Source organism: Heterocephalus glaber, unplaced genomic scaffold (genome assembly GCF_053883595.1).
Source record: "Heterocephalus glaber isolate CG9 unplaced genomic scaffold, H.glaber_assembly_v1.0 deba00001555, whole genome shotgun sequence".
NCBI lineage: Eukaryota > Metazoa > Chordata > Mammalia > Rodentia > Bathyergidae > Heterocephalus > Heterocephalus glaber.
The window spans coordinates 14,758,246-14,830,334 of record NW_028258346.1 but is presented as its reverse complement, the minus strand read 5'-3'; the positions used below and the strand labels follow the sequence as shown (position 1 = coordinate 14,830,334).

At 41.1% G+C, this 72,089-nt stretch overlaps 1 protein-coding gene and 2 pseudogenes across 1 annotated transcript in view; 2 read left to right on the top strand and 1 right to left on the bottom strand.

Moving 5' to 3' along the window:
* Rad21 (RAD21 cohesin complex component) overlaps window positions 1–23,016 on the top strand; it is a 26,486-nt gene extending 3,470 nt beyond the window's left edge. The window contains exons 2-14 of the mRNA XM_004850200.4: window positions 4,580–4,754; window positions 8,776–8,905; window positions 10,146–10,245; window positions 12,083–12,189; window positions 12,970–13,176; window positions 13,589–13,714; window positions 14,050–14,172; window positions 15,450–15,673; window positions 16,652–16,817; window positions 17,537–17,685; window positions 18,984–19,133; window positions 20,512–20,595; window positions 21,343–23,016. Of these exons, the coding sequence (XP_004850257.1) occupies window positions 4,611–4,754; window positions 8,776–8,905; window positions 10,146–10,245; window positions 12,083–12,189; window positions 12,970–13,176; window positions 13,589–13,714; window positions 14,050–14,172; window positions 15,450–15,673; window positions 16,652–16,817; window positions 17,537–17,685; window positions 18,984–19,133; window positions 20,512–20,595; window positions 21,343–21,534 (1,902 nt within the window). The 5' untranslated portion in view covers window positions 4,580–4,610 and the 3' untranslated portion in view covers window positions 21,535–23,016. The remainder of the gene's footprint in view (window positions 1–4,579; window positions 4,755–8,775; window positions 8,906–10,145; window positions 10,246–12,082; window positions 12,190–12,969; window positions 13,177–13,588; window positions 13,715–14,049; window positions 14,173–15,449; window positions 15,674–16,651; window positions 16,818–17,536; window positions 17,686–18,983; window positions 19,134–20,511; window positions 20,596–21,342) is intronic.
* Window positions 23,017–31,334: 8,318 nt separating this feature from the next.
* LOC101705166 (ATP synthase F(0) complex subunit k, mitochondrial pseudogene) lies at window positions 31,335–31,746 on the top strand (annotated as a pseudogene).
* Window positions 31,747–37,167: 5,421 nt separating this feature from the next.
* LOC101719730 (chromobox protein homolog 3 pseudogene) lies at window positions 37,168–37,782 on the bottom strand (annotated as a pseudogene).
* Between the last annotated feature and the right edge of the window lie 34,307 nt (window positions 37,783–72,089).

The window sequence follows — 72,089 nt, the reverse complement described above, 5'->3', positions numbered from 1 at the left end:
TGGAAGTGCAGCTCTGTCCAGAAAGTATGTGTGTGAGACTTTAAGATCTTGCCGTGTTGTCCCTCATAGAGGCTGAACTGGTTTACACAGCTGCTGTTCTAATACATCAGTGAGCTGTATACGCACTGAGGAAACTTCAGCTCCAGTTTGGCCTCGGTTCTTCAAACTAATCAAAGAAATTGCTTTTATTTGGGGTTTTATTTTTTCCTTTGCTTTACTGAATGTGTCCTAAAATGTTAGTCTCTCACATCACATTTAATTTTTTTTTTTTTAGAATCAACAAAAAAACATTGCTTGCTGCTTTAAAAAAAAAAATTGATTCCAAAATCGTGGAATTGCTAAGGTCTGCTTTGGTATCAAATGTAGGTTTTCTACTAATGTTTTTGTCAAGGATTACCAAAATTTAGAATCTTTTAAACTTACAGAGATTAACCAGCTTTCTTTTAAGGATTGATAGAATTCAGTATTACCAAGAAAAAAATTGGTGTAAAAGGGCAATAATGATTACTTTTTCTCTTTATTTAGATATAAGCCAATAGTTGATCCACTGCTGCGCCTTTGGCTTTCTTTAATGATCAGGGAGATTTCCTCTGGCTGATTATTTCCCAGATTGATTTTAGCACAATTCTGCTTTCCCTACTCCTCATTCCCCCCAGTCCCTGCCAACAAGGCATCTGTTTAGGAATCTCTGCCTCTGCATAGCTGGGATATTTTAGGAATAATGCTCTGACCAGCAGCTAAAGTGTTGGCTATAAGCTGCTGACACCTGTTGAAAAGTGCCAGAAATTTTAGTTTTTAAAACCTCTAGAATTTTTTACATATGTCAGTTATGAGATCGCTTGGTGTGTATCCCATGTACTTACTCATTAAGCACATACTTATTAATTGTCATGTGGCAAACAGTATTTTAGAAGTTTTATGTTTATTTGGAACTGTGTTACTTCCATAGAGAAACTTGGATCTTTAATGTATGACAGTGTCTTATGTTTCTAAGAACAGACTTCCATATTGGACTTACATAAAATTCTCTAGGTTTTGTTAATAACCCTGTAGGCGCAGCTTAAGTTTGACTTTCATGGGCTTTTTAAGATGAGGTGGAAGCACTGATTTGAGCATAGGAGTCTCTCTGATTACGAGGAGCACATTCCCTAGTTTAGTATGCCTTAGTTCTGAACTGAGATTTGGAAGGAAGGTTACACTGTTAGCCACTTGATGAACCCTTTCCACCTAGCCCCTCGTCCTTTGGAAAAAAATTTTCCAATTATGACATTAATGCTTTCCTGGGAGCATTCGTTCAGAAAAATGCGAATTTCAGACCCCTTTGTCAGCAAGTGATGGGAAGTGGGAAGTAAGGCACACCTGACTGCACTACTTATCCACCTCACCCACCCTCTTCCTTGGTATGTTTAACTGAAATACTTTCTCTACATCGCTGGAAAGGATGGACACATTTGTAATGAAAATACAATAAGCAAATTCCCTTTAAAATGTACAGTTCTCCTTCATGTCAAAATATGAGAATTATAGAATTATTGTGGGTTTTTTAAAAAAACTAATATAAAAGAGATCTTACATACCCACCAGCAGTGTAAGACTAGATTCCACTTTTCTGTGTCCTCTTGAGCATTTGATGTTGCTGCTTGTTTATTCTAGCTTCTGTAGTGTGTGGTGGTAACCCTTTAAGCTAAATTTATATTTTAGTAAGTTTGCATTTTCTTAGTGGTTTAGTGGTAGTGCTTATTTGCCATAGATATGTCCTCTTCATTTCTCTTGCTTGTTTTCAAATTGGATATTTTACTTATTTTTTTTTGAAGTCAGAATTATATTTATTTTACATTGATAGAAACCATAAAAAGCATTTATATTGTCCCACATTACAGCACAACATTTCAATGGAATATTTCTTGCTATAAATAAGATCTTACTGACTTGTATAACTGAAATAAGTCCACAGTTCTTCAAGGTAAAACAGAATGACATAGTAAATGATTGTTTAAAAATTTTAAATCCAGATAAACATATGGCTTCATTATAAACATCCTATGTAGTCCATTACCAGATTATTTCCACGACCAATTAGCACCGTAAAGATGCATTCTTAACATTGTTGTGGTAAGTTGAAATACAGCAGAAAATTAACATAGTTCAGAAATATTAAGCATGTATTTTTGCTACATCTTAAACTGTATGGTAACTTCCATATTTATAGGGTTCTGATTAACCTTTATTACCCCAAAATTTATTTTCAAATAATTTTTTACTATTAACCTGGAGATTTTGACTATTTAATATCAAATTGGATATTTTAAATTCTTGAGTCTTGAAAGTTCTTGACATAATCTAGATCCAAGTTTTAATCAGATAATACAGTCTGTGACTATCTTTTCCTAGTCTATTCCTTGTCTTCATTGTCTTGGGATTTTTTTGTAGAACAAGTTATTCGTTTGATGAAAGCCAGTTTAGTGAGTACTTTTCTGTATAGTGTTTATGGTGTTGTGTATAAAATATTCTTGACCAAGATTTAAGCACCAAAGATGTTTCTCTAAAAGTTTTACAGTTTCACAGTGGAGTCTGTTCTCATTTGAATCACTTTGGGGTGGGGGGTACAGGGGATCAAACTCCTCAGGACCTTGTGCTTTCGAGGCAGGCGATGGAAGCAGAATCACATTTTATATAACCGGAGAGATTGCGGTCACGTTTCTGTTTGGGTTTCATGGCAGTGGTGGTGGTGGTTTGTGTATGCTCTTGTTTTGCCCATGGATGAGCCACTCCTGCACCATTGGCTGAGGAATCTGTCATTCTTCCTTTGAATTGCTTGTGCATGGTCTCTGCCTGGGTTCTGTTTTGTCCCATTGACCAGTGTGTCTCTTCCTACCCGTACCACGGTGTTGACTGTTGTAGCTATCTAAATCTTGAAATAGGTGGGCTAATTTTTCCCGTTTTATTTTTCATCTTTACAATAACTTTTCTAGCTCCTTTGCCAGTCCATACAAATTTTAGAATAATCTTTTCTGTAGTTGTGAAATCTCACTAAGATTTTGGTAGTCTTGTTAAAGTTTCATGAAAGCTAAATACACACTTAACCATATTACGTAGCAGTTATAGGTCAGGACATCTGCCTTAGAGAAACTAAATGTTCACCATAAGTCTGTGTATAATATTTTTAACAGCTTTAGTGGTAGTAGACCAAAACTAAACAACCAAATAGCCTTTAGTAGGTGGATGGCAAATTGTGGTATATTTTTCATGCACAAAATGCTGCTCAGCAGTAAGAAGGACCATACTGTTGTTGGATAAATACAACAAGATGAATGGAGCTCAAATATTTTGCTGAGACCCAAAAGTCACGTAGTATATGATTCCATATTCCCAAAATGAGACATGTAGACAACAGTGTAGGTTGCCAAGGCTTAGGAACAGTGGGGAGCAGGGGCTGGGTGTGGCGCTTTTATCTGTGTCTCATCTAAGTGGACATCACACGGATCTACACTAGCGGTACAGTGGTGTGGAGTTAGCGTGCACAGGGACCCAAGCCAGTGCTTAGGGATCACACTCTGGTGGCTGTGCACCATGTCACCAGTGGGGCGAATGCGGGCAAGGGACTTCTCCACTGTTTCCACACCTACCTGTCGCTATAATTATTTCAAAATTGAGTAGTTAAATTTCAAGGGTTTTTTGTGTATTACAGGTGTGCTTTATTTCTACAAAAGCGAGAATTAATATTATAGTTATGGACATATTAAAAAAAGATAGAAATTCATTTGGCAAGAAGTTTTTCTTTGAAGAAGGCAAGTTAATATAAAGAAAACATCAATTTGCACTAATAATTTACTCTGTCAGATTGAAGTTTTCAGGCTGCATGTCATTATAAATACACTAGCTTGTTGAAAGAAAAATAATTATCAGTAACATGCTGGTAGGTCTGTGTAGACACCTGCTTTTCAAGGGCTTGGATTAAGAAAACAATATACATGATAGTTTTGAGCCTCGGTTTTTTTAAACTACATACCCACCTGTAAAATGGGACAAACACACCCACTCAGCTGCACTTGATGCACTAAGGATTGCTTACCATGATCTTGTTACAAAGTAACAATTACTGTACAAAGCATATAGCTATGAACCTCAGTTTTTAATGGAATTCTAAAAGGGGATTTCCACACTGATAGCTGTGCCCGAGTATCTTTCCTCATAGACATTTTCTCTTGCTGGGAAAGGCATCTTCTCTAGTGTTTAGTCAGTAGGGAGACTCTTCCGCCCCCAGTAATCAGGATAGAAATGGAATTAATGCTTAATGAAACTTCAAAAAGAGTAAGTTTTCTCTTGACCAATTTTAAGGTAAGAGGTCATTAAAGTAATTTGAAACTTCTGTCCCTTTTCCCTTTAGCTTTTGGAATTTTGGGATCTTTTTCTTTCCCTCAAAATTAAAACACTAGGATGTTTTATATAATGCAAATATCTTTGAGTCTTTTATATTTGTTCTATTTAAAGTAAGAAACTTGTGTTTTCAGATTTCTAAAATGTCTTAATAATGCTTCAGTTCTCATATAGTACTTATGTTAACTCTTTCTCTCCTCAGGTTTCCTCTTGTTTTGTAGTCAACAAGAACAATGTTCTACGCACATTTTGTCCTCAGTAAAAGAGGGCCCCTGGCCAAAATTTGGCTGGCGGCCCATTGGGATAAGAAGCTAACCAAAGCCCATGTGTTTGAATGTAACTTAGAGAGCAGCGTGGAGAGTATCATCTCACCAAAGGTACGTTTGGTTTGGTGTTGGTAATGTTACCTACTTTGTTTACTCATACGTGAAATAGAACTTACAGAACAACTCTTATAGGTAGTCATCTGTTGATATATAGTGGAGGCAAGGAAAATCTGTGGGTTTTCCAGTTTTCTTTTATTATTTTGTCTTTATCACCTTTAGGTAGGTTTTGATATGTCACAGTTTGATATTTTCTTTAAAAATTCTGTAAGTGTGCAGCTATTTTTCATTTGCCTGTTTTAATGGCAAGTAAACAATGTATAACATTATCCAAATATTTTATAATTAACCTTCTAGGAGTTTTTACACTTAAGTGTAAGTGTTCCTGATTGAGGAATTTACAAACTATATATATTGGAAGTGGGAGATTCATTAGGTTTCAGGTCCAGATCTAGCTGTCTTCATCTGCCTAGCAAGTCTGTTCACACCACTTGCTTCCCCTCAGGCTCGCAGCCTCCCTGTACTGCCCGCCTGCCACAGGATGTGGTGCTCGGTGCCCTTCCAAGGAGGCCTCTCCTGCCACATTCTCGCTCCCTTACTGAATTACTTCTGAATTCCACTGCGGGGGTGGAAGCCTTGAGGAGCCCTTGTTGACTTGTAAGAATGTTTTGAAGCAGTGGTTTCTACACATGTATTTCACAAATAGTATGACTGTAAGGCAGTATAGAATTTTTGCTTTGCCAAGAAAAAAAACTTTAAAGCACATGAGATGTAATTGTCATCTACTATTATAATGTAGCATTTTATTGAAAACAAACATGTTGACATGAAAAATGTATACAGGGCTAATCTGAAAGGAAAAGACCTTACATATATTCCTGTCTGTATTTTAAATGCTTTTCCTGTACCGGTAAAGCTCTACACATGCATGTACCACCTGTCCTGTAGTGAAAATGCTCCAGCTCACAGCTGTGGGGACCAGCATTGGGAAATACTGTCTTAGATTTGCCACTTTAGACAGTGTTGGCATAAGGTATTAAAGATTCTTTATTGTTGGAAAAATCAAAGAATCTCAAAAGAATAAGGCAGGGGATGTAGTAGAGACTGATTCCAAAAGGTATTGTATATTACTAAGTCAGCCAATCTGAAAAGCCTTTGTATGGTATCATTCCAGCTGTGGGACACTCGGAGAAGACAAAACTGTGGAGATAGTAAAAAGATGAAGGGCTAGGGAGAGAAGGACGTGTGAATAGAAAGAGCACAGAAGTTTTCTTTTAGGGCAGTAGCTATTCTGCCTTTTACTGTGGTTTATGCAAATCGTTATATATTTGATATTAGTGCAAACTAACAGGATGTACAAAACCAAGAGTGAATCGTAATGTGAACTGGACTTTGGGTAATAATAATGGCAGTATAAATTTGTCTTATGGTAAATGTGCCACTGTGATGAGGGTATAGACAGCAGGGAAGGTCTGCATGTGTGGAGGCGGGCAGTGTATGCCAAGTGTCCACCTCTCAGTTTTGCCAGGAACCTAATACTGCTCTAAAAAAGTCTTTTTCGATGCTGATGCTAGAGCTGTGGACAGAACTTTTCTTGAATGCGGTCTTAACAACAAATCAACATAATGCAGTTTTATGTAAATATACATGTGAAAATGTTTACGTATGTGTACACATGACAAAATACACGTACATAAAACATACACACGGAAAAGCCTACAAGGTATGTAAAAATATTATTAAAGATTTATGTAATGGAGGGACTACAGGTTGCCTCTTCTGAAAATAACCATTTAGTAAACACTTCTGGTTCCATCCTACAGTCTTTCCTTAAGATGGATGTTTAGAAATATAATTGGTAAGCTAAGTGGCACTCTTCTTTTTAAGATTCCTTTTCTGCATTAATAACTTGCTCTCTGGTGAGACTGGCATTTGGCACTACTGGTCATTTGTATGAGAATGTGGTGTTGCTTTAATAGGTTATGCTCCTTGAGCTCAGTAAATAGCGAGGGGAGAAATTGCACTGGGGGTTGATGTGTGTAGCTAATTCTTAGCATCCTTTAGCAAATCATTGGGAGTGACTTGTCTCGAAAGGCTGCCATTTTCCTTGTGTGCATGTGCACAATGCTCCAGGTGATGTGAGCTGATCTTGTACATAAGGGCGGCACAAACAACCACAGAGCACTCAGTTCAGGAATAATGTAAAAGACAGTATGTGTGCAAGAGTGAATAAATAACTCCCTTTACAGTTTTTAGAACATTTCTTTTTTTTTTTTTGGTACCAAGGATCAAACTCTGGACCTTGCCACCTGCAAGGCAGGCGGCGGAACCATGAGCTAAATCCCTGGCCCTTTAAAACATTTCTAAGTGGGTTTTTGTTTGATTGATCTTTTTATCGCAATAGGATGTAAGGATATTTCCACAGAGTCCGCTGCCGTGGATGTTTCTAATGTTTGCTTTGCAGTGTGGTTCTCCTGAGGAAATGTTGGTTTAGGGTCTGGAGCAAGTGTCAGACTTGTGGCTTGGGTGCCCCTAAAGCTTGCATGGCCTCCCTGCCCTGTTGACCTTCGGAAGAGCCTCCGTCACACCCTTGCAGCACTTCCCCGGGGTAGCCCTGGTCTTTCTTAGAGTCACTGCCTCCGCTTGTGCTCCTCGGCCTGCACGCACTGACACCACACCTCATTCTGCCTTCTCTGAGCCAGGCTGGTCCAGAGAAAGCTTTTGTCCACACATCACTTTTTGGAAGTTGCTAATTCTAGACAAGGTAACGACAGGGACAGGCAGAACTGTCCTCCTTCCTTCGGTGACACTTCAGTCAGTGATGAGACAAGAGAGGAGTAGATTCTGCTTTTCCAGTCGGAGCCATATTTTGCTTGGAAGTTAGTTTTTGTCAGGTTTATCACCTTCCTGTCCTAGGTTTAATCACAGATGAGTTACAGTTTTAGATACCTGAAAATTTATAGCAGTAAACTATAATTTATGCTGTGATTTTCAAGAAATGACCATAAGTACCCAGTTTAAGACTTGTAATTAGGGTTGTTGGTGTGCCGTGGAGTACACGTATTAAGAGTAATGTATTAATCAGTGCACATTTTAAGCAGATGATTAACAATTTTGTTGCCTTAGGATTTGGTGAGTTTTATGGCTTGATTTGGAAAACTATCTTGGGAAGTTTGAGCTCATAATGTCTTATCTCTCCATAAACTTTCCTTATAGCTTGAGGGATTTTGAATACTGCTCTTTAGATTGAGTGCTTACTTATCTCCTTTTCTGAACATTGTTCTCACACTATACACGTTAGCATTGATCAAGATCTTTCTTGAAATTTAAAAAAAAAACAAAACAGTAAGTTGTGTTTTTTCTAATGAAAAAAGATGGATGTTGCTATCCTTTGCATTACTGTTTTTTTTCAGTCAAGTAATAGAAACATAATGAAAAGAGGTTTGAGCAGCATTGTTGCTGGGAAGATTGGAAACAGGAAGATCTAGGGTAGTTGGTTCCCAGCTCAGGGTTCCAGTTTGTGGGCTGATTGTCCGGACTTCCAGTATCACGGTTACAGGATGACCGTAAGCATCTCGGACACTGCCCTTGCAAAGCAGGAAAGGGGTGAGGAAAACATTCTTTCTCAGAAAGTCACTGGCGTACTTTACCCTTATTTCTCAGTTGATTGACGTGTACTACATGCCTGCTCAATAGCATTAGCAGAGAAGAATGAGACCCTCTTCCTTCCAGGGTAGGGGCGTTTGCTTCTGAAAGAACACCAGAGTTGAGGATAGTCAGCAGGGAGCAGGGCCTGGTTCCCATCAGGTCTCCACACTGTGGAGTGATTTTAGTTCCTGTTTCATAGCTACCTTTGTGGCTATTAATTCCCGAATTACTACCATCCAGTCTGTTTTGAGAGGGGAATACTTAGGGAATTTATAGGTCAAAAAATATGGGTGATTGTGAGGTAAGGAAAATAAATGATAAAAGGTATAAAAAGGAAGTTAAAAACTCCATATAAAATAGCACAGAAATGCAAGCTTTGAGATGTAGTTCCTCTAAAACTGTAAAATTATTAATGTTTTATTTCTAGGTGAAGATGGCTCTGCGAACCTCAGGACATCTCTTACTGGGGGTAGTGCGAATCTATCACCGGAAAGCCAAGTACCTTCTCGCAGACTGTAATGAAGCATTCATTAAGATAAAGATGGCCTTTCGGCCAGGTATTGTATTTTTTTCTTTGCTTTTAAAAATTTTTTGTTTTTGGTGTTTGGCACATTTTATTAGAAAACTGTTAAAAACATAGTCCAGCTCAGAAATACTGCTTTTTTGGTTTTGTCTTGTTTTGTTTTGTTTTGTTTGGTACTGGGGATCGAACTCGGGACCTTGCACTTGCGAGGCAGGGGACTGAACCATTGAGCTAAATCCCCGACCTCTCAGAATATTGTTTTATTTCCTTAACAGTGCAAGGAACCCTTCAGAGATGGAACAAGACACTTGGAGAGGCAGGAGTTCTAGGGAAGCCTGCTTAAATCTCTCTTACCTGTGGAATAACAGTTTTTTACCTTTTTCTTTCCAGAAACTTATATAGAAGTGAGTCATCAGAGGTTGAGATGTAGACATCTACTTATAGATCAAAAGACAGTTTTAAGATTTTAATTTTTCCTAAATAATTTTAATGCACTTTTAAAATCAAATTCACTTTTAATATATTGGGATGTTTATCTGAATTCACGTATTGTTATGTTAATTTTTAAGGATTGACGAAATTTTATGTAAAATCTAAATGTATGAGATTCCTCATACAATAGTTTCTATTGAAGTTATATTCTAGTACTTCAGTTTTAGTACACGAACAGTAAAATGTGTGAGATCTAAGATTTTATTTAAAAGTAAAATATTTAGGCAAAGTCTGACATTTGAATGATTTCTAACATATGGCCCCTAAATGCATTTTCTTTAAGTAACATGATTTTTGTTTTTGTCTTTTAAAGTAATGGATATGTATTATGGTTAGCTTGAAATATATATCCTTTTCTTTTTCCCTCTCTACTTATACCCCTGTTATTTTATTTTAAATTTTTATCATGAAGATTTTTCCTTGTAGCTAAAATTGAGTCCCTGCTCTCCCCAAAATAACCAGCTTGTTTGCAGGTCATTCCTTTTCCCCTCAAAAAATTTTGTGTTTAATTAGAAAACCGTTACTGATACTTATTTGTTGATAAATCCTTTTAAAGATTTATCAGCTTAATGCATAATTAGTGTTTGGGCTTTTTTATTTGAAGTAGGTGGTGTGGCTTATAATAGAAAAACATGTACTTCTTGTTCCAAGGTGCTTTGCATGTGTTGTGTTATCACTTGGCCTAGAATACAACCTTGGGAAATTATTCCCATTTTACCATCTCATCCCTAGAGAAATCTGTGACCATCAGGCCTTCTTTGAGCAAAACATTTCTTTTCCAGGTGTTGTTGACCTGCCTGAGGAAAATCGAGAAGCAGCCTATAATGCCATCACATTACCTGAAGAATTTCATGACTTTGATCAGCCACTGCCAGACTTAGAGTACGTCTTCTCAGTGCCTGTCTCCCTCTCCCTCTCCCTCTCCCTCTCCCCTCTCTTGCTCCCTCCCTCCCCCACCCAGCTTGGTGTACACAGCCTATTACTGATTTCCAAGTACACAGTTTTTATATTGAGGTAACTCTAGCTGAAATGCATATTATGCTTTTATTTGGGGTAAAACATATAATCTAGAAAGTTTTTCTTCTATAAGAAAATTGGATGTCAATTTGTAACAGCTAAGATTATGAGAATTCGATTATTTTTTATATTTTTTCAGAGGTGTGTGTTACAGTTACCTGCTAGCAGTCTTTTTGGCCAGGCTGTACTTAGAGCCTATTTTTTTTGTTTGTTTTTAATAAATATAACTTTTTGTGAAGAGCAGGAAAATTTCGCTGTCAGGACACACACTTCAGAGAAGAAAGTCGTACATACAGATGCTGTTACGGCAGCCCTGCGGTGTGTTATTTCCCTCTTCCTCAGCCCTTAGAGTCCAGCTGCTGTCCCATGGGGAACTCTACATGGCCTGCAGCACAGTTGACAGCCAAGAAGTCTCTGGACCCAGCCCCACTCTGATTTTGGAGATGATCTGTGACTTTAGAATAAATGTTTCACCTGTTTGCCTATTTTGCGTTAGTATTGGACACTAGTTGTTTTACTTTTTTTCTCTCCTTATACCCATCATTTTACTTTAAATTATTTTATGACAGTTTTTAAATGTAGCTAAAAGCAAAGAGATTATTATAAACCTCAAGTATTAGTTTATTTATCAATATACTTCCAGATTTTTTGTTTTGTTTTTTATTTGGTTTTGTGGGGCACGGGTGTTTGGTTGGTTGGTTGGGTTTCTTTTGAGACAGAGTCTTGTTACGTGGTTCAGGCCAGTCTTGAACTCACTATGTAGCCCAGGCTAGCCTCAAACTCTCAGCAATCCTCTTGCCTCAGCCTCCTGAGTCCTGGGATTACAGAACTGTGCCATCATGCTCAGCAGTGCCAGTTTAATTTTATCTGTGTTTTTCCAGCTTACCTCCCACCCTCTCTAAATTATTTTAAATTAACTGATCATTTCATCTGCAGTAATTCACTATTGTCTCTACCGAGTTAAGAGATTTTTTAAAACAAACCCATAATAATATCACACGTTAGAAATACCAGTAATTTCTTAGTGTGATATTCCGTCAGCATTTAAATGTCCCTAGTTGTAGTTGGCATGTGGACATTTTTGTTCTCTCTCTCTCTCTCTCTCTCTGTCTCATCTTATCTATCTCTGCATTTATTTTCCCTTCATTTTGGGACTGCACAAAGCGTACAGACTGCATTGAGTAGCTATGCCCCATCCACGAGTGCTGTATCTCGCGATTCTTTGCCATTTATATCCCAAGCAAACTTGATCGTTTGTTTTGAAGAATTTATGTTCTAGATTGCTGTTTAACATTGCATATTTTTATTTAATATTCTTTAAACTGTATAATAGGTGATTACTGTATTTGTTCATAGGTAGCGAATCTGGGTCTCAGAGAAATCGGGCAGCTTCAGAGTTCACTCAGCCTGTGAACTGCCAGGTCCTAATGGAAACCCAGACTTTCCTCATTTCTGTTCCCTCTACAGTTCATACCGTACTCTACTCTGTTAGTGATTTCAGCACATTTTGTTGCTGATTCTTTATGGTTTTCACATTATAAGTACACAATAACTTCCAAATTATTCTTGGAAAGTTTTGAAATTTAAATATGAAGCTTCTAAAACTGGGTTGTAAGTATAGAAAGAATTAGGGTATTTTTCCCTTCATAAATACATTCTAGTTTGGACTTGAAACTCAAATGTGTTTGAACTGCATTTACAGTGACATCGATGTAGCCCAGCAGTTCAGCCTGAACCAGAGTAGAGTGGAAGAGATAACCATGAGAGAAGAGGTTGGGAACATCAGCATCCTGCAGGAAAATGACTTTGGTGAGAGAAGCGAACTGCGAGCCATTAGTTACCATATAATTATGTGTCGCCGCTAGCAGCTTTTACATTTTTTTAAATTCTTTTGTTGGTACATTTTAGGTGTACAATACGTTTATTTATCATTGGGTGCTTATACCTGTACATGATGTATCTTGGTTCTTATTTTTTCCCCATTACCTGTGCGCCCTTCACCCCCTCCTCCCTTCCCTTTTTACATTTTTATACTTACATATTACATTCTTATGACAGAAGGACTTTAAAATTTAATTTGTTTTTTCAAGAAAAGAATTTGCCTTGCTATCAATATAGCGTCATTTCCTTTAATGGACCAAATGAGTTGATTTTTTTGTCTCTGCTTCCCATACACAGTGGTAGAACCTATACTTTGATCTGTATGAAAAGTCAGCATTAAAATAATGTTTACTTTTAAACTAAGCATTTGGAATGATTACTTGTATTTGCATAGCCACTGTTCCAAGCCTTGGATGTTCAAAACTGATAGTATCTTTTCTGACGAAAACACATTGTGACAAAGTTAAAACCAATGAATATTAATGTAACCAAACATTGCATATTTATGTTTACCTAACATCTTTAGGATAACCTACATTTAGATCAAAGTCTGATTTTGTTGGGCATGCCCCAGAGTTGCAAAGTTTAAAAAGATAAATAAGCAAATGGGACATCATTGTAATACAGCATTAGCTGTTGTCTTTTTTTTTTTTTTAACAGTGGTATTTCTCACCTTTCTCAACTGATGGCTTCCTGTAATTTGTTCAGGTGACTTTGGAATGGATGATCGTGAGATCATGAGAGAAGGCAGTGCTTTTGAGGATGATGACATGTTAGTCAGCACTAGTGCATCTAACCTCCTCCTGGAACCTGAACAGAGCACCAGCAATCTGAATGAGAAAATCAACCATTTAGAGTACGAAGACCAATATAAGGATGATAACTTCGGAGAGGGAAATGATGGTGGAATATTAGGTAGGTCTCCAGATGTCGGATGTGAATTCTTTATTCAGTTGTGGATGTTCTTTTGCTAATTGTTTGTCTTGAGCACCTGTCTAGGTACATATTGTGAACTGCAATCAGTAAGCTCAGTTTTCTATAAAACTAACCTGAAAGTGTTAAAAGCAAACCTAATTTTTATGAAGATGCTCTTACTTTTTTTAAGCTGCTGTTTGTTATCTGTATTAATATATTTTTAGATACATGAACTAGAAAATATGTGATGAATGCCATAATTTTCCACATACTGTCACATAAAACTTATATAAACTACCTTGATCAGAAACAGATCCAAATTGAATACAGGTTTAAATTAAATCTACTTTTAACATAATTGCTACTCTTTTGGTATTTCCCTCTCAGATGTTAATGGCCTCTTCTATTCCAGACGACAAGCTCATTAGTAACAATGATGGCGGCATCTTTGACGACCCCCCTGCGCTGTCCGAGGCCGGCGTGATGCTGCCGGAACAGCCTGCACACGAGGACATGGATGAGGATGACAATGTGTCAAGTGAGCACTTGACCTCCAGTGGTTGGGATGACTTAGGGCATCCGGAAAGATACCTCAGAGAGCAGGCTCCGGGCAGAGGTTCTGCCTTTCAGAGACCTATAAATACCCTCAAGTGCAGTGCATGTGGTGCTTACTGCTTCTGAATCTCTCTTTAACCCTGTGCCCTCCCTTTTTTGTGCATTTGAGTTCAGCATTGGAGGAGCTACCTCATTCATAGAAACATTTTTTCTTAGTACCAGTGGGATTTCTTTGGGTTTCAGAGAGGGGTTTCTTTTTCCATTTGTAGGATATACATCGTATACCTAAGCCTGTTGTGTCTGTGTTTGTTTTTGTAGTGGGTGGACCTGATAGTCCTGATTCAGTGGATCCCGTTGAGCCAATGCCAACTATGACTGATCAAACAACACTTGTTCCGAATGAGGAAGAAGCATTTGCTTTGGAACCTATTGATATAACTGGTAAGCTGACCTTTAGATTATACATTCTGTAGAACACAAGGTTCTGGTTCTGGTTTTCGGCTGCCCACTGATCTGTTGCTCTCATTAGAGATAACTAAGCTGCTTTCTCCTTCATTACAGACATCTATTATAGAATCTTTATTCTGTCTACATAGAACTGGAATGATTTGTAGAGTATCTCCAGGTTGCTGTGAAAGGATAGAACAAGCTCTGTCAGTGTGTTACTTAGCATTTTGAGCTTCCCAAGATATTTGCAGCTCACGTGTAACGATAAGAAAGCATTACAGGTTTTCACAATAAGTTCGACTATTCAGTTATCATTTAATACTTGTAAATTCTGTAAATTTGGGCTGCAATCTGGAAAATCTAAAAATAGTCTTTCAGAAAAAAATAACTAAGTATCAAAGATTCTAAGCTAAGTAATTTTTCTTTTAGTGCTTATTAAACATTACAAAACATATTTAATGGATGGGCTGCCTGTAAGTAAAAAGCAATTTGCAGTATAGAACTCAGAATGTGGGACAAACTGCTGGCGGCTTGCAGAGACAGCAGGGTCGAGGTTGCGAGAGCTTGCACTCCAGAGAAGCAGGGAGAGGACGCCAAGGTGGGAGATCGTCAACTGCTGCACCTTTTTAACCTCATTTTTTTAAACTTCATGCATGTTTTTTATATAAAAACTTACTAAGCATCTGACAGAATAGGATCCTGAGCAATTTATTTAATCCCATGAGCTTCTCAAAAAAAATCAGCATAGTGCTGTCCGCTTTGCAAGGTTGTAAGGATTAGAAACAACTAGAAAAAGTGGAGAGGAGGGAGTTTCAGGTCTGGGATTGGACTCAGGCTTATTTTACTTTATGAAGCAGGTTACCTGTCTGCCACATAGGAGCCATGACTTGCCCGTTGAATGTAATAGTATTTACAGCCATCCATATGCTGAGTTTTTATGACCTCCTATATGTGCTTGACCCTATTTCAGATTGTTAAAATGAAGGCTCAAGTAAGGTGAGGTTAGCTTTTCATAGTCACACAGCTAGTAAGTATCAGAACCCAGTACTCAGGCCCACCTCTGACTCAGGTATGATATGTCCCCTGCAGCATAAACCTCACGAGCTAAAATGCACCTCCCCCCATTCAGCACACTTGTGTGGGAGACCAGGTGCGTGCCAGCCTGTGTTCTGTGCAGTGCTTGTCAGCCGGGTGAACAGTAAGCCTAGGTCCAGTGGAACTTCGTTTGCTGCTGCCTCCCAGAGAAGTGACCTTATTTTTTTTTATTCTAGTCAAAGAAACAAAAGCCAAGAGGAAGAGGAAACTGATAGTTGACAGTGTCAAAGAGTTGGACAGCAAGACTATTAGAGCCCAGCTTAGTGACTACTCTGATATTGTCACCACGTTGGACCTGGCACCTCCCACCAAGAAGTTGATGATGTGGAAAGAGACAGGAGGAGTAGAGAAACTGTTCTCTTTACCTGCTCAGCCTCTGTGGAATAACAGACTACTGAAGGTGAAAAATTTTATGCCACCGACATTCGTAGTAATAGTCCTCTTTTACCTTCCTCTAAGAAACTTTTCTCTGTAACATTACCTCGATGTGCACTGGGCTTCGAGTCTTCACTCACCAGACACTGCCTGCGTGAAACATGAGGCAGTTCTGCTGCTCCACAGCGCCAGGCTCTGGCTTCCTGAGAATTTCTGTCCCGCATAGCCTGTTTTCTGTCTGCACTGGATCCAGGGTGTTTCACATTGAGGGTCAGAGCCACCCGGTGAGTGAGCAGTGAGGAAGGTGCTGCGCAGGGGGACGTGTGCCAGGCCCGAGCGAGCCTACTGACTTCACTGCAACCTCTTTCTGAAGAACTCCTAGCAGCGAGGCTGTGAAGAAGCAACTTTTAATTAGCAGCACTGTCACGTAATTTTGAAACAGATTCTTTAAAAAGTTTATTCTTTGATCTGGTGGACTAGTTTGTTAGAATTTTTTCCTAAGGAAGTAGTACTTCAAAGTATGGGAAAAGCCCCTTCTGTGACGATGATTACATTGTTGTTAAACAGTTAAAACATGAGAAGCGCAGCATAGTAAGGAGAGTGGAGCAGTGGGGCATGTGTGAGGCATTCTGTCTCACACAGGACTGTTCCGTGGCCATTAGAAACGACGACTCAGCGCACTTAGTAAGGTGAACCATCGGACGGACAGTAAGCGAGAGAAGAGAGAGCACCTTGTGAAACGTTCTGGTAGTAAAGCAGTTCAATTGAGGTTTCAGTTTATGACTGTTAAGCCTTGGACAAAGAAATGAAAATCTCGAGTAGAAATGATAGATGAAAAATTATTTTCAGCTTTTCTAGAATTGCTACATGATTTGAAAACTTGTATTTGAAATTATTCCAAGGTGGAATTAAGTGTGCGTGATACCATGTTAAGTAGAAATGTCAGTGGGGGGTTTTCACGTAGTGGGGTTTATTTTCACATCAGTGTATTTTTCTTTAACAGCTCTTTACACGCTGTCTCACACCACTTGTACCAGAAGACCTCAGGAAGAGGAGGAAGGGAGGCGAGGCAGACAACCTGGATGAGTTCCTCAAGGAATTTGAAAACCCAGAGGTCCCCAGAGAGGACCAGCCGCAGCCACAGCCGCAGCAGCAGCGTGACGTTATCGGTCTGTATGGTCGGGGTAGTTCTTGGGAGGAGGGATAAATAAATGTCTGACTTAAAACTTACTTCATTGCCAAAGTAAAAGAAATGGGGAGTGAAGGGTGGGCTCCAGTCTGCGGGCACGGGGGGGGGGGGTGGCGGGGGGCTTGGGTCTGATAGCTGAGGCAGATACAGGGCTTTGTCCCGGGCGAGGTTCACGGTGACCTCAGCAGGCCCGCCCAGGCCGGGTGCTGGTGGCATCCAGGACCCGTCTAAGCAGCCGGCGCACCCAGGAGGTGAGCAGTGGGCGGGCAGGCCTCTGGGTGTGTATTACAGCTCCTCTGAGCTCTGCTTTCCAGCAGATCGGAGGTGCATTACACTGTCCTACATGTCCGGGCCATGTGACACATGTGGGTTGTGTGCTCCTTATGCGTATCCCATCCAAATCCGTTAGCGCACACACCCTGTCTGTGGAAAAGTTGTCTTCCCCCAAACCGGGCCTGGTCCTTGGTGCCAGAAATGTTGGGGACGCTGTGCTGGAGGCTCGTCCTGCTGTTACGCTGTGCAGCTCTCTCCCTGGCTGTCTCCTGTTGCAAGGTGAATCGTCTTTGTAGAGCTAAAACTGTTGGTCGTCTTCACTCGAGGAAGCAGCTCAGCTTATGTCTTAGTGTGCAACTTTTAAAGGTAAAGAGCCCTAAAGTAACAGGACTGTGTGACCCGAGTCTTCCACGCGGTCAATTGCAGACGAGCCCATTTTGGAGGAGCCAAGCCGCCTCCAGGAGTCTGTGATGGAGACCAGCAGGTCCAACATAGATGAGTCAGCCATGCCGCCGCCGCCGCCGCAGGGAGTGAAGCGCAAGGCTGAACAGGTCGACCCGGAGCCTGTGATCCCTGTAAGTAAGCTCCGCGTTGGTCAGTAGCAAGATGGTTCTGAGGGAGGGGCCCCTCTGAAGTGGCTTGCTTTACGCACAAAATGGCAAGGAAGGTCCAGAAGAATGACAGCTGAAGATGGGAATGCGGTCCCGGGTGGCGGGGGGGGGGGGGGGCGTGCTGGGGCCCTGCAGCGTCCACCGCACTCTGCTTGAGCAGTCTGGCTGCAGTGATCCAAGCGAGCAGAGCCCTTGGCTCTGAACTTGGTTTCGGTTCACTCTTTAGCAACCATTCCTGTGTGTCTCCAGTACGAGGCAGTTTTAGGGCTGCTTATTGTAACCAGCGTAGAATTTTCAAGTAGCTGAAACAGAACAATGTCCAGCAGTATCTTATCTAGCTGCTCCATTTATACTTGGGCTACCATTGCATTTGGCTCGGTTAAGAAAAGTTCTTTCCAATTGTAAATCTATGGAATAAACTTGAGGAAAGGGGACTCTTGGTAGCCATAGGCTCTTGGTTTGGCCTCCACGGAGAGCTACTGGTAGAATACTCTACCAGTTTCAAGGACCATTTCTCTGCCCTCTGGTGGTAAGGAGTTGTCCGTAATGCATTTGTCTGTGAGCTCAGGAATAGGACCAGGTAATGGGTAGGTGGCTCTAATGCCACTCTCCTCCTGGTAATTCTTTGATTGAGAGTTTGTTTTTTGATATGTGTTCAGCTATTTTATATTAAGCCTGAAAGGAAGGAAACACAGGAGGCAGGCTCAGAAAAAATTATCTCATTATTTGCTGCTATAAAAGTTTGAGAGTCAGAGCTTGATTTTAAGATGCATTAGGGGCTGGGGATTTAGTGGTTCTGCAGCCTGCCTCCCAAGCACAAGGGCCTGAGTTCGATCCCTGGTACACACATAAAAAAAAGATACATTATAATAACTTTAAGACAATTCTATAAGATGATAGTAGACTGTACTCAGCTAATGGATTGTATTTTTTTGTTTCTAAAATGCTCGTGAAATAAGTTTTATTTTTTATTTTACAGCTTGTAGTTTTTCTTATTTTACAGACTAAGTATTTGGTACCTAAAAAATATAAAAATTAAAGTCTTATGTTTTAGGATACTGGTTAGTTTTTTCTTGAAAGCTACTTTAATGTCACTTTACAGTTGAAAAAAAAAAACTACTGTAACCGTATTTTTGGTTGTGGGAAAACATGGAGGCATAACCCTCATGTTCCCCCATCTAGAAAATTTAGCCCCTGTCTTCATGTGTTTAGAAGAAGCTGCCTTTAATGTGCACACCTTAGGTTGCTCTGTTGCTCTTCAGCCTCAACAGGTAGAGCAGATGGAGATACCACCTGTGGAGCTTCCCCCAGAAGAGCCCCCAAATATCTGTCAGCTCATACCAGAGTTAGAACTTCTGCCCGAAAAGGAGAAGGAGAAAGAAAAGGAGAAAGAGGACGATGAAGAGGAAGAGGTAAGGAAGCTGTAAATAGATACCTTGATGAATACATTCCTGTTCCAAATTCAGCAAAAGTCTTCACGTTTTACTTTTAATATTGGACTGAATTAATTGATATTAGACCTCAGTGAAAGATGTTCAAATAAGATCTAAATTCTTAATGGCATGAGTCATCATTAAGTACGTCAGACTTAATGCGGCGCTGCATTCACGGGCTCCTTTGTGCCTTTGAAGACATAGAGCTGCCCTTGTACTGAGTGCTTGCTTGGCTTCTGACTTGCTATAGCGGCTGTTTAGTATCTGTGGCCAGTGCTCAGTGCCCACTGCGATCATCGTCAGCCTCTACTCTAGCGTCTTCTCTGTCCGTGGCCCAGAAGTCAAGTAACTGAACAGTTCCCACTTGTCTGGACTTCGGTTGTAGTTTGATGAGACCACGGTCGGGCATACTGGACTAAGCAGTCTGTGGGAGTGTCAGAATGGCTCATCTAAGAGCGGAGGTGTATAGAAATGGGTCTCCTTTCCTCGGGTACGTTTTAGTTATTCAGGGTCCTTTTAATTTCTCACAGCATCAGCCACAGAGGTTAGTGCTTTCTTTTCATGTGAATAGTGCATTATTTTAAAGCCAGATTTAACATCACAGCTCCTCCAGCCTGAGTGCTGTTGTGTGCCCTCGTCTCGGTATCAAATCGGTATTTAAAATCATGCTTTCTGTTGTGTGCGAAGCTACTGGCCCCTGCTATTTGGAATGTGGTTCGTAGTTCTGGCGTAGCTGGGGAACAGAGCAGCACTTGCCCCATACCACTTCCAGGCTCACAGTCATTCCGGCAGCAGGTCGAAGTAGAACCCATTGCGGGTGATAGCCCATTTCTTTGAATACACTGTAGAGTCCGCTGCTGTTTACTCAGCTTATCAGCAGGCTCCTTGGTGCTTACCAGTCGGGGATGAGACTGTCCCAGAATGTAAGCACTGAGAGAATCATACTGCACACAAGTAGATACATCTAGTTGAGATAAACATGATGCTTAAGGCCATCGTTGATTCATGTCATTGCATCAGTTCATTAGCAAAGGAACCAGTGACCAAAAGTTTGATGAGCCGCAACAGTCCCTTGGCTACTCTGTAGGCCACGCACCCAGGGAGCGGTGCAGGACTTTACTGGGGGAGCCGGTCCCCGGGACAGCGCGTTCCTTTGTCACTGAAGAAGGACAAACTTCAAAATCCATACTAGTCGCCGTGTGACTTTATTTATTTTTTTATTTTTTGTAAGCATCAGCAAGAACAGTTTTCTATTAGATTACACGGTCTGAATTAATTGAGAGCTTTCAAGTGATACAAATTATTTTGCTTTGCAACAAAGCAGTTGTAACAGCTTTTGGGGGTCATTTTCATTCAGGAAGAAGATGCTTCGGGGGGTGATCAGGATCAAGAAGAAAGGAGATGGAACAAACGGACTCAGCAGATGCTTCATGGTCTTCAGGTACGCGAGTGAATCTTAGAGAAAAGGCTTCATCAGACCCTGTTGGCATTGGTCCCTCAAAAGTTATGTGTTACAGCAGGCAAACAGGCCTTTATGAAACTTTCCAAAACTACATCATTTTAAAAATATTCCAATTGAATACGTAGACTGTCAGGCCAAGAGCATCCAGAATACTTTACCATGGTTTTCCTGAAAAGCAAACCCTTTCAGGAAAGTGATATCTCAGGTGATACCTCAGGGCAGTCCTTTGTCTGTTTTCATCGTCTTATTTTAGGGTGAGCAAAGGGTGACTCGTTGAGTTTGTTGAATCATTGTGTAGCATCAGCTGCCGCCTGTCCCTGAGCCTCCGTGTACCAGGTATAGACATCTCGGCATCTGAAATACCAAGCAAGTTGCTGTCTGTTTCCGAAAATACTAGATTGATTCAAAGTTTTAAGTATTTGACACTTAGTTTTTTTCACTTTAAAACTAGTAGTATAAGTGCTAGACTTTACTCTTGTATCTGACGTGGCCATGTTGGAGCAACTTTGCTTGTCTCTTGGATTTGCTTTGCTTTTGGACGGACTGTGATGCACTTTGGCCCTTTGCCTTCTTGGTTAACCTGACAGTAGCTCGTACAGCATTCAAAAGGTCCAGTCCCAGTTCTGACAGGACATACAATACCTGGTTTTTCCAGCACCAGATTGGCGCCCTTTATACTTTCTTGTGGGAATTGCTTCAATTCATTCTTTTTTGGTTTTATTTCAGCGAGCTCTTGCCAAAACTGGAGCTGAATCTATCAGTTTGCTTGAGTTATGTCGAAACACAAACAGAAAGCAGGCTGCGGCGAAGTTCTACAGCTTCTTGGTTCTTAAAAAGCAGCAGGCTATCGAGCTGACGCAGGAAGAACCCTACAGTGACATCATCGCCACCCCTGGCCCGAGGTTCCACATCATTTGAGGAGCTGGAGGCGAGAGCTAGTGTTCCTCACTAGCGCGTACAGCTTGCCCCGTGCGTCGGGCACCAGAGAAACCCTTTGAGAAAATTTAGATTTTTGTCTGTACAAAACCGCTGCCTTTTCTTTCATTTTTTCAAGTGTTTTTAATTCGTGGATTTCACCTTTAAGGGAAATTGCTTGTATGGGTTGTGTTTGTGTTGCGATGGAGAAAACAGCACCCCGAGGACCCGGAAGCTTATTTTTACCAGTTCAGAACAGATGTGTGCAATATTGGTGCATGTAACGACGTTGGATAACTGTCGAAAGTCGGGATTTTTAGTTCTCTGTTACTGCGTCAAAAGGTAACCTGTCTGGGAACATGCCTGGCAGTGTTACTGGGAACTGGTGTGTCTTTGGCAGGAAAAGTGTCTTCCCGTCAGTGCACTAGCAGCCTGGCTCATCTCTGTACACAGGGACAGCGCCTGACGCCAGAGTCACCCTGCGGGGTTTAAAGTGTGACCCCCCCCCCCCTTGTGACTGAGCCCCTTGGCCACACAGACAGGACTGGCCTGGCCTGGCCTGAAGCCCTCTGTCTTAGAAGTGAACGCATTCCATTGCGTCTGTATGATGAACTTTGCTGTCCTGACCTTTGTTGTTTTAGTGCAGCTCCAAAATGACCAGAAATAGACTTGTTAAAGGGGAATAACTTAAAAACATACCTAACTTTCCAGGAGCAATAAATGAGCGTTTTCAGATCATGAAGATAGAAATCCTTCTGCCGACCAAGAGGGCAGACTGGTGGGACATGACACATCAAGCTGGCTTAACCTTAAGCAGATAGTGCTGTAAAAACTAATGGCTTCTCTGATATTTATTATAAATGTTAGTACTGATCTCTTTTCCAATGCTGCACACTCCTGTGTTTGGAACTTTATTTTAATAACTTTGCAACTGAAATCCTATATCTGGTTTCCTGTAATTTAAATGAAGATAAACACATCCAAATAAAGGCTTTATTATTAACAGACCAGATAGCACCAGAAATTATGTGACTGTCAGTGATTATCATAACGTCTTAACTTTTTAGGGCAAAATTACACTGAAAGTTCTGGCTAAAGTGTTGGCACTTTTGTGGGGAAAAAAATCACTTTTGAAACTCAGACTTCAGTGTATACCCAGTAATTTAAAATTATGTGAAATGTTTTAAATTTGAGAACTCATAATTACTGTTTTAACGATTCAGATTTTGAGACTGGTCTAATTGTATAAAATTGCTATTACAGTTTTATTTTCAATATGATGTGCCTGTAAACCATGGTCCTCCCCCCTTTGTAAAAAGACATTGTAGATAATTGAATGTTTGATTACAGAAAGGTCATTAGTTTCTCGTTACACATTTTGTTAGTCTGGTTTTGTTGCTTATCAGGTTTAATATTGTTCTTGAAAATAGTTGATGCTATGTTATGTATAACTTTTCTAATAAAAGTTGTGTTATAATCTGTTAACTGTGGAGTATTGGTTTTTCGGTTGGTGGTGTTTACTAGGAAAAAAAAATTGGCTGAAAAGTTAACATGGCCAAGTGGGTTGGTTCCCCCTTCCTGGAATAATTGCCCCGTTAAGTGGGTTTGGAAAGTGCAGTGATGACACGGGACTGGTGGCTGTGGCCTGTCAGGCAGCGTAGTCCTCGTGTGGCATTGAAAGGCTACACAGTCATAACCCAGTTAACCTTGGTAAGATGCCTGAGTCCATGTGTACACAAGTGGAGTTCTCTGCCTTCTTACAGCTTACATTCTGGCATGGCAACTGACAGATTCTAAGTCAGAAACCTAGAACATTAGGATAGGCTGCATATTAATAGGGTCGTCAGGATAGGCCTCTTGAGGAAGATGAGGCTCAGAATGAAGAGGCTTGAAGGGTTAGACCCAGGGACGCACAGGTGCAGAATGTTCAGAGAGAAGGGCACACTCGGGAAAGCTGTCCCTGACTTGCTGAAGGTAAAGCAAGACCAGTACGGCTGGGGCAGAGCGAGGTATCAGGAGGTGAAGCGGGAGGGAGGTACAGTGAGCCCTGCATGTCTAGGAAGGCTTCTGAACATCGCTTCCCACTGCGCTCACCAGAGAGCTTCCAGAAACACGTCGCCCTTGGTCCCTGAGAAACATCCATCTGGTTCTTACTCCAAGGAGCACACAATAGTTTTGAGTGGGAGGAATTTACACTGAGGCTTCTGTCACAACCTGAGTAACTGTCTACGGTGTGCCTGAATGATCCCTGACAATGCCACTGTTACTGGAATTTATGCACAGGCCACCTGGAAAGAGGCCTAGTATTTGCAGTTACATGGACCAGGGTTTGATACCTCAGTCTCCATCCTACCCTTATGGTGGCCGAGGCTCTCATTTTCAGTTACGAAGTATAGGCCTGAACTTTTGGAGTCTTGTGGAAATCAGGTGAAATAAAGGCCATGAAAGGTGCCTAAAAGCACTCGGTAGGTTTTGGCAGTTAAAGATGTTTAAAGCAGTGGGGTTTTCTGAGGAGGAGCTTGACACATACAGGTGCCAAAGATGAGTCTAAAATGATACACACTCCAGAGAATCTGAGGTGCTGGGGCCCTCAACATTCCCTCCTTTGCAGCCCGTCTTCCCTTTGTCTGCAGCGCCCTCTGCTCGCCTCCCACACCATCCAAATCCTACTCGCCTTTTAACATTTATCCTGAAGTACAAATTCCTCAAGGAAGAGTCTGATCCACACCTCATCTTACATTAGGTCCGATTTTCTGATTAAATGTTCTTGTAGCTTCTTGAAATGAATACTAAATGACTTGCAGTTGATTGGCAACACTTTTCTGCCATTGTAGGAACTTTAGGTTTTAAGGTATCTTTCAAGGGCTCAGGAGGTGGGCTCGAGGGTAGAGTGTTTGCCTACCATGTGCAAGGCCTGCCTTCAATCCACAGCACTGCAAAACTGAAAGGCATGTACGACATCTTTTGAGACTTCCTAACTAAATCAATAGAAAATAATAACATTCTTAGAATTCAGAAGTGTCCTTCAGTAGCCAGCTATGGAAAAACATCCAAGTCTGAAGGCAGATAGGACATCTGGAAACCCTGCCTGTTAACTTTCAGAAGCTGTATGATATGTCAGTTAACATAATGTACTATACTTGGGTACTCAATAGCAGTATTTCTCTTGAAGCCATGTTTGAAAAAAGGAAAATCAAATTAGACCTTCTGGTAGAAAGATGATCTTGATACCATAATGCTAAGTGAAATAAATCAGTCACAAAAGGTGAAATATTGCATAGTATCTCTCATATGAAAGACCCAAAATAAAAGCAATTTAAAGAGCAAAATAAAAAGCCGTATTAACAAACAGGGAGGCAGTCTTAGTAGAGATGGGAGAGGAGGGAGAAGGGATTGAGGGAGTAAAAATGACCAAGATTCCATATGTATATTATCAAGCCCTCAAACTGAATGTAATCACTATGCATCACACACACGTACTAATAAAAAAAAGAAGAAAATGTGCTGTAAGTACACAGTGGAGTATTAGTAAGCCACAAAAGAATGAAATCCTGTCATCTTCAGTAACATGACTGGAACCGGAGGAGATTATATTAAGTAGAGTAAGTCGGGCACGGTAAGACAAGTTCCACGTGTTCTCAACTGTGTGTGGAACCCAAGAAGCTGGCCTCCAAGTAGCGAACAGAACAGCGGTTGCTGGGGCCAGAGGGGTGGGAAATGGATCACTGACGGAGCAGGAGTAGGTTGGATGGGAGCAACAGCTTCTGCTATTCTGTAGCACCGTAGGGTACGGATGGTTGACAGTAACCACTGGATTATTTCCAAATAACTAGTGGAGATTTTGAATATTCTCAACTGAAGAAATTATGTATCTGAGGTGACAGATACAGCCTCACCCTGTGTGATCTTTACACATTCTATATTTGTATTCAGATACCACTCCGCCCCCCAAATATGTACAGTTACCGTGTCCATTTTAAAATTACAATTTAAAACTAATTGCTTGGTTTCGTGTAACACTTTCACTGAACTGAGTGAAGATATTCGGCGTAGTCTTTTTGGCCAATAAAGAGATGGGGTGGGGGCAGACCGACGGGACTCTTCTGCTGCCAGAGCACCCGGCTGGTTTGTGAATGGCAGTGATTCCCATGTGCTCCGCACCCTATGGGAACACAGCACACACGTCCAGCCCTTGGGCCTCACTCCTGTGGCTCTTGTGGAGTGCACTGCATGAGCTACGCGGACGGTAATCTGAGCTGCCGGGGCAGGGCCGCTGCCGGGCTGGCTGCTTCCTGGTTTCTCTTTAATTTTCATTCTAATTTGTCCATGTTTGTAGTACACGGTGACCACATTCATCGGGGAAGTCGACCCACATGCATCACACATCTCAAGTCCCTTTACTACCCCTTCCCTCTGCTTCCTCCTCCTCCTCCCTCCATCTCTTCATCCTCTTCCCGTATTCGAAAGCTCTCTTTGTTTCCTATTATCCATATTTTATTTTCCTTAATTCATTTGTACTTTGAGTTTCTCATATAAGAGAGACCATGTGCTGTTTAAGCTTGTGTGTCTGATTTATTTCACTTAACATGGTCCCAAGGTGCACCCATTTTCCTACAAATGACTCAAGTTTAGCCTTCTTTGTAGCAGAGTAGTACTCCATTTCGTCATTCCAAAAGAGTTAAAGACATCCTGTTACAGTGATACAGCACACCCATGTTCATAGCAGCACAATCCAGAATAAATAAGGCTTGGAAGCAGCCCCTATGTCTATCAAGAGATGAATGGATTAAAAGTGTGGTATTTAAACACAATGGCTGCTTCCTCCTAAGAACTTTAATTTCCCCCAGGCCTTTATTGGATTCTCCAGGCACATGGGACCACTGCCCTGACCTTACATTTCCGGTTAAGCCCTGCTAAACCTGCTGGGATGACTGTGTAAACATCCTCAACCTGGAAAGGTCTTCTGAGAAGCAGGACTTGAAAAACATAAACCTGGAGACACAAGTCTCATCTCAGATCTCGGAAGCCAGCTGACGCAGGGATTCTCAGAAGTTACTGAGCCCTCAAGGAGGCGTGGGGGAGGAGGAGTCTCATGGGCCTGAAGTGCGTCCCAGGAATCCACACTGGTCACAGGCAAGGCATCCCAGGCAGGCCGTTCCTAGACGGTATTTTCAGATGCTGGAATTCAGCCTTCTCCGCGGAGATCCCATTCCAAATGGCTGGCCGCATCTGTCACCCCCAGTGCGGGGAGGAAGTGCCCTCTGTGATCAGCTATTACTTATGCTCTAGAACTAATTAGTTCTCAATTGGCCGACAGCTGGGCAGTGGGAAATTTTCATACCATGCAAGCTTTCCAGGCTGAGCAAACTGGTACAAGGTCATTTCCAGGAGGCATCTATCCAAAGGACTTTTCATGTCCTGTTCTAATTATCCCAGCTGCTGACAGTTTCCTAAGTGCTGTGAAAAAGAGAAAGAGCACCAAGGGGCGAGTAATAAACACATCAACAGCCACGGGCAGAGCAGCGCAGCTCAGCTTTGCTTAGTGAGTCTGGCCTTGCGCTTGAGAGCCTGGGCCCGAAATCAGTCTCCTGTGCTGAGGGACCCTGGCAGCCCCGGGAGGATGAACTGAAGCGAGTAAGCTCTCAGCATGGTGTGTGGCCCCCGGCAGCCACTGTAGGGCTGTGAGCTGATTTTCGGGCCACTTATGCTTACAGAGTGCTTTACCCTGAGTGCGGGAGCACGCTGGCTGGTGCGGGAGCACGCTGGTGCGGAGCACCGAGAAGAGCAAAAGAGACGCAATTTCACTCACAGTTACACATTCAGTAAAGTTGGTAAGAGAAGCCGGACAGCTTCTTCAAAGAAGTAAACCCTCCTTCAACTCCCCCCAATTATTTCCCCTCATCTCTTATCTCCACAATATTTTATTCATGCCTCTTTGATGAAACGCTTCACAACGCACTGTCCTGTACCTGCTTCCTTCCTTTGACTGCCTGGCTATGGGCTTTTGGAAGCCCCTGAGGAGCCGCCATGATGAATTCGTCTTGGATTCAGTGGGACGTACAGCAAAAAATAACTCCCAGGTAGCCCCCGGTGTCTGCAGATGCTGATCTTGAGGGCAGAGTGTGAATTCCTGGTGTTTTTAAGTCTCATTATTTTGCCTTAGAAAATGAAGGGGGGAAAACTCACAAAGAAGGGAGAGTCATTCATTCTCCACCCATCACCTTGTGGCCAAGGTTTCTCCATGGAACGCTGGCTCCTCGCACCTCCCAACATCACCAAAGAGGTTCCCACCGTGCCTGTCAAGGCCGGGCCAAGAAGCTCCTGTTTGCCCTTGTAATGTGGGATTAAAACAAATAGCCACGGCCCAGATGCAGGCAGTTCACCGACCATTTGGAAGGGAGCCCCTTAGAGTTTGGATAGGTGGCAAAGTACAGGGGAATACTTGATTTGGGATTGTAAAGCCCTACAATAATTATTAGTATAACACTTCGCTTTCTGAGAAGCAACTGTTGCTTTTTTTGTGTGCTGTTTGGAGAATAAACAGCAGCTGGCAGATTCTGCGTTTCTTTTCCCCAAGTTTATGTAGATTGACTCTGCCGAAGTAGCAGAGACAGCTGGATTTGCCGGGTTATAGAAGCTGCCTGTGACCTGCTATCCCTGCTTTCCCAAGTCCCCAGATGAGTACTGAAAGAGGTAATGTATGGGCAGAGGTTTTGCAATCTGGAGGCTCCATGAACCTAGAAGACTTGGAAAGAAGAGTCAGTCACCAAATCACATGATGATAATGTTAGGCTTTAACTTTGAAAGTCAATTCCAGCAAGGTAAGAGGCACAACACAGTTACGGTTGATTTCTTGGGAAAACTATCACAAACATTTACAGCTTAAAAGTTTGTGAGACCAGGCCTGGTGGCACATGCCTGTAGTCCCAGCCTTCAGGAGGCAGAGGCAGGATGATCACTGGGAGTTCAAGGCCAGCCTGGGCTAACTAGCAAGACCCTGTCTCAAAAAAAAAAAAAAAACCACCAAAAATTGGGGGAATTTTGCCCTTAAGGCCTTTCTCGAAAGGACGTTGGAGCAGAAAGAACTGTCTAAAAACTTCTTGAAATTTTGTCACAGTTGATCTCCATAAAAATAGGGGATAAAATTCATGAAGAAAAGCAGGGTTTCAATTCAACATTTGTTGAACGCCAACAACAGACCCTATGCTAGATGCTAATAGCATTTGAAGACATAATCCTTGTGTTGTGCCTTCAAAGAGTGTAAGGAAGGAGTGAATGGCTGTTAAACTGGACCTTGAAGAACAGTGGGATTTCCTTGGACAGGAGAGCAGAGGGCAAGGGGAAAACGTTCCAGGAAGGAAGAATCATGCAGGCAAAGTGTGGAGGTGATGATCTGGGCTGGTTTGGCAGCCTGAATTGAAGGGAACTTGCTTGATTTTCTACCAACCTTGGGCTCAGAGGCAAACCAGCCCTTCTTTAGTGTAGCCTCTTGTACATTCCCATGTTTACCAACAAGTATGGCCTTGCTAACATTTCTGCTTCTGCTTTTCATCAGCCCATGTGGATCTTTATACCACAACAAACCAAACAGATAATAGAAAGCTTATAAACATGTCCAGAAAAGGCTGCTGTTGATTAGGACCATTTTTATAAGTCTTTCTGGTTCAACTCTATGTGTGTGCAAACCTTACTGCCCAGAACCCTGAGCTGCCCTGTCATGAGTCTCCTGGCCACAGCAGTGTCTCCCTCCCTGGCAGCTGGGAGTCTAGGAAGAATGCTGAGCCCTGGAAAATGATTTCAAACAAAGAACTGGAGCCAGGTGCAGTAGTGAATGCTTACAATAACATCTACTTGGGAGCCTGAGGCAGGAGCATTGCAAGTTCAAAGCCAGCCTAGGCAATGTAGCAAGATCCTGCCTCAAATTAAAATTTAAAAAGGGCTGGTGTGTAGCTCGGTGGTAGAGTGCTTCCCCAGCCAGTGTCCTCTGACACCCCCAGGGGTCTCTGTAGACGCGTTCATGTCCAGGACCATTGGCAGAAGGGCGAGGCCACAGGTCAGGGGTGATGAGCAGCTGCCATGACAGTTAGTTTGTTGGCCCCAGGTGACAGTAATCTCAGTACCCCAAATCTGGAATCAGCCCATTCTGTGCCAAGCCTAAAGTTTGATTCTCCAAGAGCAACCCCATTTGAGATTCCTATCTCAAGTTCTCGAGGGGACTGGGCCTCTGGCAGAGCTCATCCTCAAGTCCTTCACCCTCCTCCTCCTCAGCCAAACTCAACTCTTGTGCAGCACACGTCTGGTAAGGATCATGACGGGGTGCAGGTGGGCGAGTGAGCACTCGCCTGTGGCCTCATCTTACGTTCAAGGTCACATGGATGCTCGTCCGAATGTCAGGCAGGTGGGCATCTGACAGTCCACATACTTCTGTTACTCAGTCCCTTATTAGCACCTGCACTTTCCGTGCCTACTGGAAAAGATTGTTCCCCAATCTTCCACGCAGACCCTCTCCCTCAGCCTGCTTATACGGACCAGACGATGTGCTACACATTTACTGAAAACATTTAAGCCCTTGCTCCTGTGTTTGTGATCAGCTCTTGGCTCTTCTTGGGCCGGCTGTTGCCAAGGACAATGGACAGAAGCAGACGGACTATGTGCCACTTAGGATCTCACTCACTCAAGCTCGACAGAGTTGTTGAAAGCAGCAAGGAAGGGCAACGCCCAAGGCACAAATATGTTTCAAGACTGCCTTATGTCGTGTTTGTTATTGTCTCAACAGTCAAAGCAAATTCCGTTTGAGCAACTATTCGAGGGAGGTTATTATGGAAATTTTTGTAAAAATCTAATACAGCGTTATGTTTTTGAAAGAAATTATTTGGGAACTCCTTGTATTATAATTCTCCTCAAAGCAGTTTTTCTTTAGAATTCAGGGTAACACCAGAAGAGACTTCTTCCTACACACTTTTGCAAGAAAATTAATTTTTCATTCTGCCATACTTCTGCATTATTTTTATCTCTCTAGCATCCTTTCCTCTGGAGAAACACCCCTCTCCATTCAATAGCTCTAGTGGGGTTGCAGGACAAGGCGCGGCATCTTCATCCTCTACACTTCCTGACTCGCATGTGGCTGAGGCTCAAGGCAGGGCTGGTCTAAAAGAACACATAACCATCTAAAGCAATCACATGTCTTCCTCGACAGTGATCCATCCAGGGGGAAGCAGGAAGCCCTCTGTCTTCTGGAGGATGTGAATCTGGAGATGAAAGTCATTGGCCATATTTGCCAGTAGATGGAGAGACTCTGTCTGCTAGTGACAAGAATCAGGAAAGAGAAGAGAGGAGAGGGAGCCAGTGACCCAGGGACATTGAATTTTGGTTCTAGTTTATGAGGTCTTACTTCTTACTGCAATTTCCGTGGGGAAAAGTGGCACCAAGTATATTACAAGAAAGTTTCAGTTTTCCATTTTTGTCTTGAGACAAAATCACACACCACACAAACTGAGGCCGTCATGAACTTCCCTCACCCTGGGCTTTTCTGGTAACTGATCCAATAGACTCCCCTTCAACTAAGTTTTCTGAGTTACCACATTTACAGCCCAGAGTACCGATGGACTGAAACCGTGCAACAGCTATTAAATCAACTCACCTTTGCATTCCAAACCAGACACCAATGGCAGCTGCCAATTCCTGAATAGTTACAACTTCACTAGAGAAAGTGCAGTCCTAAGGGAAGAAGCAAAAGGAGGCTGAAGAAAATGAATGGACCCCTGGGATACAGAAACAGACCGGATGAGTTTCTTCCGGGCCGGGCGGTGGAGGGAGCTATGTAGTTGAAGGGCGTCAGCTGCGGAATTTGTGGCTCTGGCGAGATTGAAATCATGGCAGGTCCAGAAGCCGACGCCCAGTACCAGTTCACTGGCATCAAAAAATATTTCAACTCTTATACTCTCACAGGTAGAATGAATCGTGTGCTGGCCACATATGGAGGCGTTGCTCTGACGATCTTGTATTTCAAGTTAAGATCTAAAAAAACAAAAACGCCAGCTGTGAAAGCAACATAAGGGTGTTGGGAATCAAACCCAGGGCATTGTGCATGCTAGGATTTTACAGTATCAGATTTCATCTGTGAAGTTCCTGCGCCTGGAAGAGCTGTCACTCATCATGTAATACTCAGTTTGTACAATAAATTATGAACCTGGAAAAAAAAAAAAAAAAAAGAAACAGACCGGATGAAAAATGCCCTCTCCGGATGGCCTGACGGAAGAGGGAGAAGACAGATAAATGGAGGCTTCTGACAGCCAAGAAGGTAAATGAAAGCATAAGAAAGATGGCACAGAGTACTAACAGCAGTATTGCCTGAAACACCCGTGGAGGCATGAGCTCAGCACCATGGCTTTGGGAATGTCAGCAGTGTTTTCTTGGAAAAATATACTTAAGATGACCATAAAAAAGAAAAAAGAAGGGCAAGAATAGTGAGCAAGCCACCATACTGCATATTAAAATGAAAAACAGGGTATACAGAGAATTACTTCTTGATAGAAGCTCAGCCCTCTTACTTCTAAATTTTGATAGTCTATCAAAAATTCATTAGAACAATATAGACGCAGCCTCACCCACAGAAGCGGCATGACATGGAGTTTTCCCCAGGGATCATGCAAAGTGTAACCTATGGTAATTATGTTCCAGCATCCTCTTCCCTTTGCCATGTAACTAAATTCCTTTCCAGCTGCCTATCCTGTTTTCTAACATCGCCTTAAATTTTTTTCTCTCCAACTTTTTTTTCCTGTTTGTCTGGCAATATCTCCCATGATCTCAACCAGCATCATCCCAAATTTTTATTTCCAAACACAGCATTCCTGTTCCTACCTTGAAACCATTTCTGCTATGAGGCATATGTGTGTCAGCAATGACGCTGGTATCTTTGCGGTTTGTTTACAGTGCTTTGATCAGTGAGGAAAGGGTCCTTGAGAAGCCAAGGGGTGCATGACCTTTGGGACTTCAACAACCTCTAGATGGCTACAAGGACAGAATCTTTGCTTTGCTGCCAGATTCACTGAAGCATGTAATAAAATCATATCGCTGAAATACTTTGAAAAGTAACCCTGAAAACCCTAACCCTAACCCTAATTATGGCTTCATGTTTCCTACCTGCATTTGTTCACTCGGGATAATTTGTTTCCAAGTTATAAAGGAGTGCTTATTGTCTAGGGACCGATTAGATTTACAGCACAATGGTCCTGTCTGTTACAGCTGTGTCTAGATGTCCCCCCAAAGCCTCATGCCATCATACCTGGGGCTTTTTGGAGGTGGCTGGATCTAGGGTGTGTGATGTTGGGATTAAGGATGCTATTGGGACTGAGTCACAGTTTGACGCTAGGATTAAGGGGGCCTCACCCTAGATGTGAGTGCTACCCGCCCTAAGGGAGGGTAGCCCGGATAGAATATAAGGGACAGAAACAGGGCTGCTGTTGCCACTTACTGCTTCGCTACTTGGATGCTTGCTGCCTTCTGCCCTGCCATGGACTGTTTCTTCTCTGCCATGCCATCCTGGCTTGGACCCAGGCACTGAAACCTCTACAAACTGTGAGCTACAGTAAACCTTTCCTCTTTTAACTTGTGGGTGGTGGGTATTTTGTCTCTGAAATGAGAAAAGTAACTGAAATATTACCCTACCTGTCCTCAAGAGGTAGACCCTGATACTGCAGAAGTGTGTCTGGCTCACTTGCTGTGGCACAGTAACCTTGCCCTGTTTGTTCCTGGCTGGTGCCCTCAGCCACCGGAGTGAGGTCACACCCTTCTCCCATTCACCCCACCACACACACTGGCTCCAGCCTCAGGAGACCTGGCTAGATGGGATTTGTGTACAGTAGTGAATAAAATTAAGATTAATTTATTTTTTATTATTTACTTTTTATTGAATGTATTAATGTTCCAGAGTTCTTGCACTGCCAAACCAGGCCTGAGAATCCAAAGAAAGAAATGGTACAATGGACTGCCTCATCCACCCATCATACAGTATATTAAAACTTGATTCATGTGCAGTTTTGTAATTTCACAATCTTAAATAATTATAACAAGAGCTGGAATTTAAATCTGCTGTAGGACTTCAGATTTCCAGTACAGTATGTCATTAAATAAAATCTCATATTCAACTCACTCCACCTCTCAATAATATAGCCCCCAACAAAATTTTGTGGGACAGTCCATTCTTTTCAAGGAAAATATGTGGCTCAAGGTCCAAGAGACTGTTTTTGGTTCCCAAATGAAGTCTTCAGCTTAACCAAGAATCTCTTATTTTTCACTTAATCATCCAAACTCCTCTCGCTGGCTCAGCTACTCACCCAATACACCAGAAGACAGGTATCATACCTGCCACCTCAAATAATGTCAACATTACTGCCCACAGTGGCCTGCAGGGGCTGTCAGGATGCACCATGTGTGGCCCTGCTAGGAGTCTGATTCCTGCACCAGAGTGTTCATCAAGACTAAAATCCTATAAGAAAATACCCCCAACACCAGGATAGTTTTACTTACCCACTTGCTTTACTCTTGCCAGTAGCATGTCTGCAATTCCTGCATTTGGCAAAGGGATTTATTATAGAGAAAGCCAGACTCTGCATCAAATGATCACTACCACTATGAAACATACTGAACCAAGCATACCAATCTAGGGAAAAACTGCTAGACTATCTCATTAGATGGAAAAACGTTCAGTAAACCAGAGAAGCTTCCTCAAGTCCCTTGTAAGAACTACTATATACTGCTGGATAGTCTGTAATCTGCAGTTATTAAAAGCAGAAGTGCTACATCCGGGTCTTTAGCCTACCTTTCCAAATGAACGCTATGAAGACACCAAGGGTTGGGAACAGAGCTAGTTGGGACAATCACTGCATCTACAGAATGGCCAATACCTTAAAAATCTGGGCACAAATATATATGGAATTAAGATTAATTTAAGAAAAAGAAATGTTATGGGAACCAAAGTTGTAATGGAGGGCCAACTTGTAACCCAAGAGGAGGTTGGGAAAATTCCTGAAAAACAAAATGGTCCATAGCTTTGCAAAACAGAAAATGAGTTTCAAATCCCAGCTCTCTCACTGGAGTGCGCTGTGACATGATAGGTGCCCAGTGCATGGTAAACAAAATTGCTTTCACAGCTTTGATTCCTTTCTCACATGAAAATGATGGAAGTAAAGGCTTACCGTAGAGGGTTACTGTAAAGATTAAATACAACAATGCATAGAAAGTGGAAAGGCATGTGCCTAATTCAGAATTAGCTCTCAATAAAGAGTCTCCACAACTACTACCATTCTTATTTGCCTAAAAAAGCTGAAAAAGAACAAATTCTAATTCCCTTAAATAGTTGGCCCAGAAGAGAGGGTATTTGATATTATAACCAATTTGTCTTTGATAAAAGAAAAGTGGTAGCAAGTACATTACAAGAAAGTTGCAATTTATTGGGAGAATTAGCTATGGAATTACGGTAGCTGAGAAGTCCCACAGCAGGTCATCTGGGGGCTGGAGATCCTGCAATGCCAATAGAATGGCTCAGTCCAAATGCAAAGGCCAAACCAGGAAAGGCAATGGTGTGACCCTCAGTTTGTGGGTGAAAGCCTGAGTACCCGGAGAAGGGGCCAAAGGCCAGCAATCCTGGGATTCTGATGTCCAGACCAGGAGTTGGATACACCCCGCTCTTGGCAGGAGATCCAATTTGCCCTCTCCAGCTATCCGACCTGTCCCTGCCTGGCTGGGTGGTGCCCACCAACTCTGAGGCTGGCTCTTCCTCTCGTAGTCCACTGAGACTCACTTCTAACCTCCCCTGGAAAGGCCCTTATAGCCACACGCAAAGTAATGCTATTCCAGCTTTCTAGGGATATCCTAATCCCGTCCAGTCAACACCTAAAATTAACCATTCCAAGGTCAATATTTTGTTTTCCCCCTTTGGAGGTTGAAATGAGTTTTAGAACTGTTTCTCTTTCCTCTTTTAATTCCACTATGGAAAAAAAAAAAACAGCACAAAGATCATAATAAGTTATTACTGACTCTCAGCCTCAACTTTGGGAACAATAGCGGTGAAATTCCCACTCCATCTAAGGGGAACACCCCTAATAATGACTGCCCCATGGGAATGGATGCCTCATTTACAGGAAGGGAAGAAAGACCAGGAGTCTAGATTTTGAATTTTCAAGAATATACTTGAATTATTAAAAAATATTATTTGGAAGAAATAAAATCTACATGCAAAACATAAAATAATCTACCAGACTGAGATGTCTCCTGCATGTGAGCACAATTACCTCTGCCAGTAGGAGGAAGCACAGGGCAGCAGACTTAACATGGCCTCAGCGGGGGGTGGGGGGTGGGGGGTGGGGTGCGGGGGGGGGGTGTTGTCTCAGATTAGCTCCCAGTCTGAGCCCTATTTCTACAGTGAGCCTTGAACCTTCCAGAGCCTAGGTTCCTTATTTGTCAAATGGAAACCGCACCACTTGATGTGCACAGTGGCTATGAGGGTTAAATTATTTTTTTTAAAGGAATATAAAACTATTTATTAACCACTGCTCACCATTATTTACAATAAAGTAAATAATATACAGTAGGATAACATTTTGACTACTACAAAGTTATTTTTCTGGCTTCTGCTGAAACAGTAACCCGAATACTGAAGATTGAGCCTACATGTAAGAAACAAGTTGAGGTCAAGAAAAACATGCAGGTCAATAATTTAGATTATAAGTTTGTTCACTCATTCATTCTAGTAGGTCCTAAATTGTGACCACCTCTAGCCACTCAGTAGGTTTCCATGAGCCAAGTCTTAGACATCCATGAATCCTGACTTTGTGTACAGATTTCAACTTGTTGTAAGGGAATGGGTCATGAGTAACCTTTAATGTTCCCTTAACAAGTCTTCCTTGGCTAATTCAAACAAACCAGGTTGACTAGTTACCTTATTTGGGTGGAGAAGTTGTTGGTAGTGATACAATTTTTCAGGAATTTTGCAAGCAAACTGCTATATTTTTGTAACTAAACACACAGATAATGGACTCTGATATGGCTGCTTTGAAAATACCCACTTTAAGCTGTCCATTAACCACAGAATCATCTATTTAACTTGAAAAGTTAGGGCTTCAGGAAAACTTTCAGTTTAACTGTGATTTATTTCTTAGGTTGCTCAGAATGATGTCATCTCAAATGTGAGCTTATCACCCAGTTTTTGTTTTGGTAAATGTTTAACAACAAAACAAAAACCATTTACATAAGTATTTTATTTATACACACACAAACAAAAAACTCAGAATGGTCCTTAAGCATGTGAGCTAAAAATGAGTTCTGTTTTTGAGTTTGACTATGGATAATTTTCCCAATATTTAGAAAAGCAGAGGAAATATATCAAGCTATTAAATGCTGTTTTCTGATAAAGGAAGCATCTACAGAAAGCTTTTTATTTGTTCAAAGTAACCAGTGCTATTGATGCAAAACAAAACCCAACAACTTCCCCAAATACTTTCAAAACCAACATATTAAACTTGATTTTCATTAGAATGCTGTTTTTTTCACACTAGTGAATCAAACACCAAGACCCATTTTATATATATATAAATATTATATATATATATATATTTATATATATATAAATGATGTAAGTTACTGAGCTTCATCTTCTGGACAAGAATGCCAAGTTAGTCTCTCTTCGTGAAAAGTAATTACAATCTGAGGACATTTCATATTTGCCTCTTTTGGCAACACCAAGTCAGCCTCATCTGAACCCTTCCATTTCATGAAAAACATCAATTCTCCACTGCTGTCTGTGGCACCAATTATTCGTTCAGGATCAAGACCTCTACAAATCCTCTAGGTTTGTCAGCAGCATCTCTTTGCTTCTTTGATTTGCTATCATCAGATTCACAGTCAGATAAAGATTTTCTTTTTGTGCTGTCTTTTTCTTTACCAGCTTTTTGAGAATTAAGAAATGCTTCGATTAATTCTGGACAATCTAAATTTTCTCCAGGTTCCCATGTATTGTCGGCATCTGTAAATCCCTTCCACTCCAGAAAATACTCCACCTTCCCATTCACTATATGACGGTCCAGTACTTTTTCTCCCACAAATTCTTCAGGCTCTGCTTCCTCTACTTTTTTACTTTTTCCATTTGTTTCTTTCCCATTTTTTTGCAATGTAGTTTTATCGGAGGCCATGTTTTATGGCAGACTTGCAGAGCTATTACGACTTCACCGCCTGGGATGCTCGCGGCGCGGGTCCGCAGCGTCTCGGCCTGCGCGCCTGCAGCCACACTCACATCTGAGGAAAGCGAGGGTTAAATTATTACAGACAGCTAAGTTAGATAGGAATACAGCAGGCAGTCAGCCAGGGCTGAGAGTGAAGACCAAAGGTGTGGCCACAGGCGCTTCAGCTGGGGGCCAAGCCCCAAGACGAGGACAAAAGGACCCGGCCTACACCCTTCCCCAGGGATGAGAATGACAGCACCTGGTCTGGTAAAGCCTAGGTAAGCATCAGCCACTCCAGTGGGTGACCCAGACCCCGGGATCCATCACCTACCCGAGAAGTCCTCTGTTCTTTCCCTGTACTCTGAGTACGTGCCTTGCCTCCTCATTGGATCACTACTACCCACGTGATGATACCTGTAACCTTATTGGTTAATCATAGCTGTGACCACGTTGTACCCACGTAGGTTTTGCTCTATAAAACTTCCCTGTAAAGTGGGGTCCCTGGCTATCCATTCAGGCCCCCTTCTGTCTCTCTTAGAGCTATCTTTCTTCTTTTTTTTGTGTGGTACCTGGAATCGAACTCAGGACCTTGCACTTTTGAGGCAGGCACCGGAACCACTGAGCCAAATCCCCGGCCCTATCTTTCTTTCAATAAACATTTTCCTACTCTTAACCTCTGTTGTTTCTAGAATTCATCCTTTAACTTTAGAGAACACAAACTCGGCATATCAGACAGCTAATAGGTTGAGAGAGATAATATTTTCATATTTTATCTCCTATATCAAATGATAACTATGAAAGCATTTCACAAACTGTAAAATGTTAGTTCTCATTACTGTGGTTACAGCAAAAAACGGAGATGTGTGCAGTAAAACATTCTCAGGTAACAAAGACTGAAAAGTTTTGTCTTCAGGTTAATCTTAGAAAAAGGGAGTTCTGGGTCAGAGAGTTTTGTGGTCAAAGAATGACAAGATCAGAGACTTCAGCTCTGCCTGTCCTTTGCTTTGCGCTTGATTTTGTTGCCTTTTCCTTTTTGTCAAATAGTGAAAGCGGATAGCTTACTCAGCAGGGGCCTGCAAGGCTCAGATGCTGGGACCTTCTGTCTCCTGGCACCATCACCTGCCACCGCTGGAGAACTTGTGAACGGAGAAGAGGGAGTATTGGGAGGGCAGAGGCAGGGTGGGAGGCGAGCGAGATGTCAGAAGTCTGTGCCCCGAGTGTAATGGATTCCAAGGCAGGGGATGGAATTGGTGCTGGTTAAATGAAAGGAGGCCTTCAGCCTGAATGTCGAGCTCAGAGCTATTCCACTGATGTGGGAAGTCAACTTGGCTCCAGCTTGTGAGGAAAGAAGAGAGGCGAGTCTGTCCACAGCTAAGCCTTGCAGAGAAACTTCAGCCCCCAAGACCAGTGCTCCCCACTCCCGACGGAAACTATCACATCAGACAGGTAAGCTGCAGGGTCTTTCAGTTCACTGAGCCTGAAACCAGTGCAGAAGGTCAGATTCTCTCAGAGTTAGGTTACACTCTCAAGTCTTCCAGCTGGGGAGAAGGCAGAAATGAGAGGCTAGGAACTGCCTTATCGCCACCTTCTCTTGCGGTGACTCCAGCCAGGAATTTTATAAAGTATCATTAAAACAGGGCCCTGATCTATTGTATTCCTTTAGCTCTCTGAGGAAGTCTATGTGCCACTTTTCAGAATAATGTTGATACATGCCCAAAACAAAATTCATGATTACAAAGAAAACTAAGCACATCAACACATGATTACCAAAATATTTTACACATATGAATAATATAGTAATCATACTTTTTATTAATGAGTTAATAACAAGATCTCGCACCAAGTCTAAAGACTACCGCATTTTGAAGTAATGATAAATAATAGTGAATATAAATAGCATACTTTCATATATCTGCAGTAACCATACTGTGACAGAAATGTCTGTCTGTAGTTTTCTTATTGGTGAAGTCACAGCTTTTGCTAATACTCTTGTGCTTTGTTGCCCGTGTTTATAATGGACAGAAATGCTATACTTCAATTAGAAGTTAGGAAAGATAAAATCTTTTTGCCTTCCAATGCAGTGATCTCTTAGGAGTGTGTGGACTTCTAACCTAAAGCCTTTATTATGAATGATAGAAACTGCTCAGTTGGTTCCATTTCTTTCCATCCCACATTTCTTAAGCAGAGAGTCATTGCCGGGAAACCATTTGAACCACTGGTCCAAATATTTGTAAGCAGGGTAGATGTCATCCAAATACATAAGGCATGTTTTTATGTAAACTAATTTTTTTTTTTGTACTGGAGATCAAACTCGGGACCTTGCACTTTTGAGGCAGGCGGCAGAACCACTGAGCTAAATTCCCTCCTAAAATAATTTAATTTCAAATTCAAGACTTCATACAACAAAGCTAGTCAGTAATGGATTTCCTATGAGTCATTCTTGGTGTTTCTCTCCATCAACTCTGGGAATTTGTTACAATTCTAAGCAAAGTGAAAAGACAAGAAAATGTTTACAAAAAAGGACCCATAATCCAATGGAGAGAAAAAGGAAAAAGACAAGAACATACAAGAAAGCAAAAGAAATTGATTTAAAATGGCACTGAAGTATAGCACAAGATTCTTAATCTCACACATGACAAATACAAATTTAAAATCTCTAAGAAATACTTCTTTTCAGCCAACATGAAACATTGGGGTCAGGTTTATCCTGGAATCTATACACCTAAAAACAAGAAAGAGGCGCCTCGGGACAGAGGTCCCTGAGAACAAGGAAAGAACCAGAGACTTCTGTTTGCTCGAGCTTAGCTTACAGTGGGAGAGAGTGTCCAGGTTTCAGTGCTGGAAGAAGAACCTGACGATCCCCCTGTGAGACAGAGATGGAGCTGGGAGTCTAAGTCAAGGTGACCGGACCTTCAGCTGGGACAGAGCCATGGGCAGTGGGCAGCACACGAACCCCAACATGGGAACGGTCTGCATTCCATCATCCATGGTGGAAAATCTTGTCATCAAGGGAGACTGGGTAGAGTCCTGAGGTTATTGCATCAGGAGTGGGGAAAAGTTAGCCTGAGACTAAAGACTATTTTGCATTTGCCTAATAAAGCTTAAAAGTAGACTTGAAAAGAGCACGTTGTTCCCAAGGAACATAGCAACAAGCTCTAAGAAAAGCTCAAGAATTCAAACATGGAAATATTCAGCATCTAACAGGGTAAAATTCAAAGGTTCTGATCCAATTCAAAAATACTGTATAATGAACCACATACCAATATGAATCAGTGTAGATACTGATTAAAGAAATAATGGACAAAGACCATAAAATTTGTTATAACTACATTCCATATGTTGAAGAAGATAAAAATTGAACACGTTAAATAAAAACAAGTAAGATATTTTTTAAAGAATCAAAATGGAACTTCTGGAAGTGAAAAATAGAATAATTGAATTGAAAAAAAAATCCACTGGATAGGATTATTAGACTCTTAGTTACTGTAGAAGAAAATACTACCAAATTTGAATATATATAGTAATAAAAACTATATCTTACCAGAGAGAAAAAGACTGAAAAAAATTGAACAGAGACTCAAAGAGTCCTGAAGAAAATTCAGGCAGCTTAACATGTAAAAGTAGTCCATGAAAAAGGAGGCACTGAAAGATAATAGAGAAAATCCTGGCCAAAATTTTCTCAACTGTGATGAAAACATAAGCTGAATAAGTTCCCAATAAAATAAGCATGATGAATTGTATACAATATAATCAATTGTTTAAAACCACTGATAAACAAATAGCCAAAGAATAAAAACATGTTATACAGAAGGAAATCAAGATAGAAATAACAGCAAAATTCAAATCAGAAAAACAACAAGCTAAATTTCTTACAGACAACCGAGGACAACTTTTACTGTAAAAATACAAAAAGATTTAAAATAAAGGGAGGATTAAAATAAAGGATTAAAACCCGAAAGGCATGGAACATGCAAACACAAAACAAAAAAAGCTTGAGTGACTATATTAATATCAGACAAAATAGCTTTCAAAGCAGAGCATATCACCAGGGTCATTTCATAACCACAAGGAGTCAATTCCTTAAGAAAATATAGAATCATCAACATTTATAAACCTAAAACAGAAGTTCAACATTCAAGAAGTAAATCTGAGAGAGCTCAAAGAGAAATAGGCAAATACCCTGGATATTTAAATCATTTCTTTCATAAAGGCTGTGAGGAAAAAGTAGACAGAAAATCAGTAAAGTTAGAAACAATTTTCCCAGGACTATCTATCAATTTGACCTAATTTCACTTTTATAGAACCCTGCTAACAACAGCCGATTACACACTCTTTACAAATATGTACAGAGTATTTATTAAAATACACCATATTCTAGCCCACAAGACAAGATTCAAAAAATTTTAAATGATTAAAGTGAATGAAGGGCTGGTAATTTAGCTCAGTGGTTCCATACCCTGCCTCGCAAAGGCAAGGTCCCTGGCTCAATCCTCAATACCAAAAAAAAAAAAAAAAAAAAAAAAAAAAAAAAAGTGAATGAAGTATATTCTGTAATCAAAATAGAATTAAATTAGAAACCAATAAACAGTTGCGCTGAAAACCCCAAAAATTAAATAATAGGTTTCTAAATCATCCAAGGATCAACTAAGAAGTGAAATGGGAAATTATAAATTATTTCAAATTGATGCAAATTTTAAAAAACAAAGTGTGTGAGATTCAGCTAAAGATGGACATAAAAAGAATTGCATGTACTAAAGAATAAAGGTCTAATCACTGACCCATCCTTTAAGAAACTATGAATGGAAGACCCAATTAAACCCATGGTAAGCATAGGAAAGGAAATAATAAAGACAAAAACAGAAGAAAATTACACAAACAAGAGAAAAATATTAATAAAAAAGGAATTGCATGCCAATAGCCCTTGTAAATATAAAGGCAAAATTCTCAACAAAATTTAAGCAAAGTTAATCTACTAATATTTTTTAAAGCTTAGTATACAATTGTCAAGGGAAATTTTCCCAAAGTTGTTTTAATATTTGAAAACCAACCAATAGCATTCACTATTTTAACACTAAAATTATAAAAAAACATAAATATCTCAACAGATACATAACAGACCTTACTTGGAAAAATTCTAAATCTATTCCTGATAAAATTTTCAGGGAAAGTTTCCTGAACCTAATAAAAGGCATCAATCAAAATCCAAAGACAACATGATGACCTATGTAAGAAATCCTAGGATATAAATTCTAAAAATCTATAGGAAGGGGCTAGGGATTTAACTCAGTGGTTTCATCACCCGCTGCGCAAGTGCAAGGACCTGAGTTCGATCCCCGGTACCAAAAAAAAAAAAAAAACAATCTATAGGAAGGTTGTAGGACAATGTAATCCTAACCAGATGTTCAGCAAGATATGGAAATGCAACGAACCTCATGTAGCTAAAATAACTTGAAAAATACTAACAAAGTTAAAGAACTTATACAACCTGATTTCTGCATTTATTATAAAGTCACAATTATCCATACAATGTCATTTTTGGCCATTGGGACAGACGAATCAAGAGAATGGAGTAATGAGTCAGTAAATAGACCAACTCATACATGGTCAAATGATTTTTTACCAAGGATCTACAGCAGTTCACCAGAGGGAAAAGATAATCTTTTAAATAAATGATGCTGTAGTAATTGTTTAAGTGTTTGCATGAAATTAACCTCAAAGCTTACCTCACATCATACATAAAAGTTAACATATGGGATCACAGAGCTAAGCTGTAAGCTAAAACTCTAAAATTTAAAAAAAAAAAGCAACAGAGGGAAAAATTTTAATGATCTTTGGTTTGGCAATGATTATTTAAATATAAAAAACATGAACAACAAAAGCTAAAAATGAATAAATTAGGGGGTAGGAATGTAGTTCAGTGGTGGTATCTGCCTGGCAAGTGCAAGGCCCTGAGTTCAATCCCTGGTAGAGAAAAAAAAAAAAAAATCAACAAATTAAGCTTCATCCATAGAAACTTTTTGTTCTTCAAGAGTCATTGTTAAAATGAAAAGGCAAACTGTAGACTAAAAGAAATAGCACATATTTTTTTCATAACAATGGACTTATATATAGAATATATAAAGAACACTTACATTACAATAAGACAACCCACTAAAATGGACAAAAGACTTAAATAGATACATTACCAGAGAAAAGATGTGGAAAGTAAACTATGCTCATGAAAAATTGCTCAGCAGACCCAGTCATTAGGGAAGTTCACATGAAAACCCTAACAACATAGCTTCCAGGCTGCTGTACCACCCCCACCAGTGCACAGGAGGTGAGCTGCTCTCAGTGCACAAGAGGAGGCTTCCGGGCTGCCGTACTACCCCCACCAGCATAGAGGAGGTGAGCAGCGAGCAACACCCACACACACACACACACGTGCTTGTCAAAATGAGAACACATGTAAATAAGTCTCAAAACCAGACTTCCACATCACCTAAAGCCACCCCAAAGGGAAATGAGATGGAACAATCTGATACTCAACCACCTGGACTCTCTGAACTGGCAACAAAAGAGGATCTGAAAAAAATGAAATCAGAAATAATTTCTCAGATAATAGCAGAGATTGTGTCCATAGTGCAAGACATGATTAATAAATCTAGAGAGGAGCTCAGGAACATGATGGAATCCCAACATAGGAAACAAATGGAATCCATAAAACAGATGTAAACAGATTTCCAGGACATGAAAAACTCCACTGAAAGTCTACACAGCAGAATGAACCACTGTGAGGACAGAATTTCAGATATAGAAGATAAGATTCCAATTAGTGACCAGGAAAAGAAAAATTGCTTTAAAATTGTATAGAACCATGAGAAATCAATCCAGCAGCTGCTAGACAATGAAAGAAGAATAACCTAAGACTGATTGGAGTCAATGAAGAAACAGGAGAGAGTACAGATGACATAAAAAAACTGTTCACAGAAGTGATGGCAGAAAACTTCCCAAGCAGGGGAAAAGAAGTTGACATACAGATAAGTGAGGCATATAGGACTCCAACTAGCCTTGATCAAAAAAAAAAAATACACATGGGCATATAATTGTTAAGATTCCAGAAACCCAAAAGAAGAAAAAAGTTCTATAAGCAGTTAGAGAAAATAAACAAATCACACACAAAGGAAAGCCCATCAGAATCACAGCAGACTTCTCAATGCAAACCCGCAAGGCAAGAAGAGCTTGGAGTGATGTATTTCAAGCCCTAAAGGAAAACAGCCTCCAACCCAGATTGATGTACCCTGCAAAACTATCTTTCAAAATTGATGGTGAAATAAGATACTTTCATGTCAAAGAGCACCTTAGGAACTTCATGAATACCAAACCAGTACTCCAAAAAATTTTAGACAATATCCTAGGAAAAAACAATGAGGATCCCAACCCCAGGAAGGCCAGCAGAATGAATCTATTGGATGTGACAAGAAATTAAACACAAAGGAGGAGAATCCAACAAAAAGAAAGTCATGACAATGATAAGTCAATATGTATGATTTATAACATCAATGTTAATGGTCTCAATTCACCAATCTAAAGAAATAGACTGGCAGAATGGGTCAATAAGTAAGAGCCAACAATATGCTGCATACAAGAAACACATTTAATTCAAAAAGAAACTCAGTCTAAAAGTTAAAGGGTGGAAAGCAATACTCCATGTGACAGGAAACCCCCCCAAAAAAGCAGGAGTAACTATCCTCTTTGCAGATCAAGTGGATTTCAAACAAAAATCTGAAACACTCTGGTCCCAAGAATTTCAGATAAGGGATATTCAACTTGTATGTAAAAATCTATTGTGAACATGTGTTTTCATTCCTCTCAAGTGAAAACTTCAGAACAGGACTGTTGGTTCTTAACAGAAATACAAGAAATTTCTATATTGTTTTCCAAAATGGTTTTATCATTTTACATCCATATTAGCAGTATTAGAAAATTCTACCTGGTTCACACCTAAGCTGACTTCTGTTCTTTTAAAACTTTTAATTTCATCTCCCTAATGAGTGTATAATTCAATATCGTTATTGTACTGATTAGTATTTTTCTGATTCTAGTGTTGCACACCTTTCCTTGTGCTATACTGGCTATTTATCGTCTTCTTGTGTCTACTTTTTAATTGGATTGTCTACTAATGAGCTGTAAGAGTTCTTTATATATTCTGGTCATAGGATATATGCATTGTAAATATGGTCTGTTTAAGGACTACTTTTCATTTTCTTAATGATGTCATTTAAAGTTCTAAATTTTGATGGACTCTCACTTATCAATTTTTTTCTTTTATACATCATATTTTTTATATCCTAGGAAATTCTTGCCTACCCTAAATTCATAAACATTTTCCCTTATAATTTCTTCTTAAAGTTTTATAGTTTTAGGCTTTCATATTTAGGTTAATAGATCCTTTCAAGTTATTTTTCTGTATGGAAATAAATGGCTGAGGTTAATTTTTTATGTACGGATACCAGGTATTCTAGTGCCATTTGCTGGAAGCACTATTTTTTCCTCTGGTCTTAAATTGAGTTTATGTTCTATAAAATGTTAATGCTAAATAATCTTTCAAAACTCAGTGGACCATATATGTGTGGTTCTATTTCTAGATTCTCTGTTTTATTCCAATGATTTCTACATCTTTCCTTATACCAACACTGCCTTGATTACTGTAGCTTTAGTGGAAGTCTTAAAATTAGGTACTAAATGTCTTCCAACACTGTTTTTTTTTTCTTTTTACTTTTCTAGGTCCTTTGTACTCCTACATAACTTTTAAATTTCAATATCCAATTCTTCATTTATAGCAAGTATATGCAGATCTGAATTTTTATATATACCTTGTGTTTTCCAATCCTGCTAAATTCAAATACAAGTTCTAGGGGCTCCTAGAGATTATGTAGTATTTTTTCTGTAGATGATCATTTCATCTACATATAAAGATTTTACTTCTACCTTGCCGATCCTATGCTATTTGTTTCTTTTTATTGCCAGACTATTTTGGTTTGGGCCTATGTTTCAAAGTTCAATGGACAGATGAAGAGTAGACATATCAGTCCTTGTTTCCCACCTTAGGGAGAAAGCATTGTATCTTCTCCATTCATATAAGTCATTTTTGCTGGAAGTATGGAGTACATGTCTTTGATCTGTTGAGAAGTTTCTGTTCTACTTCTAGCCTCCTGATAGTTTTTACCATGAACACCTGTGGAATTTGGTCCAGTACTTTTTTTCCAACTAGTGACAGGATCATATGGCTTTTTCCTTTCCTCTGTTAAAATGATGACTTTTGGGGCTGGATCTTCCAATGCTGAACCAACACTGCCATCCGTATAATAAAATCACTTTCTACATATTGTCAGATCTGACTTCTAATAGTTTATTAAACAAATTTCTATTTATGTTCATAGTTTTTTCTTCTATTATCTTTATCCAGTTTTAGGATTAGCACAATGTTGATTTCCTAAAATAAGAGAAGTGTTCCTTCTTTTTTCTGCTTTAAATGTTTGATATAGTTTATCAGTTAAAATGTATATGAGCCTGTTGTTGTCATATAGGTAGATTTTCAAGCTAGGAATATACTTTCTTTAATAGGTGCTATTCAAATTTTATATTTCCTCCAGAGTTAGTTTCATTAATTTGTCTTCCAAGGTACTTCTTAGAAGTTATCAAATTTATTTCAAAAAAGATTTTTGTAATATGCTTCTATATCCTTTTAAATTCTGTAAAATCTGTAGTAATGTCTCCTAGATATTGATATTGTAATCTTAAAAATGTATAATTGATATTGTATAATAGGAAGAAAAAGTTTAAAGGAGCAGGGGAAGTGGGAGACATAGGGGAAACGAAAGAAGGGAAAGGAAAAAATATGAGAAAAGGAAAAAAATGGAAAAAAAGTCTTTGCAAATAGGGAAGGCTGGAGGGGGTGAAGGGAGGGCAGGGGAAGGGGAAAAAAATAAGAACCAAGATACTCATGTAATGGTACAAGATCCCAAAGATGAATGTAACTGTATTTTATAGCTAAAATGTACCAATAACCTTAATGGGGAAAAAAAAGAAAACCATAACAACATGCTCCAACACAGACCTTTTAAAATGACTAAAATTTTTATCATATATAGTGGAAAAATGAAGAATTTTATTCATTGTTGATGGAAATGCAAAATAATACAACCACACTTTGGAAAACAATTTAGCCATTTCTTTAAAAAGTAAGAACAAATTTTGAGTTCATATTCTTCTCTGGAAGCTATATCTAAAAGCTCTTCATGTGCCTATTATATATTTACATGGAATATTCAGCAATTGCATGAATTTGTGGATCAAAAAGTATATGTTGTTGACTTCAACATCCACAGAAGGTTTTTGAACAACAGTTACAAACTAGAAAAAAAAATTATCAATGTCCACACAGAAGTGACTAAATGAACAATTTGTGGTAGATCCATGCAACAGGATACTGTTCAGCAATAATAGAGAGGAATTAACTACTGAGATACAGTACATGATGCCATGGATGATTCTCAAGATCATGATGGAAAATGAAAGAATGGCATAGAGTACTGCATCATGATTCTATTTCTAAGAAATGTAAACTATTCTTCAGTGGCAAAGGACAGAGAAGTGGTTGCCCAAGATCAAGGAAGGGAAAGACTATAATGGGGCGCCAGGAACTTTTTAACAGAATTGCTCTTTTTAAAAATTTGGCAATAGTTTCATGCGTGTGTATACCTGTCATAACTCATCAATGCATACTTTTAAATAGACTTTATTGCATGTAAATTTATCTCAATAACGTTTTTTAAAAGAATAGATATGTAGCAGGCTATGTTTTTTTGACAGCATCTTATATGTAGTTCAGGCTGACCTTGGGCTCATAGCAATCCTCCTACCTCAGCCTCTTGACTGCTGGTATTATAGGCATACACCACCATGCCTGGTGAGGTACTTGTTTTCAAAACAATAATATTCAAAAGTTTTGGTACATATAAGAAAAAAGCTACATTTTTAAAAATTGCAAATTATTTAAAAATTGCACGTTATTTTTATGTACATAAAAGTGTACATCATGGTGTCTTGAACATGTATACATTATGGAATGGCTAAATCAAGCTATTAACATATGCATTATTTCATATGTTCATGATTTATTTGCAATGAGAATACTTAACCTATTGTCATTTTCAAGAATACACTATTACTAACTTCAGTCACTGTTTGGACAACAGATCTTTAATTCTTTCAGTCCAGCTGAAAGTTTGTATTCTTTGACCAACGTGTCAACCAGTCCCCCAGTTGCTAGGAAACACCATTCTACTGTTTGCTCCTCAAATCCTGCCCTTGCAGATTCCACACCGAAGTGTGACTAGGCACATTTATTTTAGTCTCCCCTAAGAGGACGTGTGCCTCTCCTGGCCTTAGCTTCCACGCACGGCTACCACACCTCAGATCTGCTGCAGAGTCAGGCTGGAGAATCTCTGAGGCCAGCCTTAGGCAGTGAATTTCAAGCCAACAGTGTAACCAAGAGTCTGGCTCCATTTGGATGTTTGCCTGAAAACACCTCTCAAGCCCTCCACTTCCCGTCCACCTTCTGCACTGCCCGAATCTGGAGAAGCAGGCAGGAGGATGAGGCTGCAGAAGCTGGCATGCGTCTCAGGGCAAGTGTGTGGCCCTGGGGTCACTCCCCAGCACACACAGAGCAAGCCCACATCTGCCCTCCATCGGACCCAGCAATTCAGCTCCACGCTCAGAACCTGGCCCCAGCCCGAACCCTTGACTGCCACAATCTAAACAGCTCGCTCTTCTACCCTTCCTCTCCCAGGCCATTTCTGGACCAACTTGGAAGCCAACCCTGTTCCCCCACACAGAAAACTCCCTCCTTTGACAATGAACATCTTCACATCCTCTTGATGCTTGGGCAGTGTCATTAGGTTGCATATGTGAACCAGATTCGGGTTTAGCGGAGGGGCGAGTCCATCCTCTCTGCAGGGTGACTCCAGCAGCAGCGTGAAGGAGGTGTCTGGACTCGGTCACTCTTTACTGGAACCTTTAGGAGAATTAATAGTGAGGACGAGGTGCAGGAGGAGTGAAACCAGTGTGAGCAAGGCAGCCAGGTTCTGAGACGGCCCTCAACTTTCTGACTCCCTGATAGTCATGCCTTTCTTCTGCTTGAGCGGGGACTGGACCTAGTGACTTCCTTCTAGTAAAGAGAATGTTGCACAAGTGACAGGATGTCACATGAGATTAGGGTACAAACAATGCTCTGCCTTCATTTTGCTTCGCTTCTCTTGTTCACCATCAGGGAAGCCAGCTGCCATCTGTGAACTCTCCTGTGGCAGGGTCCAGCTTGGAGGGCCCTGCTTCAGGCACATCCACCACCTTCATGGCAGCTGGTGAGAAGCCCTAAGCCAGAGGCCCCAGTGAGGCTCTTCCCAACTCCTGAGGCTGAACTGTAGGGGTCAACGTCTGCTGTGTTCAGCCACTGCATTTAGGGAATTTTGTTGCTTGCCAAGAGATATTGAATACAGGGACTAAGTTCCTAAGTAGGATTCCTGGAGAATCAAGATAATTTCCAGTAAGAGGAGAAAGAGTAAAGATTAGTTCCTTGGAGAATATTGAGGAGAAAAAAAAGATAAAGGGAATTAGCGAATTTCGGGCAATAAAGTAGAAGCAGGTCTCACGTCAGCTATAGCAGTGTAGTCAGAGACCTAAGCGAAGCAGACGCCTGCCACAAGTATCTGAGTCTCCAGCTGTCTTCCAGCCTGAGAAAGCCAGGGACCATGTCCCTTTGGGGAGGAGGCGGCCCCTTTTCTCTACTGACATACAGCTCTGATCCCATGAGAATTCCGTGACACAAACTATTGCTTTATTCCCGTAAAAGTGGAGTCAAGCAAGACAGAGTGAGCCGGTGCTCCTACATCACCCACAGCCTCCTTCCTCTAACAACTTTACAGGGAGCGACTTACACTAACTACTGCCCAGCCTAGACTTCCTGTCATTGTTACCGATTGCCTACAAGAAATGTATGTCTTACACGAGGTGCAGTTCAGTCCCCGTTCCTGGTCTTAGTTGTGGCAAACTGTCATTTGATCTGACATCGTTTTTCAAAAGTCAGAATTTTCTTTGGCATCATCTGCAGAGAACATCACCCTGCTGTGACGCTAGGAAGATCTAGGGCATCCGATAGGACCTCCTTCTGCTTGTCTCTTCTTCTCTCCTCATGGTTAGCAGTCATCAACTCCTTTCACCCGGTCCAGAAGCAGCAGCTCTCCTGTTTTGCAAGCCCCTTTGCTACAGCCCTAACTCCATCCGTCTCTCCATTGCTGATCATCATCTGCCTCCATCACGGGTTCTTTTCTGTTGCTGCTTTCTCTTCCACAAACCTGGCATCCGCACATGTGTTTCCCACCACCAGTGCCCCTTCCAGCCAGCACATTGCATCTCTCCTTCCCTCCCCGGAATGGCTTTGGGACTTCTCGTTCACTCTGGTCCAGAGCAAGGTGTTTCACTGCCTCCCGTTCTACTAAATGGACTTCAGTGTCCCCATTGCAAACAGGAGTGGAACAGGGTGGGTCCCCAGGAGCTGAGGGTTCTGATGAGCTCACAGCTACCTCCAGGCTCACTCATTCTCCCATTCTGCTGTGAGCCAGGCAGCCCTCTGTATTCCTCAGTCCATAGATGAGGCAGGAAATGTAACTACACCAGTGATTGAGTGGTGATCAGAGAAGACAGAACCTCGCTGTCTTCAAGCTCATGTCCTAGGATGCGCAGGCAGCCCAACGAGAGAATGCAAAGTTGAAAATATCTCAGCTGTGAGAGGTGCTATAGTAAAAACAAAGCGAGAGGTGGGGTCAGGCAGTATAGCCGAAGTAGAGAATTGCGAGATAGGTCTGACAGAGCCCCTGCAAGGCTCAGGGGCTAGGGGCCCAGAGTCTGCAGCCAGGGACCTAGGGTCTCATCCCATCTCTCCCATTTTCTAACTGCATGCCCTTAGGCAAGTCATTTTATGTTGTGGTTTCTTCATATCCTCATCTATAGCCTGGAAAGGATCTTAGAACCTATCATATAGAACTTCCACAAGAGTTAGTGTGTTTAATACTTGTAAAGTATTTAGAATAGTGCCTGGGTCCACAGAATGAGCTCAGAAAATGTTAGCTACACCACTGCACTCGCCTGCACTTAAATCAAGAACTACTGATGAATTTTGTGACCCCGGACAAATGGTTTCACCTCCAGAGCTTCAGTTTTCCCATGGGCAAGATGAGAACAATTGACCAAAGCTCCCTAAGTTTCATGCAAGGGTGAAATGGGATGATGTATATTAAGTACTTTGTAAATCATTTGGGCCATAATAATCACTCGGGTGGTAGATATAAAAGAAAGAATAAAGTAGTTGCTTTTACCAAGTCTTCTTTCATTTCTCTGGTTTTGAGGTTTTAGTATATAGATTTTACACAACCTTTGTTACATTTGTTACAAAAATTTTGTGATTCCTTGCCATCGTAAATGGAATTTTTAAAAATCTATTTTCTAATTGTTACAGTTAATGTAGAAGATCAATAGGGTTTTGTGTATCAAGCCAAAACAACACACTTCTCGGTTCTGTCAGTCTGTCTGCAATTTGTCATTCTGCGTGAAGCCTTTAAGTTACCTGTAGACTCAGGAGACAACATCAAGCATGCATGAGTGTGCACAGAAGTGAAATACGGTAAGCACATCTGCATCCTGAGAATGCATCCCTTCCCAAGCCAGTACTTTCCTGAACTTTCCATTTACTTATAGTCTCTCTAGGGCCAAAGAATCATGTACATAAACTATAGATACGAGATTCTCTTTCTTTCTGTTTTTAAGATCTGTGCTCCAGCCATGCCAACCAACGATTTCAAAGCAACCAATAGTACCTTATTCAAAATCTGAGCTCAAGAAAAATTTTGTATAAATTGTGTTCTGTAGATCATTTCAACCGTGCAAGGGGCGTTCTCAATAGAAAGAATGTGGGGAATGAATCTTTCAGAAAAGCAATAGATTGTCACTACATAAACTCATATTAGCTTTTAACATGCAGATTTTCAATTATTCAGGTGAGCCAAAGCAGCACCTGACCTGGGTGAAGGCCAGATTTCTTTCTGCAGCACAGACACTGCTGAGGGAGGTGAAAGACAAGTGCATTTGTTCTCAGCAACAGATTTAAAACTTAGGAAATTCAACTTCCACATTCTTGGAAAAGCCGTTGGTGGAAGAGTTTTTGTGTATGCATGTGTGTGTGTGTGTGTTTAATCTTTGTTTTTATTGTTGGTGTACCTTTATGATACATAATAGTTACATTCATTTTGGGGAATCGATACATATACATACCCCATCTTGATCATCTTTACTTCTCCTTAACACTGCTTCTTCTCTTTTCCCAGACCCCTTTCCCATCTCCACAGGGTCTCCCTCCATGTTTCGTGTCACCTCTCTTTTATTTTGCTTTTAAATATTTATATTTTTGGTTTCTCGTATAAGAGAAACCATGTGATATTTATCCTTCTGCTTCTGCTTTGTTTCGCTTAGCAGTATAGTCTCAAGATCCATTCATTTTCCTACAAATAACTACAATTTATCCTTCCTAATGGCTGTGGAAGTTTTTGTTTTGTTTTGTTTGTATGTTTGTTTGTTTTTGCTAAAATGGGCCGTAAGAAGCAGATTATAAACCATGACCAGGGATGGTGCAAGGTTCTTAGACTTCAGTGCCCACTATGTCACTAATTCACTCCTAAATTCCCCCGAGTGTCCCAGTTTACAACTCAGAAGGACAGTGGGATTAGCACTATTTCCCATTGTACCAAATGGCCTCCATCTTTGTGGAAGGTGGCAGCGAGCTCAGGAACCTCTATCACAGGCAAAATGAAGACAGGACCTGAAGCCTGTCCACCTCCAGCAAGACCAGAAGATGATGAGGTGGATGTGGGCCACCTGAGGATGCAGGTGATGTGCATTGAAAGTCTCTTCGCTTCCAAGTGGCTTGCATGACTCAGTTAAACCCAGCAGAGGCAATTGCCATTTAAAGTAATCTTTTTCATCTCCCATTGTCACGATGTTTTGCAATCTGTTAAACTGGGGCTTTTGTTTCAAGGATTCTATAAACGGGTCTAAACCCCTGAAAGAAAAAAGAAGAAAGCTACTTGATTGAGACAGGCTGGATGGCCGAGAGAAAGGGAAAAGAAGAAGCACACTGTCCTTTAAATGATGAAACCCACCTCCTAGGCAGCCTTATCATGTGTGGTGCTGGGCTAGTGGTTTAACTCAGAGATCCACGGTGCCCTTGATGTTGGAATAATGAGGCCTTTCCTACCTGTATCCTGCTGCAAACACCGGCTGCCCTGATCCCTCGCCACATCTGGGATTGTGACAATGAGCATTCATCAGGCAGGCCTCTTTTGGGTCCTGCTTCCCTTATTTGTGATTATTTGGGGCAGGTCGCTTCATGTCGCCAATCACTGCACCTTTACCTGCAACTCTGGGTCATGATACTGCATGCAGGGCTTCATAACTCTTGCACAACCAACAGAGGTAATACGTGCACAGCCACGGCATAGACCAGCGCTGTGCTAGGGCTGAGGGTCAGCAACAGGCAGATACACCACTAGGCAGCATCATGGACTCTTGATGGATATGTCCCCATGGGGACATTCTTGGCAAACGGAGATAATAAGAGATAACGGAGAGCACTTCCCCTACACCAGGCAGGCTGCGTGCTAAATGGATTACCATACATTAACTACTTTAGTTCTCACAGCTTCCCTATGAGGCAGGTTGTGTCAGTTACTTTTCTTTGGTTGCTGAGACAAAATACCAGACATCCAAAGTTAGAGGGGAAAGGGTTTATTTGGCTTACAGTTTATAGAGGTTTCAGTCCACAATCGGCTGGCTCCAAGGCAGGATTGGCAAACAGGCTTCGCAGAGGAGAAACAGTTCGTGGTGCCCTTAAGGTAGCAAAAGCAACAAGGGACCTTAAAAGCATCTCCCTGCCCCTTTAATTTTATCCAGGCTATTTAGGGTGGGTAGGACTCACACCCTTCATCCTAGTGGCCTCAGGCCTAGCCCCGCCATGAATCAATCACACTCTAGATCCAGCTACCTCTGGAAAAGTACAAGGCTTTAGGGGGACAGCTAAATGCAAGCCATAACACAGGTGGTCCTATTATGACAATTTTATAGAGAGAGACACTCAGGAAGGAAGTACTACAGTTACATTACTCACTCTAGGTCATTCTGCAAGTGAGGAATGGAGCCAGGGCTTGTGCCCAGGCAGTGTGGCTCGAAAGCCACGCACACAGCCTCAACATTGTGCAGCTGCATTACCGTGTCATTTAAAATGGGATGGGGCATATCCATAGACACACGGTGATCTCCAGCCAAGTGGAGGTCAGTATATACAATGAATATGCACACATATAAGTCCCCAGGCCATCTCTCTGCACCATGGGCCATGAGGCCTTCTTTACATGGCACCCTGAAAATTAACAAAGGAGCATCCAGGATAATCTCCTATGGTCCCCATTATATCAGTACATGCCAGCCACTTAAGTCACTGAATCCAGAAACTTAGCTGTCTGTCTTAGCTGTCTGTCTCAGCTGTCACCCCTTCCAATACTTCTTATCCGATGCCCCAGTTCACATTCTATACATCTATAGATTCTGTCTCCTAGGTTTCTCTCATCACTTCTTCTACCATTACCAATACCACTATTTTCAGTTCCAGCATTTATTTTCCTTCTAGATAACTGGGTAAGATTCCTAACCTTTCTCCCTGACAATATTCCTGCTGCCCAGTCCCATCACCAGGAAATCCATTTTCCTCATCCCCATTTAAAAATCATCTTAAACCACAAAGTTAGACACTTTCGCCTGTGTGCCCATAACCGCTGGCTACGACTCTTCCCCAACTCTAGTGTAAAAGTTTTGGGTGTCAAGGGCCATGCGTAGAAAATTATATGCTCAGCCCCTGAGCAGTCTCTGGCACAGAGGAAAAGCTCCACAAGCATTGGATATATTTCGATGGCACTATCATTTTGCAAAATCAGTGTTTGTTGACAGGCCTGCCAGCTCCATGGGAACCTGAGAGTCCAGGGCGGTTCCTCTCCCCTCTGTTGGCCAGCACATGTCCCAGTGCCAAGAGCAAAGTGAATGTTCAGTTTGTTGAATAAATTAATGTGCAGACAAATAAATGAATAAGCCGCTGGGCCTCTAGGATTTCCTTTCCTGTCAGCAAAACCTAAACCTGCTGTTTCAGGAGTGTTTACAGGAGGAGCGCTCATCAGAAGCAAATCAAGTGCAGCTGGAAGAGGCCATCATAAGACAGACCAGATTCCAGGAGATGAAAAGGTGCATTGGTTGCCTGGGTCATGAACATAAATAAAAACGCTTATATGTGAAACACCAGCAAGAGCTTTTGCAGACTACCTATTCAGTCATCTTTCTTCCTCAAGCGGGAGTTTGAAAAAGCTGAGACCTCATGGGTGGTCTTAAAGGGCAGAAATTTCACCGCATGGAGGTTTTATGGAGCGCTCGTTTTCATAGCTGCTCGTGGGGACTTTCCCATTCGTTCCATCATCTCCTGTGTGTTAGGGTCTCCACTACCGTGGGTGAGGAAAGGAAGGCACAGAGGGCTGCAAACCTGTTGGGCGTCTGTGGACCTAAGAACTCCAGTTATATCTCCTAACCTTCAGACCGACAGGCAGTTTCTCGGAGAAAGTCCCAGGATGGGATCTCAGCTCCTCGGAGAGGCCTAGTACATCTGCCAAACACACCCTGCTCACCTTAACATCTGGGCTGGCCGTGAGGACCACTGAATCCTTCAGTCCTGTTCACATCACTGAGCATGGAGCGCTCACTGCACGACTCCTGTGCCCAGCACGCCGTGCAGGTTCTGCAAACAGAAGGACAAGATTGGCCCAGAGCCACCTAGACGAGGCACAAAAGGCCACGGAGAGTTCGGGTAACAGATTGCTGGGCTAGAAAAGATAGTGTTCCAAATGAGCTTGTTAAGGATAAAAAAACATTTAAAGAATGAAAAAGCAGGATGTTTATACTTCTGTTTTGTTTTGTTCCAACGAGGAGTATTGAACCCAGGGCTTTGCAAGTGCAAAGCAAGTGTTTTACCACTGAACTATATCCCAAACTCTTATAGTAGTCACTTAAGTGAAAAGTTTGGCTGCAAGGCTGAGTAAAATATTGTCATATCTGCACATATATGCATAGGCATGAACACACACACTACAAAGATCACAAATGTGCACACAAAAATAGCATCAATGTCTCTCAACACAGTGAGATTATCATTGGTTTTCAGTGTCTTTCATAGACATGGTATTATAGATATTACATGTACACAGAAAGCCTTCTGATCAAATTAGAAATTTGAAAAGTTTTAAAAATAAGAGTTTGGTTTCAAAAGAAAAAGCTATGGAGAAAAAGCTCAGAGCACGACCTGAAAAGGGCGGGAGCTCATGCACATGCATCTCGTTTGTAACTTATGTTCCCTCTGACTTTCCTGCTACCACAGGATTTCTCCTTCCAGGAGAAATCAGCAGGTTTCTTGGTGGATTTGGAAAACTCTTTTTCCTGAACTGCTACTTCACCAGCGAGGTGTGTTCTGTCACGACCATCACCATGCCCAGGGCCGAGCTCCAGGCTCAGCCTGGGAGCTCAGTACACATGTAAAGCTGATTTCTTGGAATTTAATTTCTCTACAGCACAGTGTTGGCTGCTGGATCAGGAGGACCTGGCACTGCTGCTGAAACAGAGAAACCAAGACCCATCATACAGCCTGAGCCCCTGGCCAGATGGTTTTCCTCTTTATGGCTTCTTAATTGTGAGTACAAGACTGCATGTCTCAACTTGCTCCCCTTCGACTTATAATAAAGAAACACCATTGTTCAGCCTTTGGGCTGGAGTGGAAGAAAGGACAGGTTAGGAGACGTGATATACCAAACTCGCCCCATCCTCCCAGACAGCCATGGAACTGCTCTCAGCACTAAAATCATTCGTTTATTCATTCAATGAAATTTGCAGAGCCCCTGCCAAAACCTGCCCCTGCTCTGGGTGTGGGAAACACAAAGACGTTTAAGACGTGTGTGTGCTCTGAAGAATCGCAGCCTGCGAGTGAAGCGTGCTTGGAAAGAGACCAAGTACAACACCCGCTCCAAGGCATGATATGGCGAAGGAGCCAGCCAGTGCAATGTGATGGGAGCAAAAAGGAGAGAAGGCCTTCCTCCTGCCGCCAAGGTAGCAGACTTGAGACAGCAGGGCTGACTATACCCTGGGGAGGTAGCCAGTGAAGTGTGGGTGACAAGCTGATAGAGCCCACTGTGCACACCAACCCAGAGAGCAGCCAGTCAGAATTAGCAAGAAGACTGCATTGAGAATATTCTCCAGGAAATTGCATTTTATAACTGATGAGTATAATATATATAGTAACTCAAGCTAAGGTCCAGGCGTGTCTTCCAGCAGGGATTCTGTACATATTTGATGGAACTAGGGTTCTCAGAGTGCCAAAGCTATATGATATTAACTATATATGATGCCTTCTCAGTTTATCTCATTGGTGTCTTAGACTCAGCACCATATAATCCATTGGCTTTCAACTCTATCTGTAGATTGGAATAACCTGAAGCTGTGTTTGGGAAAATACTGATGACCATTTGGATCAAAGTGGCATTGGCCATCTTTTAAAAGCTCTTCAAATTATTCTAATCTGCAGACAAGATTCAGAGCACAAACGTAATCCTCAATAATCCATGTGTAACCATCTTTTAAAAATGTGTACTTCTTGGATTGTTGATTAGTTTTCTGTAAATGAAATATGATCCAGGATCATCATTATGGTTTAGATCTAAAATGAGCCCCAAGAGCTCATCCATTGAGAGATGGGGCTTTGGAAGGTGATTGGATTTGGGGGAGGGTATTATAATCCTTGGTGAATTTCTTCATTACCAGAAGTGAGTTCATTCATTACCAGAAGAAAGTTCAGTGGCTGAGTACACAGTTGAGAGGTAGGACATGGTGGGAAAAGTGGGTCACTGGGGCTGTGACTTGGAAGAGCTCCTCCTGTCTCTCTGCTTCCTGCCCATGAAGACAGGAGCAGCTTCCTTCCACCCAGTCCCTTCCACCAGGCCATTTCTGCCTTAGAGCCAGCTGACCATGGACTGTACCCATCAGTCGAAATAAGCCTCTCCTCCTTTAAGTTGTGGGTGCTAGGTGTGTGTCCAGCAATGAGAAAGTGACGAAGACTATCATACAAATTCCTTGACAGTCAAGGTGTCTTAGTAGTTTGACATCAGTGCACATTAACTCAGCATTGATATTGAAAAGTTCAATGTCTCTAGTTTGCTCTATTATGAAAACTATATGAGCATCATACTAGCTTGTAAATGTCATAGAATCCCAAAGTACAAGTTGCAATCAATATTAAATTTGGTTTCTTAGGGAGGAAGAAAGGTGGGAGTTCATACTTATTGATCACCTTTTATGAGCTGATCATTTATACATATTTTTTAGTGGGAAGATTAAATGCCATAACATTTTTGAAACATTGAGCTATGAAACCATGTTGGTGAGTCATATCTCTTAAATGAAATGCAAGGGAAAGAGAACAAACACATGAGAGTACATCACATGCAGTGATAGGATATATGTGAAAGCTTTGTTTTAATTATGCCTGTGTGGGTGTTTGCATCTAATAAATTGTATAGAGATATTAAATTATATTTCTTGCTTTAGGTTGTTACAAAATCTTTGAGAACCATATCTACATAGACAGCATTTTTCTGTTAATAGGTATTGAGCCCAGGGCCTTCACACTGAGATACATCCCCATATCTTTTAATTTTTTTTAAATTTTGAGACAGAGTCTCACTAAGCTGCCAAGGCTGGGCTCGAACTTCTGATCCTTCTGTCTCAGTCTCACAGAGTGCTGGTATCACAGACATGTGCCACCACACCCAGCTGACAGCTGTTACTAAATCCAATTTATAGATGAATAAGCTGAGGCTTGGAGATCTTAAATAGCCCACCCAAGTACCCTTGGCTGACAGTGGCAGAAGCCACTTGATGTACCAATACACCACATTCCGTTGGAGAACCCCAGCTTTACTATAAATAAGTCTGTAAGGAGGAGACGCACATGTGTAAATGATTACTAGTTTTTAAATAATACTAGTTTAACGACAGTGTCACCACTTCCTTACTGCACTGTTGAGACTTAACGTTTTCCAGACTCACTGATTTATTAACTGTCATAACCCTAACCACAGTTTGAACCCCGGCTAAGTTTTCCTTCCACTTTCATCACTTCTCAACTTGGTTGGGACTCCTATGCTGTGGGTGCCTTTGGTTTTCATTTCTGCCCTTTGTTGCTACAGGCCCATCATTTCACGAGGTGCCACAGACTTCCCCCAGGCTGGCCCAGCTTAGGGGAGGCACCAGCCTGGGGCACACCTGGCCGTCCCAACCGAGTTGCCGCAGCATGGCTGGGTGGACACATCTGCACATGAGCCCCGCACCTGGACAAACAGGGCTCACACTTGCAGGCTCCAAGGGCAATATTGCTCTGCCAGACCATTTCACTGGTTCTGTCCTTGGCCATCCAACAGAGGAATTCCTTCCCCGTGCTGTCTGCAAAACCCCAGGGATGCCTCTCATAAGCGAGACAGACTTCAGAGTGGTTTCGGCAATTGGGAAATACTACTCAGGGGAGTTCAGGGACTGTTTGTGCTTTCTTCTTGGGCTTCTTCTGTCTCTTCAAGACCCACAGATTGTTATTTTCACTATGGCTGTGCAGAGCCCTGGTCTCGTCCACAAAAGCCTTCCACCTAATGCGAAATGATCAAGCGCGGGTCCCCGAACCCACAAACCTGGAGGGAAAAACTCTCCACACGGCGTCCTAGCCACGTGTTCACTGAGCCGGCGAGGTTCCCACCTGCCCAGAAGTGCTATCTGGTGGGACGTGGGAGGCACCTTCGAAGGAGGAGGCGTCACAGAGACTGGGCTGCGGGACAGCAGAAGCTCTCGGCACGGGGTGGAGGGCGTGGCTCCGTGGCACAGTGCTTGCCTGACATGCGTGAGGCTCTGGGTTCCACTCCCAGCACCACACGCGCACGCGCGCACACACACACACACACACACACGCACAGTCCTCGCTGGTGGAGTGTGGGAAACTCTAATCTCCGTGCTGGGAGAGAGGCAGTGATACTGGCAGTCTTACCTTCTTTAGAGAGATATGGCTTTGATGAGGGAGAGACAGGACCAGCTGTATAACTTGTGGAGCAATGAGAACTATATACAGATGCGTACATATATGCACACATGTATAGAAAGCCTCTTGCTGAAAAATTACTATGAACCTATTTCAAGGTGATGACAACAGACCATGAAACCAAGCACAAGGCCCTGGGGGACTGGCCACGCTACACACCCATGAAGCCCTCCCTGAGAGACGGCTGTCTTTTTAGAACCCACACGGGCCCTGTCACCAAGAAACAGTTATTCCTCCTCCCCCAACCCCTGCAACCGTGTGTGCATATTTTACACGGACACTCTGGTTACCATGTTCTGACGTGATTATATCATCCTACGATTATACAGGTTTGCACCAGGCCCTTGACTAATTACTTTACATATGTTCTCATTTAAGCCTGACAAAAACTCTAGAAGTAAGAATGGCTGTCGTTTCTATTCTGCAGAGGAAGAAACTGAGACTTAGAGGGGAAATGTGATTTGCCCAAGATAATTTTCTAGAAACTGACACTGAAGCAAGCATGGGGAAGGAGACAGAGAGGCGAGGCCCTCGTCACAGGAGGTACTTAAGGGGGTGCAGAAAACCTGTTATCAAGAAGAATATTACTTCAATCTAATGTGTTAGTTTAACTTTTTGTGTTGAAGGTAACTGAAGCTTCACTTGCAATTGTTAAGAAACAATACTTTAGCTATCTTTTAGTCCGTTTCATCTAATAATAACATTTTGGAAAACGATAGCTCAGTATCACAACTAGGTCATTGGTATCAATGCATCAAGACACAGAACATTTGCATGCCCCAAATGACCCCTCATGCGTCCCTTTATCAATGCATCCAAATCCCCCCCTCTAAACCATCTCACTCCCACCCCACCTATGGTCCAAATTTTCCCATGAGCTCCACTTCTCCCTTGGAGAGTTAGAAGAAAAATGTGTGGGACCCATTCCCTGAAATACCTTGCTGTATCTCTGATGTTATTTCTACTCCTGGTAATATTTATATTTGTTTGACAAGAACAGCCTTTGGAGGACGTTTTTGACAATATGGAGAATGTTGTCAGGTGACTTCCTTCTGACACTCTCCTCTAGAGCCACCGTACAGAACACTGTCACTGCCCAGTCACATGACTGCAATGCTGCTCTGCACCCTGGGAGCAGACACTATTGGTTGCCCATCCAACACACATCTATGCCTACCATTTCCTCTTCCCTAACAGAATCCTAACTTTAATTCTCTTTCTCTTTCTCTGGGCATCCAGCTTCTCCATCATCAAGTCCTGAGAATGTTACTTGTCTATGCCAATCATTTGGACCTTTTTCTTTACTTCTTGAGCAGGGATAGACATATAATGAAATTTGGGCCAAGGAAATACAAGAACCGATGCCTGGAAGACCCACAGCCTGGAAGATCTTGCTGTCACTCTATAGATTAATCCAACACACAGAGGCGAGCAGAAGCAGAAGAACTTGTGGGAGATGGGCATGGAGCCCGGCCATCCTGCGGCTAAAGCAGCCCTCCTTCTGGACAGGGATGAGTTCGGCCAATGCACTTATTTAACCTGGTACAACTGTGGACTTTGCTACTTGCAGCCAAAATCATATTTTCTGATTGATCCCATATTCAGTGTAAGGTGTGGCCTCAGGCACAGAGGAATCTATCCCCCTTTTTATGCTATGAAAGAACAGGTTGATCTGATACCAAGGCCCTATTGCTTCTTTATTAATTCATACTCATGTTCGTTATATCTGAAGACCATATAAAAATTATCCTCTTCCTCTTCAAATTCTCTTAGTTTTTTACTTCAAGGCATTACTCAATATTGGACGTTTCCCAGGCTAGCAACAGCGAGTGACACCATATGCTCCTTACTAGGATGGGCACCCCAGCAGTCCCAGATGCAAGTCCCCGCAGGTGATTGATGTTCAGTGGAAAAAGGGCTCCCATGTAATCAGTAAAATGACATCACATTACGCTGGCTTCACCTTTGTCTGCCCATTGTGTTACCATAATTACAAACATATGGGAGGACAAATTAGCTGATTGTCTGTGGGGTGAGCCAGGCGGGGACTGAGCCCAGTAGGTATCAGATTTACGTGACAAGGCCATGCTTTCTCGAGGTGCTTTAGACAACTTGTGATGGCACAGCTGCGGGTCTCGGCTGTTCTGCTTTGGCTCTGCCGAGGTACAGGAAACTGCCATGCAGTGACGACAATGGTTGTGTTGACTATGGTTTGCTTCCCATCTGTGGAGCTGCTGGTTTTCACTCTTACTGCACCATTCCCTGCTTCGGCGGTAGATCTTGACTGCTGGTCTTTCAACACAGGATTTTCTCAACACCCACAAAAGGCCAAGGCAGTGATTGAAGCAGTGCTTCTCAGACACGCGCAGGCCCCCAGCCACCCTGGTATGGCCACAGGGTGGAGGATCCAGTGTCCCGGGCTCTGCGTTTCTAACAAGTTCCTGGGTGTGGCTGATGCTGTTGGTCAGTGGACTGCATTCTGAACACACAGCAAACATCCTGATCACTAAGACCTGTGACTGAATTCTCTGAGATTAAATTCAGGCCATCATGAGACTGGGCTTGTCTGTTAAGGAACTTGGGTTGACCTGGTTAAACAGAGTTTTGGTCAGCTAGTCTCTCTCTAATGGATGAAATCATGATGTGGCAGGGGGGCTGTTGAGGTCAGGGTTTGCGAGGAAATAGATTTAATACAGGAGACATAATTTATAGGATTATTTTATAATATTCACCCCAAAAGTCAAATGCAGAGGAGTGCAAGAGATCTGTTTACATGTAGAGATCTGAAGTATCCAGCCGAAGGCTCGGATCTCATGGCAATGTCCTGCACAAGTCCAGCTAAAGGCCTAGAGTCCAGGGCAATGTGCTCCTTGACTTCAGACTGAGGCCGAGAGCCCGAGGCAATGTCTCATGCAAGTCTGCATCAAGGATCTGCCCTGGGAAGGCCCAAAGGCCAGTGGCGGAAGCTAGGGAGTGTGCATGCCGGTGGGATGAAGGATTTGTGCCACCAAGCTGAGGGATCTTCACTGGTGCCAAGAAGTGACACTCTAGACAAAGACCCAAGCTCCCTTGACCAGAACAGCAGCCACCCCCAGCAACAGTGAGAACAGCCCAGTTCTTATCAGGAAAACCAGCCACAGCAAGCTTCTCCAGGAAAATTGGCAGCATACAATCTTCCCTTCCAGCTGCCCTTTTATGCTTTTGGCAACAATCCTCAGGTGGGTCTTCCACGGCCAGAACCACGCTAACGCAGTTCAACTGAGCATTCTAAGTTGACCATTAGTTAATCCACCACAGGTACTCAGCAAGGAGCATGAAAAGAACATGAAGATGCACTGTGGCCTGGTACTACTGGAATCCCTGGCTTCTGTGGCCCCTGAAGCCCTGTGGACCCTTGTCTAACACATCATCAAACTGCCAAACCCAATAACTCTCTGTCTACCTGGTTAGAGCTGGATTTCTATTACTTAAAGCCAAGATTCCTAACAAATGCAAATTATAATGCAATGGCTAAGTAAGTAATAATATAACCCTATAGAAGAATTACACAGCTAGCTTGTGAAAAGCAATTCCAAAAAGATATTGGGATGGACACACAAGGCTAAATGAAAATGCTTAATACTAATGTGTATATACAGAAGAATATGAATCATACAAATTTTTGAAGAGTATTATGTTAATGCCCGAAGCTAAAAATAGTGGTTATGATGAATTGAATAATGGATCCCTCAATACTTCCATATCTCAAAACTTGTGAATGTCACTTCGTACAGCAAAAGAGACTTTGCAATGCATTTAAATTAAGGATTTTGAAAAAGAAGGATTATCCCTGGGTTATCTGGATTGGCTCAATATTATCATGAGGGGGGCACAGGAGCAGTCAGAGGAAAAGGTGACAGAATGCCAAAAGCAAAAGTAGAATGATGTGCTTTGAGGATGAGAAAGGCAGTTCAGAGCCAAGGAATGTGAAAGCTGAAAGCTTCACTAGAAGCTGAAAACGGCAGGGAAACAGATTTTCCCCCTGGAGCCTCCAGAAGGAACCACCTCTCTTAACACCTGACTTTACCCCAGTGAAACTGATTTCCAACTGCCGACTTCAAGAATTGTAAAAGGATAAAGTGTGTTGTTTAAAGCCATCAAATTTGTGTTAACTTGTTATGGCGGCAATAGTAAACTAATATAGTCGCTATCTCTGTACTTTCCACCAATCGATCTTATAAGAAAAAAACTTAAAGAAAGAAGGAGTATAGCTTTCTAAAAAATGTATTATTAATAACATTTTTAACACTTTGACATGGCTTGGTTACTATTTATATTAGTCAGCTTTCCCATTCCTCGTACAAAATACCTGACACCCACAGCTTAAAGGAGGATGGGTCCATCTTAGCTCATGGTCTCTCTCCAGAGGATTCAGCTCAGAGAAGTTGGCTCCAATGCAGAAAAGGTGTGGTAGAAGGGCCTGCTACAGGAAAGCTGCTCAACCCATGGCTGCCAGGAAGCAGAGAGGAGCTGAGGACAGGAATACACCCTTCCAGGTCACACCCCAGGGACCCACCTCTTCCGACCAGGCCCTACTTCTGAACAGCACAGTCAGCTATGAACTCATCAAATACAAATCCACTAATGGTGATCCACTAATGGTGTCTCCAGCCACCTTCCAAAAGCCCCACCTCTGAACATGAGACTTTGGGGGGACATAAACCAATACACTGGTTTTTTTCTAGGACTGCAGAATATAATGAAAGTCTAATTTAATTTCAACACATATTTCAAGAAAATGTCACCATATACTAGTAGAATTCTTTTTTTTTTTTTTTGGTACCGGGGATTGAACTTGGGTCCTTGCACTTGCACAGCAGGTGGCAAAACCACTGAGCTAAATCCCCAGCCCCTACTAGTAGAATTCTGACCACATCATTCCCCTGGAAAAACACTTAGTTTCTACTTTTAGTAACCAAGAGGTGACTGGACAAAGTGTATTTACAAGATCAATTCCTAATGAAATCCAAAAGGCCCAGGGACATACTTAAGTCACAGGGCACATTGAAGGCAGAGCAGATTCATAACTGCAGTTGGAATTCCCAACTCTCCTTTCTGTATATTTGCAGCATTGAGACTCTGGAATTATATTTGGGTGACATGCTTGCTATGTGCTTGGGGCAATGTAGTGTGACACTAAACAGCTTGAAACTCAGACCACAGCTCTTGAAGAAACCAAAGAAGTCCAAAGGGTCCTGGGCTGACATTCCTAACACCAGCATGGGCTCAGTGGCCCCTCTCTAAGCTTCATGACCATCTATGTACATTTTTCTATCATATTTACCCCATTCTATTACAACTGTTTGTTTAGGCCTCCATCTCCCCATCTACACTGATTTCCTCCAGGACAAGAATTGTGTCTTATTCCTCTTTGATTTCCTAGCCTAAAATAGCACCCAGCACAGTCAGGCATTTAATAAATGTTTGTTGAATTAGATTAAATTGAATCCTGTCCTTAGCAACAGAACCTTAAAACTCTTACTGAAGACAATAAAAAAATCAACTTTGACGCTATCTTCAAAGAACCTGCTAAAGCGGAACAACGTGATATATTGACCAAACTTCCCCTAGGCTGGGGGCAAAAATGAGATTTTTTTCTGGTGGAAACACGTCAGTCTGTCTAAATTTGTTTGGATTTCAAAGGGCAAACTTCAGACAGTCCCGTGACCCCCACACGAGTTCATGATGAGTGAGAGCTGTGCTCAAGTCCACTAGGTTCCCTTCCCCTGGATTGATTCAATGCTGGTCAATGTCAGGCCTATCCCCCCTCCTAAAGAAGCTTTGCTGACCATGGCTGGGGGTACAAAATTATTTCTTGGATTCTGGATCCTTAAAATCTGCTCAAAAGGTGACTAAGGTGCCCAGTTAGGGTTCCTGACTCATGTTATAAGATATAAACTTGGGCTTTGGAATTTTTTGGACCGGGGATCAAACTCGGGACCTTGCGCTTATGAAGCAGGCAGCAGAACCACTGAGCTAAATCCCCAGCCCCTGGCTTTGGAATTTTATTGATCTAGCTTTATATTCCATCCGTAAGTCTCAGCAGTTGAGAGACATGGTGTGTGTTATTTTATCCCTCTGAACTTCCGTTCCATGATTTAGAAGGTGAAGATAAAATATCTACATATTGACTTGTTGTATACTTGTATAAATTGAGTAACATGGAAGATTTTCTGTACATACCTAGCACTTGAGAAGTAGTAGCTGCTCTTGTCATGAATAATAATAATGATCCCACATGAATGACCCCAGAGATGGTGAAACCTGATTCTACACACACCCAGCGGTCCCAGACCTGCAAGTCACATCTTTCTGGTACTAAATCATGTGCAAATTGCATCTAACAAGTTAAGAGAGAAAAGCCTTAGAAGCAGACCACTGAAAAGACACATTAATTACAGAGTAATAAAGAAGAGACAGAAAGAGACCACTGGAAGCAATGAGAAGTCAGAAAAATATGGAGCAAAATCATTGAAGTTCTGAAAGAAAGAAAAAAACGATTGCCATAGAGTTCCATTATCTAACAAAATAATACTTTTTTAAAAGGTTAAATAAATACCTTTAGATACAGAATCTAAAAATAACTAGTTGCCAGAAGACCAACAGTATAAGAAATGTTAAAGAAAATATTTTGTATGAAATAAAAGTGATAATATAAAAATCTGAAGAACAATAGAAATTATGCTATGCAAATAAATATAGACTTTCTAACTATGAATACATTTAAAAGAGAATTCACTACAGAAAAATGAATAACAATGCTCTACAATGTATACCTATTTCAAAACACCATGTTGTATACCATAAACATATAATTTGGTCCATCTTTAAATTATTCATTAATTGTTAAAACAAAAAACTAACCAATATTATGGTTTTATAACATAGAAGTAAAATAAATTATAACAGCACAAGAAAAGAGAAACAAGAGAGGAAAAAATTCATAGGTTCTATATTATTCTTTAAGGGCTATTAATTGACAGACCATAAATATTAAAGACATCGAATGTCAAAGCAAGAGCTACTAATAAAATCTCACAATAAAGATTTACTGTCGATAAATAAGAGGAATAAAGTAAAATCATTAAAAATTTCAATTAATTCAAAAGAATGGGAAAAAAGAAAAGGGAAAGAGAGGATGAGACAAATGAGAGCAGACAGCATACATTATATTTAAATCCAACCACATGAAAATCACATTAAATGTAAATGGTCTGAACATCCCAACAAAAAGCAGATATTGTCAGATTAAAAAATAAAGCATGATCTAACTATATGTTATTTAAAATAAATACAGAGACATTAAAATTTTTAAAGAAAAAAATACAGAGAGACTAAAAATAAAAGGATTTTTAAATATGTACTATTACAATACTAATCAAAAGAAAGTTGGAATGGGTACATTACTTTCAAACAACATACCTTTTATAGGAAATACATCACCAGGGATAGCTAAGGTTATTTCAGAATAATAAGATGTTAATTGATCGAGAAAACAGAAATCATAAATGTTTATGAACTCAATAACTGAGCTTCAAAATACCTGAAGAAAAAAACTAAGAGAACTTTAGGTGGAATTGTGGAATCTACAATTATAGTTGGAGATTTAAATGTTCTTTCCTCAGTAATTGATACAACAAGCAAATAGCAGTCAATAGATAGAGGGCTTGGATATGACTATCAGTCAATGTGACCTCATTGACATTTATAGAGCATTACACCAAAACCAGCAGAAAATGCCTTCTTTTCAAGTGTACATGGAACATTTACCAACATAGACCATGTTCTGTCAATACTACAAATCTTAATAAATTCAGAAAAATTTTAAATATACAAAGTATGACAAAATTCAACATCCCTTCATGATAAATCCCTGAAGAAATTAGATATTGAAGAATCATACTTCAATGCGTAAAGGATAAAAATGACAAAGGGACAACCAACATCATCCTGAATGGAAAACACTAGACACATTTCCTCTAAAATAAGGAAAGAGTCAAAGCGATCTCCGCTCTCACTACTCCTACTCAATATAGTACTTGAAATTTTATGTAGAACAATCAGGAAAGACAAAGAAAAAAAAGCAATTCAAGTAAGAAAGAAAGAAGTCGAATTATATTTGTTTGCAGAAAATATGATCCTATACTTAAAAGACCCTAAAGATTTTGGTGATCGATTTTTAGAGCTAATAAAAAAATTCAGCAAAGTACAAGGGTACAAAACCAATATTACAAAATCAATAACTTTTCTATTATCAATGCCGAACTAGCTGAGAGAGAAATTAGGAAAACAATTCCATTCACAGTAGCTGCAAAAATAAATACATAAAATAAAATACCTAGGGAACAACTTAGCCAAAAAGCTAAACAACCTCTTCAACAAATATTTCAGAACACTGAAGAAAGAAGTTGAACAAGACACTAGAGGATAGCAAGACTTCCACATTCATGGATCAACAGAATTGTTAAAATGACCATATTCACAAAGCAATCTACAGAGTCAATGTAATTCCCATAAAAATTCCAGTGACATTCTTCATAGAATTACAAAAACTAATCTTAAAATTCGTGTGGACTAATCTTAAAATTCATGCTGACTAATTGTAAAATTCAAATACAAAAGACCCAGAATAGCCAAGACAATCCTAAACATAAAAGAGCACAGCTAGAAGGCATCACAATACTCAATTTCAAATTATACTACAAAGCTATGGTAATAAAAAAAGCATGATAATGGCACAAAAATGAAATATAATAGAGGACACAGAAATAGACCCACTCAACCACAGCCATCTGATTCTTGACAAAGGGCCCCAAAACATATTTCAGAGAAAACACAGCCTATTTAACAAGCGGTGCTGGGAAAATTGGGTATTGCTATGTAGAAGACTGAAAGTAGATCCCTATTCCTAGCCTTGTACAAACATCAATTCAAGATGAATCAAAGACCTAGGTATAGCCTGAAAATTTGAAACTACTAGAAGAAACATAGGAGAAACACTTGAAGACACAGACATAGGCCCAAGTCTTCCTGATAGGACACCAATTGATTAGGAAATAATACCAAGAATCAACAAATGTGACTCTATCAAATTAAAGTTTCTGCACAGCAAAGAAAACAACTAACAGAAGAGACAGCTTAAGGAATGGGGAAAAAAATCATTGACAGCTACTTTTCTAATAAAGGATCAATATCTAGAATATGTAAAGAACTCAAGGAATGTAACACCAAAACAAAAAAAAAGCTCAATCAATAAATGGTCACATTAATTAAATATATACTTTTTGAAACAAGAAGTACAAATGTCTAATACATATATGAAAAAATGTTCAACATCTTTAGCCATTCAAGAAATGCAAATGAAAACTACATTGAAATTCCATCTTACCCCTGTCAGAATGGCTATCATAAAGAGGACAAAAACAACAAATGTTGATAAGGTTTTGGGAAAAAGGAACACTACACTGCTGTGTCTTAGTTACTTTTTTCCTTAATGAGACAAAATACCTGACAAAGTTAAAGGAGGAAAGGTTAATTTAGCTCACAGTTTATAGAGATTTCAGTCCATAATCATCTGGCTCCAAGGCACGGTGGCACCGCTGAGGAGCATCACAGAGGAGGAACAGTCCATGGCAAGGCAGGCAGGAAGCAACATCAGCAAAGCAGCAGCAGTGAGACTGCCTTTCCCTTTTATTCTATCCAGGCTACAAGCCTTTTGGGTGATGCCACTCACACCCAGGGTGGGGCTTCTGTCTTCAGTAAATCCCAGAACCATGCTAATTACAATCAGCGGACTTTAGAACCACACACCCTTCATCCCAGTACCACATACCCTAGATCCAGCCAGCTTTAAAAGCCCCACTTATGAGTGCATGAGGCTTTGGTGGGACATCTAGATAAAAGCCATAAAAACACATTAGTACAGCCCCTATGGAAATCAGTATGGAATTTCCTCAAAACTAAAAATAGGACTGCCATATGACCCAGTTTGATATGTATCCAAAGGAATTAAAGTCAGCCTACTTTAGTGATTTTACCTACATTCTTGTTCACTGCAGCACAATTCACAAGAGTCAAAATATGGAGTCAGCTCATGCCCATCAGCACACAAATGGATAAAGTAAATGTGATATACTGTATGTACACAATGGAGTATTATTTAGCCCTAAAGAAGAACAAAATTGTGTCACCTGTGAAAAATGGATGGAACTAGAGATCCTCAAGAGAAGCAAAATGAAAGACTCAGGCAAGTATCACACGTTCCCCCTAAGACATGAAATCTAAAAACAGGGCAGGAAGGAAGAAAGCAACCTATTATTAGACAAGAGGAAGGACATAAGGGAGAGGGGAAGAAGGTTTAAGGGTGGTAATAGGATGGATAGATATGATAAAAATATACACATTGAAACAATATTTTGTGAAAGTAGTAGGCACTAATAAAAGGCACTAAAAAACAAATTTATACAATCAAGTTTCCTAATGACAACAGAATTGAATTTGAAGTCAATATCAGAATTCTGTTTAGAAAATCTTCAAACATTTGGAACCCAAATAATTTTGAAGTGAGATAAACCCCTAAACTACGTGTCTAAGAAGAAAGAAAGAAAATGGAATATTAGGAAGTGTTTTTGAAATAAAAAATGAATAGATAACACATCAAAATTCATGGGCTACAACTAAAATCAAACTTTGAGGAAACTGTAGAGCATGAAACCTATATTTAAGATAAATTTTTCTGAAACTCAACTCTAAAAAACCAGGGAAATAAGACCAACTGAAATTCAAGTAAATTCAAGAAAGAAAATTAAAGTCCACATATAATTTGATGAATTAGATAACATTAAAAACAATATAGAAAATCAATGACACCAAAGCTGGCTCTTTGAGAATATCAGAAAGTTGATAAATGCTCTTTATATCAATGGGGAGAATGAAAAGAAATAATTCACAAATTAATATTAGCAGCAGTGAGAGTGATGAGGTCACTACAGAGA